General features: G+C 44.2%; 2 protein-coding genes across 6 annotated transcripts; both read right to left on the reverse strand.

Moving 5' to 3' along the window:
- Positions 1-12041: 12041 nt before the first annotated feature.
- Positions 12042-43103, reverse strand: LOC308470022 (uncharacterized protein). The gene is made up of 3 exons (XM_080993234.1): positions 42974-43103; positions 13437-14127; positions 12042-12940 (listed from the first exon to the last, which is right to left on the reverse strand). The coding sequence occupies exons 2-3, from the start codon at positions 13460-13462 to the stop codon at positions 12085-12087; spliced, it is 882 nt and encodes a 293-aa protein (XP_080849360.1). The 5' UTR covers positions 13463-14127; positions 42974-43103; the 3' UTR covers positions 12042-12084.
- Positions 19251-48297, reverse strand: LOC308469541 (uncharacterized protein). Of its 5 annotated transcripts, XR_013982118.1 has the most exons (5): positions 48050-48172; positions 44811-44880; positions 42350-42587; positions 20484-20553; positions 19251-19341 (listed from the first exon to the last, which is right to left on the reverse strand). XR_013982118.1 is itself a non-coding variant. In XM_080992147.1 (4 exons), the coding sequence occupies exons 3-4, from the start codon at positions 42373-42375 to the stop codon at positions 29163-29165; spliced, it is 1806 nt and encodes a 601-aa protein (XP_080848273.1). In that variant the 5' UTR covers positions 42376-42587; positions 44811-44880; positions 48050-48172; the 3' UTR covers positions 26547-29162. The 5 variants fall into 5 exon arrangements, 3 of the variants coding, with proteins under 3 accessions (XP_080848273.1, XP_080848272.1, XP_080848274.1); XR_013982117.1 differs by lacking the exon at positions 42350-42587; XM_080992147.1 differs by lacking the exons at positions 19251-19341; positions 20484-20553 and adding an exon at positions 26547-30942.
- Positions 48298-60948: the final 12651 nt, after the last annotated feature.

Consider the following 60948-nt stretch of genomic DNA (forward strand, 5'->3'; position numbering starts at 1 on the left):
GAGTCAAGGCTTTATCTGTGTTGCACGAGGGAAGTGTCTTGCTCTAAGTAATAGCAGACATGGCCTGTGCACATTCTGGCCAGATGGCTCTGTCCTTTCCTCTCCTCACGCCTGAAACCTATGGAGTTTGGCAAGTAAAGATGAAAGCGCTTTTACAGAGGGAAAAGCTATTTCACACAATAGAAGATGACCCTCCAGATAAGGATGATGATGATTGGGCTGAATGGCATGCTGCAGATATGAAAGCCCGAGGGACAATTGTTTTGAGTGTTTCAGACCACTTGCTGGTGAACTTAGAGGGTCAAGAGACTGCACAAGCTGTTTGGCATAAGTTGAGAGATATGCATCTGAGGCAGAATGCTGGTTCCAGTGTGATTTTCTTTAAGAAGCTGTGCAGGCTGCAGTTGGAGAAAGGTGGTGATTTGCCTAGCCATCTATCTCAATTAAAGCGTCTCAGACAGGACCTTGTTCAGCGAGACCTGGCTATTTCAGAGGCTGTGTTTGCAATGCTGATGATAAATAGCCTAGATGAGTCTTATGATGGCGTAGCTGCTCAGATTTCCACAATGCCTTCTGACCGGCTAACAGAAGATTATGTGTCTAGCGTGCTCCTGAATGAGTGGGATCGCAGACAGGCTGTTAGAGAAAGCCGGGACTGTGCTGTTAAAAATGTGCTTGAAAATGTGCCTGAATCTTCAGCAGGGGAAAGTGAAAGTGAAACTGCTGCTGTTAAAGCTTTGAAATTGAAACGGTGCTTTTCGTGTGGAGCACAAGGCCATTTGAGTTTCCAGTGTAAGAAGTCTTCAAAGAAGAAGGGAAACTTCAGAGGCAGAGGGGGAGGAGGAAGAAATCCCCAAGCACCTGCTACTTCAAAGGTCTTGATCTCTCGCTGTTCCAGTCAACGTGGGCGGAGTTTCTTCGTGGTCGACTCTGGCTGTTCAAACCACGTGGCCAAAGATAAGAATCTCTTTGTTCAGCTTGAGAAGCAAGAGAAAGAAATTCATCAAGCAGATGGGACAGTTCTCACAAGTGTGGCTCAGGGAACTGTGTTCTTAAAGAGCCTGAATGCAACTATTAAGAATGTCCTGTATGCACCTGATATTCAGGACAATTTGTTGAGTGTTTCCCAGCTTGATCGTCAAGGGTTTAAGGTGGTGTTTGCTAAATCTCGCTGTGAAATTCTTAGAGATGGCAAGCTCATTTTGTATGCAAAATGTGTAAATGGATTGTACCAATTGCCTTTTGTTTCAGGTACAGGCACTGCAGAAGCAACTGAGAAAGAGTGTTGCAATTTGTCTGTAGATAAGAATGAGAAGTTGCATGACCAATGTATTCATTATTACCACCGTATTTATGGTCATTTGAATTTCCAGGCTGTGGCAAAAATGCCTGATATGGTTCAGGGTATGAAGTTGAAAGAATGTCCCTACCACATGAAATGTGTTTCTTGTGCTGAGAGTAAGGCAAGGCAAGCTCCCAAAGGTACAGAGTCTGGGAGAGAGGCCAAGAAACCATATGAAGTCATTCATGCAGACTTAGTGGGGCCCCTAGCGCTCTCTAGAGGCAATTCAAGGTTTTTCATGGTTCTGATAGACTCCTATTCGAAATATGTTTGGGTCTATATGCTGCAGAAAAAGTCTGAAGCCTTTACCAAGTTTCGCCAGTTTTGTAAATGGCTCAGAAATGTACATAATGAGAATGTACGTTTTCTTTTCACAGGTAAGGGTGGAGAGTTTTGTTCAGAAGAGTTTGAAAGTTTTCTTTCTGAACAGGGCATTGAGCATAGGACCGCCACGCCCAGATCACCCTGGCAGAATGGTTTATGTGAGAGAGTAAACCAGACCCTGCAGCAAGGAATCAGAACGCTGTTACATGATTCGGGGCTACCCAATCCTTTTTGGGCTGAAGCTCTTTCGTTTTTCTGTCACGTGTATAACAGGAGATACCAGTCTAGTGTAAATTGCACCCCATATGAGATGCTTCACGGAAGAAAACCATGTGTAAAGCATTTTAAAATTTTTGGTTCGGAGGTTTGGGTGCACACCTCGCAGGGTGACAAACTGAGCAAGCGTGGAGAACATGGTGTTTTCCTAGGATATGAGAAAGGGTCTTATCGTGTTCTGATCACAGACACGAAAACCATAAGGCTGACCAGGAGTATTGATGACAATCCACAATGGGACAAAGTTGGTGTTTTTCAGTGCCATCCCATTTGTGATGATGGTGCAAAAGGGGCAAAGAAAGTTAAGAGAGAGGCAAGTGTTGTTGGTGGTGATAATCCTGATGCCAATGTAGTTCCAGATGATGGCACAGATTATCAGAGCACAAAAGCCTCAGGTGAGTCTGACGCTGACTCAGACTTAGCAGCTTCATATACTTTAGCTCCCCATTCTCCTAAAGAGGAGGAAGCACCAGAACAAGAGGATCAGAGAGTTTTGCGCAGGTCCGAGAGAACAACCAAGGGTGTACCACCGAAAAGGTTTTCTGAAGAGTTTGCAAAGACTGCGGTCACGAGCAACTCTGGTGGGGTTTTCAAACCTAGCATGAAGTGTGCTGAGAGTAGTAGCACAAAACGCCTTATTTATTTCCTTACCTGATATTTGAAGGGGAAAGCGTGTATTTGAGTTCTGAAAAGTGGTTTGTTCAAATCTGCCTAATTAGAGATGTCAATTTGCATTTGAGAGGAAGAAATGTGTATGAAGATTTTTCTAGAAGCTGCTTATTCATTTGCATTGTCACAGTGTGTTATATGCCGGGAGAGAGATACCTGCAGGTATGTTAACCAAGGTTGTAAGCAGAGAACAACTTTTGGAGTATGTATGTAAATTGCAGTTATGTTAAAGATTCTTGAAATGGTCGGATGAAATGGGGGAGGATGAGGAGATTTCACCCCTCCCATACCCAAGAATCTCCTGATCATCTCCTGATGGTCTCTGCTGACTCTCCAGAGAAGAGGAGGCGTGTCCTGCCTATCTACTTATTCTGCCCAGCAACATATCTGTGTGTGTGTGAGAGAGAGAGTCAGTCAGTCAGTGTATCGGAGAGAGTGAGAGTGTTAGAGATCCTAGAGATAAGATTGCTGCTAAGAGCAGCTGCAGACTCTCAGTGTAGCATTGATTTATGCTTAGAATATTCAGCTCTGTATATAGTTTTGTATCATAGTTGTAGTTATAGAATAAAAGGAAGATATTCTACAGAGCTGCTCTCCGAGTGGTTTATACTCTGCAAGACTCTGCAAACCTCTGCTGCGCAACGACTGTATTATTGAGACAGTAAACCCGGTGCTCTCAGCTCTAAGCTGTGAGTCCACAGCACTGTGACCTGTTCCTGCGAGAAGAAGGTCTCTGGCGGTGCTTCCCAGCTCACCTAGCCCAGTCGGGGTTGAGGTGCACGAGTCCAGTTGGCGCACTGGCTCTAGGGCGATGCTGACAATTTGTACCTAGCCCACCAGAGATCATCAACCAGCGCGATCAAGGCAGTTTCAGTCCCATAGTGAGGCCTGAATCCCAATTGGAAGGGATCCAAATGGTCCGCATCCTCCAGGTGGGCCTGGAGTTCTTCCACAACCACCCGTTCACTCACCTTCTCCAAGAATGGAAGATTTGAGCAGGATCTTCCCCTAAACCCAAAGGAAGCAGAAGCCCTGGGGCTGCCACATGGTGCCTCTGAGCGAAAATAGGCTCACAAGGAGACTTCTCTGGTACCTGCAGCCCCTCCTTCCCCGTCTCAGAAGTAGAATTAGAAAAAGTCTTTTCATTATTCAATTGCAGTATGAAGAAAGCACTGTGGGTGTTAAGTTGTGGGTGAACATATCAGACGACACAGCGATTCTTCAAACAGCTCTTGTTTATTCACAGGCCAGAACAGAACTGAACTGAAGGGTTCAGCCAGCCTGCTTATATAGAGCTCCAGTACAACGCAACTGTAACCATTTTCTCTAACTATCCAATCACTGAACATCAGTTTCAATCCCTTAGTTGCATATGTGGACCTGAGTGAAAACTATCTACAGTGAGAACTTCAGTACATAACACCGGGTGTGTTTGTGCCATGGATGGCATGGTAAGAGTTAACTTTCCCCTTATACGTGGACCCTATTAGGTGCAAAGGATGCTTCCTGTCTGTGCCTTAAGTCCAGTTGCAAAGGTGGGGAGAGGATTTCCATCCTCAATGCCCAGAGGTAGCTGGTAGTTCATGTGGGATGTAATCCATTGGAACAGTCCAATGCAACATTCCTTGTTTCCCGAGAGTGGGCACAGGCAGGGGGAGGTTACCCCAGTCAGTGTAAATTCCTGTTCCACTGGGCTGGAGCATCCTCCCCCTGGGAGATGGGCGTGGCCCTGGCTGACTCCATAAAAGAGCCAAATCGTGCAGCCATTTTCTCTCTCTTGCTGCCATGCTCCTCTCCTGCAGCCATCTTCTTATCTTAATGTAATTTGGCTGGAATTAAGATTGCCAGAAGAAATCTCAACAACCTCAGATATGCAGATGACACAACCTTGATGGCAGAAAGTGAGGAGGAATTAAAGAACCTTTTAATGAGGGTGAAAGGGGAGAGCGCAAAATATGGTCTGAAGCTCAACATCAGAAAGACGAAGATCATGGCCACTGGTTCCATCACCTCCTGGCAAATACAAGGGGGAGAAATGGAGGCAGTGAGAGATTTTACTTTCTTGGGCTCCATGATCACTGCAGATGGTGACAGCAGCCACGAAATTAAAAGACGCCTGCTCCTTGGGAGAAAAGCAAGAGATTGCATATACAATAGAAAACGCTTTTAGAATAAAAATAAGGTCCAAACAAGTAAAATGTGGTGTGGTGTAGTGGTTAAGAGCGGTAGTCTCCTAATCTGGGGAACCGGGTTCGCGTCTCCGCTCCTCCACATGCAGCTGCTGGGTGACCTTGGGCCAGTCACACTTCTTTGAAGTCTCTCAGCCCCACTCACCTCACAGAGTGTTTGTTGTGGGGGAGGAAGGGAAAGGAGAATGTTAGCCGCTTTGAGACTCCTTAAAGGGAGTGAAAGGCGGGATATCAAATCCAAACTCTTCTTCTTCTTCTTCTAAAATCAAAAAAGGTTCTAGGAGATTGTTTAGTCATATTCAACTCGATAGAGATGAAAAATACAATATTGAGAGTAAGTTACCAAAAGAAATTAATAGTTGAAGGAAGACCAATTATCATCTTTAAAGAAATACCAACCAGACTCCTACGCAAAAGAGAAGGATATAAACAGCTAGTAAGTGTTCTAAAAAGAACGGCATACAACATAGATGGGAGTTCCCGCAAGGGATCTCCTTTTTCTATAAAGATAAAAGATTTAAGATCACTGAGATTCAAGAAGTGAGCAAATTTCTGCACAGATATGAGAAAGATCTTGGAAAAGTAGAGGAGAGATATGGAGGAAGAAATGGAGACCTAGAGGAGAGAAGAAGAAGAAGAGAGAAAGGAAAAGAACAGGAAGATAAGAGAGGGAAGGAAGAAGTGGATGAAGAAGAAGAGGAAGAGGGAGTAGTGGAAGAAGAAGAAGAGGAGGAGGAGGAGGATACAGAAAACAAAACCACTCAAATTTAAATTATTAGTTGCTTGTAGATTGGAAAGTAAACATAACAATGAATCTGAAAATTTTGTCATGGAATGTGAACGGGATGAATGAAAAAACGAAAAGGAATACAATTGTGAATGCCCTGAAAAGAAAGAATCTGGATTTAATCTGTATACAGGAGACACATGTGACCAAAAAGCACAAACATATTTTGATAAACAAAAAACTTGGGGTTGAGTTTATAAATTCTATTGCGGGGGGGGGGGGAGAGGGGTAGCGTCAAAGAAAAATGGGAACCCAAATTGATTTGTAAAGATGATGAAGGTAGGATTTTAATGGAGTGCCGGGACCAGAAATTGACAGACAAACAGAAAGGAAAAAATGTAACCAAGGGAAACTGCCAAGATCCTTTAATAACTTGGAGGAAAATTTGAATTTAGTAGACATCTGGAGACACAAACACCCAATAGAGAAGCAATTCACCTTTTTTTTCAGAACCACATAAGAGCTGGGGCAGAATTGATCAAAGCTGGGTCTCAAGAGAACTTACATTAAGAACTCTAAAATGTGAAATTCAACCGAGAACCCTCTCTGATCACAATTTGATAATGTTGGAAATAAAAGGTGTATCACAGAGCGGGTTCATATGGAGAATGAATGAATATTTATTGGAGAATGAAGAAGTCATTGAAAAGGCCAAAGCCACTTTAAAAGATTATTTCAATTTGAATCTTAATAAAGAAACAAGTATAGATGTAGTCTGGGATGCTAGTAAAGCGGTCCTAAGAGGTTTTTTTATTCAGCAAAATAGCTATAAGAGGAAAGTAAGAGAACAAAAGAGGAAATTCTTAGTCAGTTAAGAGAATGCGAGAAAAAATTAATAGCAAATCCGAAAGACGAACAAAATATACAAATAACAAAAATATTACAAACACAGTATTCAATGCTAACAAGTCAAGAAATTGAATGGAAAATTAAGTTAATGAAACAAAAATACTTCGAATCAGCTAACAAAACAGGTAAATTATTAGCTTGGCAATTGTGAAGAAGGCAAAAACAAAATGTGATAAATAAGATAAAAATGGAGGAGCAATTGATAGAAGACCCAAAAGAAATACAGGAAAATTTCCTCAAATTTTATGAGAAATTGTATAAAAAGGTAGAGGAAGAAATAATCCGAATAGAAAAATACTTAGAAGACTGCAGCGGGAAGACTATAACAGAGGAAGAAAGAACCCAATTAAATAAACCCATAATAGCAGAAGAGGTCCAGGATGCGATAAGAAAGATGAAATTAGGAAAAGCCCCGGGACCGGATGGCTTGTCAGCTAAATATTATAAAGTATTAGAAAATCAATTAACACCAGTGCTATATGACATTATGAATAATATATTGAGAGGAGGAAGGATACCAGAAACATGGAAAGAGGCCTACATCACGATGATCCCTAAACCCGATACGGACAAACTTAATATTAAAAACTATAGGCCCATATCATTATTAAATAACGATTACAAAACCTTCACAGAGGTAGGCTCAAAAGATGTATAGCAAATCTAATTCATAAGGATCAAGCAGGATTCCTTCCAAATAGGTTACTCAAAGACAATGTAAGGCATACCATAAATATCATTGAATATTTGGAGTGTAAGAATGAAGTACCTGCGGCGCTGATTTTTATTGATGCGGAGAAGGCATTCGACAATGTCTCATGGCCGTTCCTACTAAAAAGCATGGAGAAAGCAGGGCTAGAGGGTGAATTTATGGAAGGAATAAAAGCAATCTATACGAATCAATCTGCCAAATTGATTATAAACAACAATTTAACAAATTCATTTAAAATTGAAAAAGGAACAAGACAAGGTTGGCCTCTATCCCTGCTTTTATTCATTATGGTATTAGAGGTAATTACGAACAAAATAAGAGCAACACCAGAGATTCGAGGGATCAAAGTAGGAACGAAAGAACACAAACTAAAAGCGTATGCAGACGATTTGATGTTATCCCTAGAAGAGCCGCAAAAAAGCGTCAGTAAGGCCCTGGAAATATTAGAAGAATATGGCAAACTATCCAGTTTTAAATTGAATAAATCAAAGACAAAAATGCTGACTAAAAATCTGGGAAAAGATGAAAGAGAAAAATTAGAGATACAGAATGGAATCAAGGTGGCTAAAAAAATAAAATATCTAGGAATTTGGCTAACTACAAAAAATATAAACTTAATTCAGGATCATTACTTGACAACATGGAAGGAAATTAAAAAAGATCTAGATACGTGGAACAGAGTGAAACTTTCGTGGTCGGGAAGGATGGTGGCAATAAAAATGAACATACTCCCAAGAATGTTATTCTTGTTCCAAAACATCCCTGTGATTAGAGGTTCCACAATGTTTAAGGATTGGCAGAAAACTCTTTCGAAATTTATATGGCAAGGGAAAAGAATTAGATTCAAATTACTCACAGATCGAAAAGAAAGAGGGGGATTCTCGGTGCCAAATTTGAAATTATACTTCGAGGCCTCCTGCCTTTGTTGGATCAAAGATTGGATTAATTTGGAAAACACCGACCTCTTAGACCTAGAAGGTTTCAACAATAGGTTTGGTTGGCACGCCTACTTGTGGCTAAATAAAGAAAAGGTACATAAAGGGTTTTCAAGTCATATTATTAGAGGGCCACTATATGAAGTTTGGGAGAAAAATAAAAAAACTTTTAGAATGGAAGACCAATTGACATTCTAACAACCAAAAAAGCAAATATGGAAGGAGAAAGATTGACCTATGAAGACCTGCTGATAAGATCAGAAAGTGGCTGGAAATTGAGAACATATGAAGAGCTGAAAGACAAATTAACAGGCTGGCTGCAGTATCATCAAATATACGCAATATGAATGGAAGACAAAAAAGTAGGGATAAGTGAGAAAAAAATCTAAATTTCGAATAGAAATAATTGAAGGCAAAACCAAGTTATTATCCAAAATGTATGATATATTATTGGAATGGGACACTAAAGATGAAGAAATAAAGGAGGTTATGACAAAATGGGCAATGGTTTGGGATACAATATAGAATATGAAAAGTAGTCGAAATTATGGAGTTATGGAATGAAATTCACGGCAAGCGTCACGCTTAGAGAAAATTTAGAAAAAAAGATGTATAGGTGGTACATCACACCAGCAAAATTAGGAAAAATGTACAAAACAGGAAATAAGGCCTGCTGGAAGTGTAAAATTAAAGAAGGCAATTTCTACCATATGTGGTGGACTTGCGAGGAAAATAAGAAATTTTGGGGCCTGATTTATAACGAGTTTAAAAAAATATTTAAATACACTTTCCCTAAAAGACCAGAGGCCTTCCTATTAGGAATAATTGGGGATGAAATTAAAAAAGAAGATAAAACAGTATTCCAATATTCGACAGTAGCGGCTAGAATATTAATTGCACAAAATTGGAAAAGCCCAAATACCCCAACGGTCAGAGATTGGCAAACAAAATTATTTGAATATGTTGAATTAGCAAAAATGACGCAAAAAAATAGAAACTAAAAAAATACAAAGTTTATTAGCGATTGGAATAAATTTATGGTATATATTGAAGGAAACTATAGAAACTTAAAATCTACAGCAGGTCTGATATAAATCTTATGATGCATTAACAACTCTTAGCTGCAGAAAAAAGAAAGAATTTTTATCAAGAAGCCCGAAATCGGGAGGGAAGGAGGTCAATACGTGTGTAGAGGAAAGATCTAAATATCTAAAGATATAAAGATTCAAGGAGTAAGACAAGGAACTGTAACGGAAATTGATGCTATTTTTGTGTTATGTATGGATATTTTTTCTTTTTTTTCCTTTCTTTTTTCTGTAACTGTTGTTTTGTTTTTTCTTTTGGTTATTTAAGTGAAATTCAATAAAAAGAAATTAAAAAAAAGGCTTTTGCATATTCAATGAAGCAGAATTAGATGTCTTTCTGGAGCTCTCTAGCTTTCTCCATAATCCAGCGCATGTTTGCAATTTGGTCTCTGGTTCCTCTGCCTCTTCTAAATGCAGCTTGCACTTCTGGGAGTTCTCGGTCCACATACTGCTTAAGCCTGCCTTGTAGAATTTTAATCATAACCTTGCTCGCGTGTGAAATGAGTGCAATTGTGCGGTAGTTGGAGCATTCTTTGGCACTGCCCTTCTTTGGGATTGGGATGTAGAGTGTTCTCCAATCCTCAGGCCACTGCTGAGTTTTCCAAACTTGCTGGCATATTGAGTGTAGCACCTTAACAGCATCATCTTTTAAAATTACCTCTCCTTTAAATCAGAACCAGTGAAGGCGGTGAAGGTCCTGTGTGAGTGCCTGGAGGCTGTTGGAGGATGGATGGCGGCTAACAGATTGAGGTTGAATCCTGACAAGACAGAAGTACTGTTTTTGGGGGACAGGGGGCGGGTGGGTGTGGGGGATTCCTTGGTCCTGAATGAGGTAACTGTGCCCCTGAAGGACCAGGTGCGCAGCCTGGGAGTCATTTTGGACTCACAGCTGTCCGTAGAAGCACAGGTTAATTCTGTGTCCAGGGCAGCGGTCTACCAGCTCCACCTGGTACGCAGGCTAAGACCCTACCTGCCCGCGGACTGTCTTGCCAGAGTGGTGCATGCTCTAGTTATCTCCCGCTTGGACTACTACAACGCGCTCTATGTGAGGCTACCTTTGAAGGTGACCCGGAAACTGCAATTAATCCAGAATGCGGCAGCTAGACTGGTGACTGGGAGTGGCCACCGGGACCACATAACACCGGTTCTGAGAGATCTGCATTGGCTCCCAGTACGTTTCCGAGCACAATTCAAAGTGTCGGTGCTGACCTTTAAAGCCCTAAACGGCCTCGGTCCAGTATATCTGAAGGAGCATCTCCACCCCCATCATTCTGCCCGGACACTGAGACCCAGCACCGAGGGCCTTCTGGCGGTTCCCTCATTGCGAGGTTACAGGGAACCAGGCAGAGGGCCTTCTCTGTAGTGGCGCCTGCCCTGTGGAACGCCCTCCCAGCAGATGTCAAAGCAATAAACAACTATTTTACTTTTAAAAGTCATCTGAGGGCAGCCCTCTTTAGGGAAGTTTTTAATGTTTGATGCTGTACTGTTTTTAATATTCAGTTGGAAGCCACCCAGAGTGGCTGGGGAAACCCAGCCAGATGGGCGGGGTATAAATAATAATTTTATTATTATTATTATTATTATTATTATTATTATTATTATTTATTTTAAATAGTTCAGCTGGAATAGCATCACTTCCATTGGCCTTGTTATTTGCAGTGCTTTCTAAGGCTCATTTGACTTCACTCTACAGGATGTCTGGCTCAAGTGGTGGAATTAGGCATAGCTAAAAATTACTTATCCATGCAAATTGAGAAGGGCAAAAATGGATCTTTCCTGGTTCATCAAACTGCAAAAATTGATGATCTTGTTGAAATGCTATGTTTAGAAAATGCAAATGGGAAGGAAACACCTATGGTGTGTGGTTTCACCTTTACAGGTGAAGATAAGCCATTTCCTAACAAAACTTTGTATTGTTCAGCTATAGGCAAGCTAAATTTCACTCAAAGAATCTCAAGACCAGATATAACTTATGCTTTTCACTTTCTGGCAAAATTTGTGGAAAAGCCCACTACGCAATGTTTCTCTGCTCTTAAGAGAGTGGTAATGTACCTTAAACATACCAAACATTATAGGTTGCAGTTTACAAGTATTGACAAAGGTTTTGAAATTTTCTGCGATGCATCTCATGCAGTGGCACAAAATAATTGCAGGGGTGTGTCTGGTATGGTGTTTTGTTATAATGGTTGTCCATTTGAATGGAGGTCCCAGACACAAACCATTATTTGTCTCTCCACAACAGAGAATGAATTATGTGCATGCGTTCAGGCCACTCGTGATATAGAATGGTATCTGCAAGTATTTGCTGACCTACAGATGCAAGTAACACTACCAGTAAACGTTTACCTTGATTCCCAGAGTGGACTCGCTATCCTGTGTTCAGAGACCAATATGCAGCGCACTAGAGTCTTAAGGTTACGTTTACAGTTTGTAAAGAAACTAATTGCTGATGAAATGATTGTATTTCAGTATGTTCCAGGTGACAATCAAATTGCAGACATTTTTACTAAAGCTCTTCCAAAGGTTACACATGAAAGACATGTACAAAATATGCTTTATGTTTTTGTTCCACAATAATGAACCGCAGGAGAAATGTTGAATGGTCACTTTAAAATGTGAAGGTTCATTATTGTTTCACAAGTTGTATATGTCTTTAAGGGCCAGAGCCAGGGCAAATAACGAGACCCAGTCTTACAGCTGTGAAACATAGCAGGTGCTGCTGAGGTGTGTTAATCAAGCTGTGTCAGCATTTGGGCATAGTATATAATGAGCAGCAACTAGCTCCCTCATTACCCTGGGGGATGGGTTGGTGGTTGGGTCTGGTTTGTTGTTGATGTATTTAGTGTACAAGGAGTTTTTCTTTTTGTTATTAAAACCTTTTCACTTCAACTGAAGCTCCTTCCACACTCTATATATTCAAATGGTTTTTCCCATGTGTGTTCGTTGATGTCGTTTACAGTGTCCACTTTGACTGAAGCTCTTTCCACACTCTATACATTCAAATGGGTTTTCCCTTGTGTGAGTTCGTTGATGTTCTCTTAAGTGTCCCCTTTGACTGAAGGTTTTCCCACACTGCATACAATTAAATGGTTTCTCCCCTGTGTGAGTTCGCTGATGTTTTCTAAGGGTTTCACTTTGACTGAAGCTCTTTCCACACTCTATACATTGAAATGGTTTTTCCCCTGTGTGAGTTCGCTGATGAAGTCTATAGTGTCCACTTTGACTGAAGCTCTTTCCACACTCTATACATTTAAATGGTTTTTCCCCTGTGTGAGTTAGATTATGTCGTCGAACTTCCCCACTCTGAGAGAAGCTCTTTCCACACTCCATGCATCTGAATGGTTTCTCCCCTGTGTGAGTTAGATGATGTTGTTGAAGTTTCCCACTATTTGAGAAGCTCTTTCCACACTCTATACATTTAAATGGTTTCTCCCCTGTGTGAGTTCGATGATGTAGTCGAAGTTTCGCACTATGAGCGAAGCTCTTTCCACACTCTATACATTTAAATGGTTTCTCCCCTGTGTGAGTTTGATGATGTAGTCGAAGTTTCGCACTATGAGCGAAGCTCTTTCCACACTCTATACATTTAAATGGTTTCTCCCCTGTGTGAGTTCGATGATGTAGTTGAAGTTTCCCACTATGAGCGTAGCTCTTTCCACACTCTATACATTCAAATCGTTTCTTCGTTATTCCTTTTGAATTTACAGATGGCCCCCCAGAACTCTTGCCTGTCTTCTCCATCGTCTGCTTCAGAGTGCAGGGAGACAAAATCCTGTTGGTGTTTCAAGGGAAAGAACAAAGGAATATGACACACATCAAGTTCAATTACCACTCATCCCAATTAGTATTTATAATTATGATGTGCCACCTGACCTCGTTCCCGTTTTCTGACACAGGACTATCCTAGTGTAAATTCTCTGCCTAGGCCTCTCTCACTGTCCTTTCTCCATTTGCATCACTCCTGGACTTACCTCCTCTATTTCAAAGCGGAATCTGTGTCACACTGAAGAAGCTCGATATTAAACATCAATATATAACTGCACTTAATGGAAACTTCAGCCTTGGATATTTAGCATTGATTCATTCATGGGATGAAGCTGTTAGTTTTATTGCTGGAGACACAAATTTATTTCTGATCTATCAAATACATTAATAGTATTATGTCATGGGGTGTTGGGGCTGGGATAGTACCTCTCGTGGGGGACATATAGGGCTCCTTCTGGGGCGATTGGTCCACCATTAATCCCCAACCTGTACTCAGCTCTCACCTGTGGGTCCTAGACGCTGTCAGCATGCAACAGCAGACACAACCCAGGAAAAGCTTCGACAGGCCAACTAAACCAGTTGAGGATAATTGATGGGTCTCAATCCCTTGGTGAGTCGGGGACTTTCACTGCATGCGATGACAGGCTCTGGCACAATGAGCAGACGAGACCAATAGTGTCTCCAATGGTTAAGCAGGTGGTTCATGCAAGTGCCGTAGAGGGAAGTGAGGGGCTCATCAACCTGGGAAGGGAGGCCAAGCAGCAGAAGGAAAACTCTGATCCTAAACCTCTGCTGCCTTGCGTGAATATCTTCAGGAAAAGAAGAGGCTAAGAAGTAAACGCTACACGAATCGGGAGTGGAGTCCTTAAGATGATTGTGTTGGAGTGTTGTGGGTATCAAGGAGTGAACACTAAGCTAAGTGGAAATGCTGACTCAGTTTCATGTGGTGAGTCAGCATCCCAAGAGATGGGGCCCTGCCTGTCTATAGCCAGCTAGTATACAGAGGTATGTTTGACTTCTCCACACTGGCTTCTCTCCTGTATGTAGGAAGGCTGATTTATGGTACTTTATGATGCTGCAGGACTGCAGCTGGAATAAAGCCCTCCTTGAATCATAGAATCATAGAGTTGGAAGAGACCACAAGGGCCATCGAGTCCAACCCCCTGTGGCCAAGCTGGGGCAAAAAATATTGCTCTGCTTCCCTTTGGACCATATCAAGAAGGTTGAGAAGGTAGGGCTGCCATAGGTCTGTTCCCCCCCGGGAATCAAGGAGGATTTTCACAAGATTGGCAAAAGGTCCACCCAGACGTATGGCAAGGCTGCCGTTTCTTGTGAGGAGAACCAGAACTTACAGGGTTAAACAGTTCTGTGTGACGTCTCACATCCTGAGGCCTGGTTTTGTTCACATACGTGAGTTACTTTCGCTTTTAGCTGTTGAGCCGGAGAGAATGTCCGCCCGATCTCCGGGGTGATTTATGATGTTTTTTCTGTACATAATAAAGCCTTCTTAGATTAAGCAAGAAGCCTGTGTACAGACTGGGATTTATCACCCACACAAGGCAAAACCACTGCTGCGATACTCTGCTTGGAGCCAGGAAGAGAGCTTGAGGGTCAAGCCAGCACAGGGAAGCGTGCCAGACTCCATTACATTCCGAAGATTTCTATGGTGGGAAAGATCAGGAAAGCTCAAAAGCTGCTTCTTTTGGGGAGAATTTGTATTTTTAGAAAGCTCAACAACTCTGTCTGGATTTTTGCATTTTTAAACGGGGCCACCCTGCTGGAGAAGATGGCCTTGTCGTGTAGGGAGCCCAGGACCTCCACACACACTGCCCTGTATTCTGCGGGGGTCACGTCTGTGCTTCTAACACCCCTGTTTGACTTCAACCTCATGGAGACTCTACATTGAGTCTCGAGGCAGATGGATGTCAACAAAAGGGGGTGGAAGGACAGAATCTGACTTTTGAGAGAGGAGGTGCAGTCAGAGATGCTTCCACCAGAAGAGATTGTGAGGGGGGAAACCATTTTTAGATGACATTTAGGATCCCTGCCTCCTATTGGAGAAGTCCATCACGGGACTTTAGGTTCCATCAGGTCTTTATATTTTTCCCATACAGCAAAGAGTGATTTTCTTATTATATGGTTGGTAAAAATTTTATGGATTTTCGCTTTTCCATATATCAGGTAGGCGTGCCATCCCCAATGGTTGTCAAAACCTTCCAGGTCCAAGAGGTCCAGATCCTGCAACGTGCACCAATCTTTTAGCCAGGTGAAACAGGCTGCCTCGTAGTAAAGTTTTAAGTCGGGTAGGGAAAAGCCTCCTTTCTCTTTTATGTCTATTAAGATCAGGTGTTTAATCCTAGGTTTCTTCCCTTCCCACAGGAATTTGGAAATTTCTCTTTGCCATATCCTAAGACAACCTGCTTCGCCCAGTATTGGAATCATTTGAAATAAAAAGATTAATTTTGGAAGCACATTCATCTTTATAATGGAAATCCTACCCAGAAATGTTAATTTTAGTTTACTCCAGGTTACAAAGTTTTTTCTAATCTCTAACCAAGTTTTGGTGTAATTATCCTGAAATAAGTTTATGTTCTTGGGGGTGATCCAAACACCCAAGTATTTCGCTTTTGAGGAGATTTTCAGGCCCAGTATTTTTTATAAGTCATCCTTTTCTTCTGTGGTTACATTTTTAACAAGCATTTTTGTTTTTGTTATATTCAGCTTAAAGCCTGCCACTTCTCCAAATTCTATAATCAATTCCAGCACTCTTTTCAGACTTTCTTTAGGGTTTTCAGTCATAACAAGTAAATCCGCAAAAGCTTTAATTTTATATGTTTTGTTTCCCAGAGTGATGCCTTTAACAAGCTGATCCTTTCTTATCTGATTGTTCAAGACTTCCATCACCAAGATAAATATCAGTGGTGACAGTGGGCAGCCCTGTCTGGTTCCCTTGTTTATTTTGCACTCCTCAGTCATTCTTCCGTCGATGATCAATTTTGCATATTGTTCCGAATAGATGGCATTTATTCCTTTACAAATATTTTCTCCCAGTCCGATTTCTTCCATTAATTTTTTCATAAATTTCCAGGACACGTCAAAAGCTTTTTCAGCGTCCACCAACATAATAGCTGCTGGTTTATCAATTTTAATATCCAAATATTCTAATACATTAATCACACATCTCATGTTGGATTGCATAAATCGTCCGGGAAGAAATCCAGTTTGATCTTTATGAATTATCTCTTTCAGCACCATTTTTAATCTATTTGCAAGAATGTCTGCAAATATCTTGTAATCGTTATTTAGCAGTGCAATGGGTCTGTAATTGGCCATGTTTGAGGCATCTGTTCCCTGTTTGTGGATAAGAGTAATAAAGCTGTCCTTCCAGGTTTTCGGTAGCTTTCCAGTTGCCAGATTATTCATTAGGTCTTTCATGGGAAGAAATAATGCTTGTTCTAACTTTTTATAGTAATTAGCTGGGAGACCATCTGGGCCCAGTGTCTTTCCTAATTTTGATCTCTGTATAGCTTGTTGCACCTCCATAGCTGTTATTGGTGAGTTCAAGATTTCAGTATTATTGGTAGTTTATTTTTGCCCAAATAATCAATTATTTTTTCTAGAGTCTCTGGACCTTCTTTATATAGTTTTCCGAAAAAACTAGCAAAAGTTTTACTAATTTCCTTCGGTTCTTGAATCCATTTGTCTTCAATTTTAATTTTATTGATAATTCTATCTTCCTTTTTCTTCTTTAATTGCCAGGCCAGAAGTTTGCCAGGTTTATTTGCAAACTCAAAATTTCTATGTCGCAACCATTTTATCTTCCATTCTGTCTCTCCGTTTATTATCATGGAGAATTGCGTCTGTAAAATTTTTATATTTTGCTTAATTAGTTCATCGTCTGGTTTTTGGAAAATGATCCTTTCCTTTTTTCTAATTTCCTCCCAAATCTCCATTTTCTTCTCCTTTATTTTCCTTTGGAATGCGTTTTGTTGGATAAAGAAGTCTCTTATGACGGCTTTACCCGCGTCCCAAACCGTCTCTAGATCTACTCCTTGATTTAAATTAAACTTAAAATATTCTTCTAAGATTTGCTTGGCCTTCTGTACAGTTTTTTCATCATTTAACATACTCTCATTAAGTTGCCACCTTTTAATCTTTTCTTCTTTTCCTTTAAAGTTAACCCAGACTGCGCTATGATCTGAAATTGTCCTTGGATGGATTTCTGCTTTTGTAATATTATTTAATAAATCCTTTGTTGTCGATTTCATAAATCACGTCGATTTCTCCCGCCGATTTATGTGGCTCTGAATAGTGTGTAAATTCTTTCTCTGTTGGATTCTTAAACCTCCAAGCGTCAAACAAATTCAGGAGTTCTATTAATTGGGAAAATGTAGTTGGGAGTTTGTTCTGCCTCTTTTCTTTCTTCTTTATTGTTCTGTCCATGTTTGGATTGACTACTCCATTAAAATCTCCTAATAATATAATTTCCGCCCCTAGATATTCTATGACTTTTTCTTCCAAGAATTGATAGAATTCGGATTTTCTTTCATTTGGTGCATAAACTCCAATAACTATCACTTTTTCATTATTGATCTTAACTTCTATAATCACTGTTCGATCTTTTTCATCATTGTAAAGCAGTTTTGGCTCCAGCTGAGGTTTTACATAGATTACCACCCCTCTCTTTTTTTCTTTACTTGATGCAATAAACTCAAGCCCCAATCTTTTTTTTATTAATACTCTTTTATGTTTTTCCGCTACATGGGTTTCTTGCAGACAGATTAGATCATATTTTTGCTTTACCAGAATATGTTCCACCTTGTTCCTTTTTGATTTTTCATTTAAACCCTTTACGTTCCAAGTAATAAATTTATAATCCATACTTTATTTCTTATGATACGTGAACGGATTAATAAAAAATAATAAATAAATAAATTTACACATTCAAGGTCTCAGTATACGTTTAATAAATTCCCTTCTTAGATCTGTCTCCTAACTCTCAACTGTTTGTTCAATTTCCTCTGATTCTCCCAACAATTGCCTTTTCCCTCCGAGCTCTTTCCGGTACTTTCTCCAGAACTTGTCCGCATCTAATGCCAACAAGCACTTTAAAGAAAAGGGAGATGCCTTCAGGGTACTCCCATGTATAGTCCACTGCCTTTGCCTTTAGTGCCTCGGCTAGAGGTTTGTAAGCTTCTCTCTTTTTTATCAATTGATTTGGAATAATCTTGTGGACAATAATATCATTTCCTTCCGACTTGAATTTCTTCTTGTTGCTAGCTTGTAAAATTCGATTTCTGAAATCCATAGAGACCAAACAGTCAGCCGGCCAGTTATTTGCTTTTGCTGCATTAGATTTGACTCTAAATGCTTTTTCTATTTTTTGTGTTACTTCTGCTTCTTCTAGGTCTAACCAAGCTGCTAGCTCTTTTGAGATTTTTTTCTCAATTATTTCCTCTGCGTCCTCTGTTATTCCTCTGAATCTTAGGGTATTCTCCCTTCTCTGAATTTGCAACATCGCAATAGAGTCCAAAGTTGAATCTTGCTGCTTCTGCAATAGAAGCCGTAGCAGTAAAACGGAAAAATACTCAGGAAAGCTGGCCAACATATAAAACACTTCTCAAAAATGAAGATAACCAAATAAAAACTTTGAGGAAATAAGAGAACACATCTCAGACTGGTTCCAATACCATCAGTTATTTGAAAAATTTAAATCTGACAAACAAAAGGGGTTCTCAACAGAAATTTCCCGATTCGAATCTGATCTTGTAAATTCTAAAAGAAAAACTCTTTCCAAAACTTATCGACTCCTTCTTGACTGGACAGTCAAGGAGGAGGAGGTAACAGTGGCAATGGTGAGGTGGTCCCAGGATTTTGGCCATTCAATAACCATGGCCCAATGGGAAAATTTATGGAAGATCAATTGGAAATTCACAAATTGTTACACGATTAGAGAGAACTTTCAAAAAATGCAACATCGATGGTATCTAACAACATGGAAACTTTCAAAAATGTATAAAAATGTGTCAAGTAATTGTTGGAGATGCGGTGAATCAGGAACATTCTACCATATGTGGTGGACATGTAGGAAAATACAGGTATTCTGGGAGAGTATCCATGTAGAACTGCAATAAATGCTAAAGATCTCTTTCAATAAAAAACCAGAGGCCTACCTCCTGGGAATAACAGATTTGGATATTCCACAAAAGAGGAAGGGTATCTTTTTATATGCAACGGTGGTAGCAAGAGTTTTGATCGCAGCAAAATGGAAGAGTAATGAAATCCCCTCTATACAAGATTGGATCCAAAAGCTGACAGAATATGCTGAATTAGATGGTTTATCAGAAAAAAATAAAGAATAAATCAAAACAGGAATTTGTTTCAAAATGGGAGGTTTTCAAAGATTATCTGAAAAATAAATACAGTAGTTTAAATTCTGTTGCAGCATTCGAGGAACTTCAGTAATAATTGCAAGGTAGATATAAGAAATTAGATTTATTGAGAATAAGTTTAATTATGATAAAAGCGTGTACTGGCAAAAAGTAATATGAATTTGAAATATGGAATAGACGAGAGGTTGGGTCTTTAGTGATAAAACCATTAGATGTTTTATTGTTTGCTAAGAAAATAATGTGTATATGGTTATTTTTGTAATTTGTGTGTAATATGGTATTTGTGTGTGTGTGTTTTTTCTTGTTGTATAAATAAAAAACTTTTTTTAAAAAAGGATCCCTGACTCCATTTTTCAGCCTGAATTGTAACTCAGAATCTCGATTGTAACTCAGTTCAGAACCTTCAGATCTATTCCCTGGTTGGCCGTCTTCTGGAATATAAGCCAGACCTCATTGAGGGTATCATCCAGACCTTCATTTAGTGTGGGCACCTTGGATTTGGAGTATAGGTATCAATCATAATCCCTGAAAACATGTCTCACACCCACCTGGACCTCCCAAGTGAGTCTGAGCTCCTAGAGGAATCCTCTATGCTGAGGTAGGCACCTCTGGCCCTCCAGATGTGGTTGGACTCAAAGTACCATCAGCCCAAGCAAGGATGGCCATTGGCCAGGGATGATGGGAGTTCTACTGGAACAACATCTGGAGGGACACACTTTCTCCATCTTCCTCCTCCTCTGAAAAAGCTAAATATCTGTATTGTTTCCTCCTTCCTCCGTGATGTGTAACATCTTCCTGATACACTCCAACCAACTGCACACATTCCCTAATCCTGCACCATTTACTTCCTGAGGCGGCTCCATTGTGTCCACCTTCTCAGAACCACCCACCATTTCAGTAGCAGTCCTTCAGTTCCCAGCTATTAGTCCCCCTCCCCTACGGAGGAATTATTCATCTGAATCCCAGGGGCTGGGAGTCCTGAGAGGGGAGACAGTTGTTGACCCTGCTGGGGGGGTTTCTCCTTGGCTGGTCCTTGTGAGAAGAGGATGCTGGACGAGGTGGGCCCTGATCCTAATCCAGCAGGACTTTTCTCATGTTCCCGCAAACTGAAACGAGACCTACAAAGATACAGTCTCCCAGGCAAGAGGAAGGACTTGCCTCTCAAAGTCTCTGTATTTTTCTGTTTCAAGAAAGGAGTTGAGCTCAGACTTGCAGATCAGATTCTCTCCTGTGCGGAATAAGTAAAACGGAAGTGCTATTTACGTCACTGGAAAAGTATTCAAAAATATTCATGTGTTGAAGAAAGTATAACAAAGTAGCTGATGTCCCATTAAGGGCTAATGAAAGTATTATGGTCTCAGCATTTGTGGGCTGCAGGCTGAGGGTGTGGACTGTGGAGCAGGAAGACTCGCAATCTCCATTATCCTGAGAGTCTCTTTGTAGATTTTGCATAGTTATTTTGGAATTCCTACCGCAATATCGGTTCATGAAAAGTTACGGATGGAGAAACTTACACGGTTGCTGTAAACTATCACCCCACACACAAACTCTCACTCACATACAGTCTGTAAATTTGGCAAGTTCCCAAACCTTTCCTGTAATACTGGCAATTCCAGGCCTGCAGATGCACACCCGTGGGTGTAGAGCCTCCAGCCACAGGCATTGTGTATCATGGAAATGCCCCAGACTGGGACGGATTATGGATCTTTGTATGCAGATAGATGGTATCTCACTCTGACATTGCCTACAATAAATAAAAGTAATAGAAATGACTTCTGGATATACTTATATATAAACCCTGAAAGCCTTTCTATAGCATCCTTCTCCCACATTGTTGAATTGGTATATATACATCATCAGCACCAGCACCACTGATTAACCATGCAGTGGAAACACTTAAGAATGGGAGCCTGAGAGAGAGGAAGAGGTATCTGGCTACTTCCTGGGCGGGGCTTCCCGAAGCAAAGAGCTGCTTTGGAGAAGGCCTCCTCCTCCCCCCTCCCTCCCAGGACCTTCCACCTTTTTCTCTCTTCTGCTCTCCAAGGTGGACCAACGGTTTGACTTGGTAAAATGCAGCCCACAGCCAGCCATGCAGTAGCTTTCGAGGATCAGTGCGGAGAGGATGTTGCTTCCATGGGGGAAATGTGGGGGAATCAGTGGGAAAAACCCCACCATCAGGGACAACTCTCTCTCTCCGGTTGACTTGAAGAAGTGGCAGATTCCTGGGCAGGAGGGAGAAGCCAAGGCAGACCCACCACCGGAGATTCCTCCTCCAGCGCCCAAGGATGGAGACATATCTCCAAAAGGAAGAGTCTCCCTCCCTCCCTCCCTCCCTCTCTGCTCGGCTGGGCTTCTATCTCCCAGGGATGCTCCCCAAGTTCCCCTGCCCCCTCTGTCCCACAGTCTCTCCTGCGCCCAGAGACCCCCTTGGCACCGCTCACCCCTCGCCCTCTGCGCCGAATCTCTCCCGGGCGTGCCAACCTCTCCATCCAGAGGCGGGAGAGGGAGGGGGGGTCTCTATCCAGGCCTATTTCACTTCCTTTAACCCTTTCGTGGACTCCGTCTCTCCCTCAAGGCGCAGGAGTACTTCGAGGGATTCCTGCCAGGGGGGGGACGGCAGAGGGCGTCATGTTTGGGCCCTGGGTTCAAATCCATCCCTGCTTGGGGATAGGAGGTCCTCGTGGAGACCCCCTTGGTGGGCATCACGTTTCAGTTCAGGCAAGAGAGCCCGGGGGTGGGGGGCATATCAGCCTCGCTTGAGCCCCGGGGGAAAAGAGATGCGTGTGGAGGGGAGGGCGCTGCAAAGGAGAGGGCAGCTGGATTGCATGGATCGGGGGCCTTGAGCACCTCCCGGACCCCCAGGAAAAAAGAAATATGGGGGGGCTCCAAAGGAGATCCTGCCACGCAATCCCTGCAGGTGTTGGCCCCCCCCTTCGCAGCAGGATTGCGGGGATCAGAGCCCCTGCTTATGAGGCCCAGGAGAGGGGCTTTTTTGCGGGCAGGGGTGAAACTAGGCTGGATTTCCCCCGAGTCAAAGACCCGATTGGGGACATTTGCGTCCCCACAAAGACATCCTCAACGGCGCTCTGCTGGAGGCGTCACCTGGTGCAACCCCCCCCCGTCTAGCCCACCCCCATAGCTATGGCTCTGTTTCCGGGAGGGGTCTCTGTCTTTTCCTCTCCACCTTCCCCCTAAGTCGCCCCCTTTCCCACGCAGCCTCTTTACCTCTTTGTCCTCTCTGGACCTCCGCCTCCCTTCCTCGCTGTTCCGGTTTCCTTCCCCGCAATATAAAGCGGAGTAGGGGGGGTGAGGGGAATTAGTCAACCCACACCCCTCCTCCCCTTCGGAAAACCTCCCACTTTTCCAGGGTCCTTTGGGCCCCCTGGAAACTTCCGACCTATAGACACTTCGGGTTCCTTGTCGAAGGCGCGCGCCTCTAGAGCTACGTTCGCAGAGCAGCCCCTGCCTGTGTTGGGATGGGAACAGGAAGAGATGGCGCTGCCTTTGGCCTCCTGCTCTTGGGGCTCCTTCGGGAAATGGCCCCCTCCTCCCCCCAAGTCGCCTCTCTCCCCACAGCGGAGAGTGGAAATGGGGGCGGGAGCGGGTGGCTTGCTATTTGGGTATGAGCTGATGGATTTATGTTTCCCTCCACAGCAGGGTGGCAGCTGCACACTTATTCCTTCCTTATTTACTTTTGTTATTGCATCATTTTAATAGAGTTAAGTTGAGGGTCTTACGGAGACTCTTCCTGGCTCCTCAAAAAGGCCAGAAGAACAGGAAAGGCATAATCCATGTCTGCTTAAGACTGGGCTAGGCAACAGGGAGGCAGTAATAAGACGCAGGGGCCGTGATGATTTATTACAATTATTTGTATAGTTTAAATAATATACGTATATACGTATGTGTGACTATTATTATTTATTTACACGATGAAACATCAACATAAAAATCTTCCCTAAGCTGGGTTGCCTTCATAAATATATATCAATATTTATTTGTTTTCCAATTATTGTTTTTCCTATGTCTTTAGCAGTTGTCTTCCAAAAAGAGTGGAAACCCAGGTTTGTGAAACCCTTGTGTACACAGTGGTCTGCTTGCAGGAAGACTCCCCAGAAGCATGACTGAAGAATTAGTTCAAAATTATTGTTGGTTTTTTTTATTAAACCCAGCCATTCTGGGTGGCTTCCAACAGAATATTAAAAATACATGAAAACATCAATCATTAAAACCTTCCTTAAACAGAGCTGCCTTCAGATGTCTTCTAAACATCAGGTAGTTGTTTATTTCTTTCATATATGATGGGAGGGCTTTCCACAGAGCGGGCGCCACTACTGAGACGGCCCTCTGCCTGGTTGCCTGTATCTTCGCTTCTCGCAGTGAGGGAACCGCCAGAAGGCCCTCGGAGCTGGACCTCATTGTCCGGGCAAAACGATGGGGGTGGAGATGCTCCTTCAGGTCTACTGCGCCCAGGCCGTTTAGGGTTTAAAGGTCAGCACCAACACTTTGAATTGTGCTCAAAAACATACTGGGAGCCAATGCAGGTCTTTCAAGACTGGTGTTGTTATGTGGTCTTGGCCGTTTCCAGTCAACTGTCTAGCTGCCACATTCTGGAATAGTTGTCGTTTCCAGGTCACCTTCAAAGGTAGCCACACGGAGAGCGCATTGCAGTAGTCCAAGCGGGAGATAGCTAGAGCATGCACCACTCTGGAGAGACAGTCTGCAGGCAGGTAGGGTCTCAGCCTGCATACCAGAGGCAGCTGGTAGACACTGCCCTGGACACATAAAAAGGTAGACACTGCCCTGGACACATAAAAAGGTAGAGGAAGAAATAATCCGAATAGAAAAATACTTAGAAGACTGCAGCGGGAAGATTATAACAGAGGAAGAAAGAACCCAATTAAATAAACCCATAAAAGTAGAAGAGGTCCAGGATGCGATAAGAAAGAAGAAATTAAGAAAAGCCCCGGGACCAGATGGATTGTCAGCTAAATATTATAAAGTATTAGAAAATCAATTAACACCAGTGCTATGTGACATTATGAATAATATATTGAGAGGAGGAAGGATACCAGAAACATGGAAAGAGGCCTACATCACGATGATCCCTAAACCCGATACGGACAAACTTAATATTAAAAACTATAGGCCCATATCATTATTAAATAACGATTACAAAATCTTCGCAGAGGTAATGGCAAGTAGACTCAAAAGATATCTAGCAAATCTAATTCATAAGGATCAAGCAGGATTCCTTCCAAATAGGTTACTCAAAGACAATGTAAGGCATACCATAAATATCATTGAATATTTGGAGTGTAAGAATGAAGTACCTGCGGCGCTGATTTTTATCAATGCGGAGAAGGCATTCGACAATGTCTTATGGCCGTACCTACTAAAAAGCATGGAGAAAGCAGGGCTAGAGGGTGAATTTATGGAAGGAATAAAAGCAATCTATACGAATCAATCTGCCAAATTGATTATAAACAACAATTTAACAAATTCATTTAAAATTGAAAAAGGAACAAGACAAGGTTGCCCTCTATCCCCGCTTTTATTCATTATGGTATTAGAGGTAATTACGAACAAAATAAGAGCAACACCAGAGATTTGAGGGATCAAAGTAGGAACGAAAGAACACAAACTAAAAGCGTATGCAGACGATTTGATGTTATCCCTAGAAGAGCTGCAAAAAAGCGTCAGTAAGGCCCTGGAAAAATTAGAAGAATATGGCAAACTATCCGGTTTTAAATTGAATAAATCAAAGACAAAAATGCTGACTAAAAATCTGGGAAAAGATGAAAGAGAAAAATTAGAGATACAGAATGGAATCAAGGTGGCTAAAAAAATAAAATATCTAGGAATTTGGCTAACTACAAAAAATATAAACTTAATTCAGGATAATTACTTGACAACATGGAAGGAAATTAAAAAAGATCTAGATACATGGAACAGAGTGAAACGTTCGTGGTTGGGAAGGATGGCGGCAATAAAAATGAACATACTCCCAAGAATGGTATACTTGTTCCAAAACATCCCTGTGATTAGAGGTTCCACAATGTTTAAGGATTGGCAGAAAACTCTTTCGAAATTTATATGGCAAGGGAAAAGACCGAGAATTAGATTCAAATTACTCACAGATCGAAAAGAAAGAGGGGGATTCTCGGTGCCAAATTTGAAATTATACTTCGAGGCCTCCTGCCTTTGTTGGATCAAAGATTGGATTAATTTGGAAAACACCGACCTGTTAGACCTACAAGGTTTCTACAATAGGTTCGGTTGGCACGCCTACTTGTGGCTAAATAAAGAAAAGGTACATAAAGGGTTTTCAAGTCATATTATTAGAGGACCACTATATGAAGTTTGGGAGAAAAATAAAAAACTTTTAGAATGGAAGACGCCCTGGTGGTTATCACCAATTGACATTTTAACAACCAAAAAAGCAAATATGGAAGGAGAAAGATTGACCTACGAAGACCTACTGATAAGATCAGAAAGTGGCTGGAAATTGAGAACATATGAAGAGCTGAAAGACAAATTAACAGGCTGGCTGCAGTATCATCAAATAAACGCAATATGGATGGAAGACAAAAAAGTAGGGATAAGTGAGAAAAAATCTAAATTTCAGATAGAAATAATTGAAGGCAAAACCAAGTTATTATCCAAAATGTATGATATATTATTGGAATGGGACACTAAAGATGAAGAAATAAAGGAGATTATGACAAAATGGGCAATGGATTTGGGATACAATATAGAATATGAAAAGTGGTCGAAATTATGGAGTTATGGAATGAAATTCACGGCATGCGTCACGCTTAGAGAAAATTTAGAAAAAAAGATGTATAGGTGGTACATCACACCAGCAAAATTAGGAAAAATGTACAAAACAGGAAATAAAGCCTGCTGGAAGTGTAAAATTAAAGAAGGCAATTTCTACCATATGTGGTGGACTTGCGAGGAAATGAATAAATTTTGGGACCTGATTTATAACAAGTTAAAAAAAATATTTAAATACACTTTCCCTAAAAGACCAGAGGCCTTCCTATTAGGAATAATTGGGGATGAAATTAAAAAAGAAGATACAACACTATTCCAATATTCAACACTAGCGGCTAGAATATTAATTGCACAAAATTGGAAAAGTTCAAATACCCCAACGGTCAGAGATTGGCAAACAAAATTATTTGAATATGTTGAATTAGCAAAAATGACGCAAAAAAATAGAAACCAAAAAAATACAAAGTTTATTAGCGATTGGAATAAATTTATGGTATATATTGAAGGAAACTATAGAAACTTAAAAACTACAGCAGGTCTGATATAAATCTTATGATGCGCAAACCATTAACAACTCTTAGCTGCAGAAAAAAGAGAATTTTTATCAAGAAGCCCAAAATCGGGAGGGAAGGAGGTCAATATGTGTGTAGAGGAAAGATCTAAATATCTAAAGATATAAAGATTCAAGGAGTAAGACAAGAAACCGTAACGGAAATTGATGCTATTTTTGTGTTATGTATGGATATTTTTTCTTTTTTTTCTTTCTTTTTTCTGTAACTGTTGTTTTGTTTTTTGTTTTGGTTATTTAAGTGAAATTCAATAAAAAGAAATAAAAAAACCAAAAGCTTTTGCATATTCAATGAAGCAGAATTAGATGTCTTTCTGGAACTCTCTAGCTTTCTCCATAATCCAGCGCATGTTTGCAATTTGGTTTCTGGTTCCTCTGCCTCTTCTAAATCCAGCTTGCACTTCTGGAAGTTCTCGGTCCACATACTGCTTAAGCCTGCCTTGTAGAATTTTAAGCATAACCTTGCTAGCGTGTGAAATGAGTGCAATTGTGCGGTAGTTGGAACATTCTTTGGGATTGGGGTGTAGAGTGTTCTCCAATCCTCAGGCCACTGCTGAGTTTTCCAAACTTGCTGGCATATTGAGTGTAGCACGTTAACAGCATCATCTTTTAAAATTTTAAATAGTTCAGCTGGAATAGCATCACTTCCATTGGCCTTGTTATTTGCAGTGCTTTCTAAGGCCCATTTGACTTCGCTCTACAGGATGTCTGGCTCAGGGTCTCCAGGATGTCTGGCTCAAGTGGTGGAATTAGGCATAGCTAAAAATTACTTATCCATGCAAATTGAGAAGGGCAAAAATGGATCTTTCTTGGTTCATCAAACTGCAAAAATTGATGATCTTGTTGAAATGCTATGTTTAAGGTAAAGGTAAAGGTACCCCTGCCCATACGGGCCAGTCTTGCCAGACTCTAGGGTTGTGCGCCCATCTCACTCTATAGGCCGGGGGCCAGCGCTGTCCGCAGACACTTCCGGGTCACGTGGCCAGTGTGACAAGCTGCATCTGGCGAGCCAGCGCAGCACACGGAACGCTGTTTACCTTCCCGCTAGTAAGCGGTCCCTATTTATCTACTTGCACCCGGGGGTGCTTTCGAACTGCTAGGTTGGCAGGCGCTGGGACCGAGCAGCGGGAGCGCACCCCGCCGCGGGGATTCGAACCGCCGACCTTTCGATTGGCAAGTCCTAGGCGCTGAGGCTTTAACCCACAGCGCCACCCGCATCCCATGCTATGTTTAGAAAATGCAAATGGGAAGGAATCGCCTATGGTGTGTGGTTTCGCCTTTACAGGTGAAGAGAAGTCATTTCCTAACAAAACTTTGTATTGTTCAGCTATAGGCAAGCTAAATTTCATTCAAAGAATCTCAAGACCAGATATAACTTATGCTTTTCACTTTCTGGCAAAATTTGTGGAAAAGCCCACAACGGAATGTTTCTCTGCTCTTAAGAGAGTGGTAATGTATCTTAAACATACCAAACATTATAGGTTGCAGTTTACAAGTATTGACAAAGGTTTTGAAATTTTCTGTGATGCATCTCATGCAGTGGCACAAAATAATTGCAGGGGTGTGTCTGGTATGGTGTTTTGTTATAATGGTTGTCCATTTGAATGGAAGTCCCAGACACAAACCATTATTTGTCTCTCCACAACAGAGAGTGAATTATGTGCATGCGTTCAGGCCACTCGTGATATAGAATAGTATCTGCAAGTATTTGCAGACCTACAGATGCAAGTAACACTACCAGTAAAAGTTTACCTTGATTCCCAGAGTGGACTCGCTATCCTGTGTTCAGAGACCAATACGCAGCGCACTAGAGTCTTAAGGTTACGTTTACAGTTTGTAAAGAAACTAATTGCTGACGAAATGATTGTATTTCAGTATGTTCCAGGTGACAATCAAATTGCAGACATTTTTACTAAAGCTCTTCCAAAGGTTACACATGAAAGACATGTACAAAATATGCTTTATGTTTTTGTTCCACAATAATGAACCGCAGGAGAAATGTTGAATGGTCACTTTAAAATGTAAAGGTTCATTATTGTTTCACAAGTTGTGTATGTCTTTAAGGGCCAGGGCCAGGGCAAATAACGAGACCCAGTCTTACAGCTGTGAAACATAGCAGGTGCTGCTGAGGTGTGTTAATCAAGCTGTGTCAGCATTTGGGCATAGTATATAAGGAGCAGCAACTAGCTCCCTCATTACCCTGGGGGATGGGTTGGTGGTTGGGTCTGGTTTGTTGTTGATGTATTTAGTGTACAAGGAGTTTTTGTTTTTGTTAATAAAACCTTGTTTAAGTTATTTTTGAGTCCCTTTTTAATGCATGGTCTCCCCAGCAAGCTCTCTGCAGCGCTACTAAACAGCAAATAGCAAAGAGTTTTCACTTCAACTGAAGCTCCTTCCACACTCTATACATTCAAATGGTTTTTCCCATGTGTGTTCGTTGATGTCGTTTACAGTGTCCACTTTGACTGAAGCTCTTTCCATACTCTATACATTCAAATAGTTTTCCCCATGTGTGTTCGTTGATGTCGTTTACATTGTCCACTTTGACTGAAGCTCTTTCCACACTCTATACATTCAAATGGTTTTTCCCCTGTGTGAGTTCGTTGATGTTCTCTTAAGTGTCCCCTTTGACTGAAGGTTTTCCCACACTGCATACAATTAAATGGTTTCTCCCCTGTGTGAGTTCGCTGATGTTTTCTAAGGTCTCCACTCTGACTGAAGCTCTTTCCACACTCTATACATTTAAATGGTTTTCCCCCTGTGTGAGTTCGTTGATGTTGTCTATATTGTCCACTTCGACTGAAGCTCTTTCCACACTCTATACATTTGAATGGTTTTTCCCCTGTGTGAGTTCGCTGATGTTCTCTATAGTGTCCACTTTTATTGAAACTTTTCCCACACTCTATACATTTAAATGGTTTCTCCCCTGTGTGAGTTTGCTGATGTTTTCTAAGGGTTTCACTTAGACTGAAACTTTTCCCACACTCTATACATTTAAATGGTTTTTCCCCTGTGTGAGTTCGCTGATGTTCTCTATAGTGTCCACTTTGACTGAAGCTCTTTCCACACTCTATACATTTGAATGGTTTTTCCCCTGTGTGAGTTCGCTGATGTTCTCTATAGTGTCCACTTTTATTGAAACTTTTCCCACACTCTATACATTTAAATGGTTTCTCCCCTGTATGAGTTCGATGATGTTGTTGAAGTTTCTCACTTTGACTGAAGCTCTTTCCACACTCTATACATTTAAATGCTTTCTCCACTGTGTGAGTTCGTTGATGTAGTCTATAGTGTCCACTTTGACTGAAGCTCTTTCCACACTCTATACATTTAAATGGTTTTTCCCCTGTGTGAGTTCGTTGATGTAGTCTAAGTTTCCCACTATGAGCGAAGCTCTTTCCACACTCTATACATTCAAATGGTTTCTCCCCTGTGTGAGTTAGATGATGTCGTCGAAGTTTCCCACTACTAGAGAAGCTCTTTCCACACTCTATACATCTGAATGGTTTCTCCCCTGTGTGAGTTCGCTGATGTATTCTAAGGTTTGCCCTTAGACTGAAGCTCTTTCCACACTCTATACATTCAAATGGTTTTTCCCCTGTGTGAGTTCGTTGATGTCGTCTTAAGTTTTCCCTTTGACTGAAGCTCTTTCCACACTCTATACATTCAAATGGTTTCTCACCTGTGTGAGTCCGTTGATGTAGTCGAAGTTTCCCACTATCAGCGAAGCTCTTTCCACACTCTATACATTCAAATGGTTTCTCCCCTGTGTGAGTTCGATGATGTTGTTGAAGTTTCTCACTTTGACTGAAGCTCTTTCCACACTCTATACACTCAAATGGTTTCTCACCTGTGTGAGTTCGATGATGTATTCTAAGGGTTTGACTTCGACTGAAGCTCTTTCCACACTCTATACATTTAAATGGTTTCTCCCCTGTGTGAGTTCGATGATGTTGTTGAAGTTTCTCACTTTGACTGAAGCTCTTTCCACACTCTATACACTCAAATGGTTTCTCACCTGTGTGAGTTCGATGATGTATTCTAAGGGTTTGACTTTGACTGAAGCTCTTTCCACACTCTATACATTCAAATGGTTTCTCACCTGTGTGAGTTCGATGATGTATTCTAAGGGTTTGACTTCGACTGAAGCTCTTTCCACACTCTATACATTCAAATGGTTTCTTCATTATTCCTTTTGAAATTACAGATGGCCCCCCAGAACTCTTGCCTGTCTTCTCCATCGTCTGCTTCAGAGTGCAGGGAGACAAAATCCTGTTGGTGTTTCAAGGGAGAGAACAAAGGAATATGACACACATCAAGTTCAATTGGCAGTCATCCCAATTAGTATTTATAATTATGATGTGCCACCAGATCTCGTGCCCGTTTTCTGACACAGGACTATCCTAGTGTAAATTCTCTGCCCAGGCCTCTCTCACTGTCCTTTCTCCATTTGCCTCACTCCTGGACGTACCTCCTCTATTTCAAGGCGGAATCTGTGTCACACTGAAGAAGCTCGATATTAAACATCAATATATAACTGCACTTAATGGAAACTTCAGCCTAGTTTTATTTAGTTTATTTTATTTATTTAGTTTTATTGCTGGAGACACAAATTTATTTCTGATCTATCAAATACATTAATAGTATTATGTCATGGGGTGTAGGGGCTGTGGAGTTTGGAACTGACAGGGTTAAAACTCCATGGGAGGAGCTTTACACAGAGAAGCACGTCACAGTCTGTGTCACTCTCCAGACTTGCTTTTGATTCTGGCTGAGACGCAGCTCAGCTTGGAGGCTGTGTGTGTGTGCTTTTGGAGCACAGTGAGAAATGTCGGAAGTTTCTGATGGATTTACTGCTTTGTAAATAAACGCTTCTAGAGATAAGAACCGAACTGTCTTTGGACTTGATTTATCCCTCATCTCACACGGACGCAGGACCGCTGCTACTCTGCTCTCCTGCCAGGTCAGCTCCCTAACAGAGACGCACAGGGAAGCCTGACTGGACGCAGGATTTATTTACACAAAAGCATAGGTTATGGAAGTTCCGCGTTTCCTGACAAGTGTGAGAAGGGAGGAAGACTGCCAGTGTTACGTCGCTGAAAGCTCCTGCCAGGAAGGGCAGTGAGGAATGCTGGAGAGCGGAGCCAAAAGCCAGGAAAGACGGCTGCTTCAGAGGTCCAGCTTGCTGGCAAACGCGTGAGTACGCTTAAAGCCCTGGTGGGTGGAAGATGGCTGCTGCTGACTTCTGGGGGCAGCGCGAACGGCAATGGCGGTCCTCTTTACTTTGTGAAGAGGAAGCTCCTGCAGAAACGGGTCGTCTGCTACGGCGAAGCGGAGACCCAGCTCGGAAAACAACAGGCAGCGTTAGCCTGTGGCCGTGGGACTTGGCGGGCACCGGGAGCGCCCCCTGAAACGTCAAAGGAACCCCGTAAGGGGCTCCGGAGCGTGAAAGGGCTGGCGCGGTGCTGTGAGTCGATCGCTCTTTCTGAGGAGTGAAGCCGCTAAGCTGCTGTCGGTGAGCGCTGACCCTTTTCCTGGGACCATTCGGCTCTAAAGGAAACTTCCCGTGAGTAAGTGAAGCTTAATTATCGGGTCCAAATTTGAAATTCGGCACTGCGGGAGACGCAACCAGGAAGTCCGTCTCCCGGCTCTGCTTAAAGATCAAAGCAAAGACAGAAACTTCTAATGCCTTTGAATTTGAGATCTTTAAAAGGAAATAATCTTGGCAACAATTGAACTGTTTTACACCTTTTATGTTTGCAGACTTTACCTTATACTGGTGGATATTCCTTTTAACCTTTTTTCCTCTTCCTCTATGGATTTATAAAACTTTCTTTTTCAAGAAACCCAGGCAGCCGGGCTGCCAGACTATTGGAATTTTGGACTGACTGTCTTTGTTACATTGGACTGTTACATTGCATTGCAGCTGATTTGTTATATTGAAACTGGCACTTTCTAGAGACATTGTGACTAACCTGAGACCAACTCTGCTAAGGCTAAAAAAACTGGAGGACTTTTTGAGACTTTGAAGCTGTCTGATACTGTCACTAACTTGTAAGGGCATGTGGATTAATTTGGAATCTTTGCATGAACAACTTTTTTCTTTGTAGGATATATTTAAACTCCCCCTAGAGGAGCTTTGAAAGTCTACAACTACTGGGGGTTGTTTTTCTCTTATTTGGGGACTTGTGGATTCCCACGGGAATTGCAATTTGACTGACTTTGAATCATAGACAGAAGTGGAATGAGTGGGACTGGGAGAACAAGATCAGCTAAAACTAAATCACAACTAACTACCCTAATCTCACAATTGCGCAGATCATCTGTTCCCACTATTTCTGCGGCACAGGAGGAAGAGACAGAGCAAGCTAGGCTGGAGGGAATGGCCGCAGGTGGGGACATAACTTCATTATTGGAAAAAATCTATGAAAAATTGGAAGGCCTGAGTAACCAAGTGACTGAACAATCTTCTAAAATTGACCAAAATACAGTTAGTATTAATAATCTGACTCAACAAGTTGCTTTAAATGCACAATCAATTGGGAAACTTTTGGAAGCCACTACAGAAAATCATAAACTAGCCGAGGAGGCAAAACAGAAAGCAGAGGCCGTGCATGAGGAAGTAAAACCTATGCGCAAACAGATTGATGAGCACCAAGCATACCTGTCTATGATAGATTTAAAAAGCAAGGAGAATAATCTGAGACTGAGATCAGTTCCAGAACTTGAAAAAGGAGATTTAACTGAATATTTGACAAAAGAATTCACTGAATATTGGTCTTTGGAAGAAGATAAGGACTTTAAAATTGTAAGTGCATTCAGACTTGGAAAAGGAGGGAGGAAAGGCAAGTTCAGAGACTGCCTGATCTCTCTCAGAACAAAGGCAGAGAGAGACAAGATACTGAGTGCACATTTTCAAAAGACACTTGAAATTCAGGATTTGAAAGTGGAAATTTACAAGGATATCCCTAAACACTTACTGGATCTCAGATCTAGCTACGGAGATCTGGCGAAATTATTGAGAAGCAACGGAATTGCATTCAGGTGGGAGTTCCCCCAGGGACTTTCCTTCACCTTTAAGGGTAAGAAAGTCAAAATCAAGACAGTGGATGACAAATAAAAATTCTTGAACGACCACGGAGAAGACCTTCAGAAAGGGATCGGAGGGGAACTTGGAGCCTTAGGACCTGAACTATCAAGTTTGACACCTACACCTCAGGGTACTGACGAATTGGAAGTGATACCACCCCAGGTGAAAGAATAAATAGCCCAACATGTCTCTGCAACTTCTAAGTTGGAACATTCATGGTTTCAACTCTCCAGAGAAAAGAAGGAAGATTTTTCATTTATTAAAAAAGGAACAATTGGACATTATCTGTTTACAGGAAACACACGTGATTAGGCTGCACAGGAAGGTGCTAATCAACAAGAGACTAGGCCAAGAATTTATATCATCTGACAGAGTGAAAAAGAGAGGAGTTGTGATTTATGCAAAAGAAGGCCTATCACCTAAATTTCTTTTTAAAGATGAGCAAGGAAGAATTTTGGCTATTGAAATTCAAACACAAGGAGAAAATTTTTTGATTTTGGGGATTTATGCACCAAATGAGGGGAAATCGGAATTCTACAAGAAGCTGCATGATATAATGTTGGACTACATGGATTATAACAACATCATTATGATGGGCGACATGAATGGGGTGGTATCTACGAACATGGATAAAGCACAAAGCCAAAGTATGACAAAAGAGGGCAGACTACCAAAGACTTTCTTTGAATTAACTGACAATATGGATCTAATTGACATCTGGAGAACAAATAACCCCTTAGGAAGAGAGGGGACATTCTTCTCTGAAGCCAAAATGACATGGACAAGAATCGACCAAATATGGATAACTAGAGGTCTGGCACCCAAGATTAGAAAGGTGGAAATCTGCCCAAAAACCTGCTCCGACCACAATGCAGTAAAGATGGAAATGAGACTAATTTCAACTGGTTCCTTCAGATGGAAGATGAATGACACCTTATTAAGAGACCAGGAGATAGTTAAGAAGGCCCAAAAGAATTTGTGTGATTATTTCGAAATAAATTTGAAAACTACAGTTGAAAAAAGAGTAATCTGGGATGCAAGCAAGGCGGTCATGACGGGGTTTCTGATACAACAGAATGCGGTAAAGAAAAGAGCTTTGAATGAGAAAAAAGATAAGATTTTGCAAAAAATAAAAGAAGGAGAGAAAAAACTAAGATCGAAACCAAAGTCACAGGAGATCTTGAGAGAAATTAAACTCTATCAAGCACAATATACAAAACTGATAAACCAGGAAGTTGAATGGAAAATTAAACAAATGAGACAAAGGACTTTTGTATCGGCAAATAAATGTGGAAAACTGCTAGCATGGCAGTTGAAAAAAAGACAGAAATTGAATACGGTTACTAACTTAGAGATTGAAGGGAGAAACATTCAGAACCCTGTGGAGATCAGAAAATGCTTCCAGAGATATTTTAAACAACTTTATACCCAAGGGCCGCAAAAGGAGATTGAGATAGATCAATTTTTAAGAAACAATGGATTATCAGAACTCCCAAGAAAACAAGACAATATTGAATTACAAAATAACAGAACAAGAGATTGAAGGTGCCATTCAGAACATGCAATTGGGTAAATCTCCAGGGCCGGATGGGTTAACCTCCAAGTATTATAAGACTTTGAAGGACTATTTGATTCAACCACTGAAGGAGGTTTGTAACGAGATTATGGAGGGGAAGAAGGCACCGAAGTCGTGGAAAGAAGCTTTCATCACACTTATACCTAAATCTGAAACTGAAAAGACACAATTTAAGAACTACCGCCCCATTTCCCTTTTAAATGTGGATTACAAAATTTTTGCAGATATTTTAGCTAACAGACTAAAAAAAGTGTTAAATGAAGTGATTCATAAAGACCAGGCAGGCTTTCTCCCAGGCAGACATTTGTCTGATAACACAAGGAACATTATTGACATTTTGGAACTATTACAAATGAACACTAATACAAAAGCAGTACTGATCTTTATTGATGCGGAGAAAGCCTTTGACAATATTTCTTGGATTTTTATGAAGAAAAATCTTAAAGGGATGGGAGTGGGACGGGGGTTCGAAAATGGTATAGATGCAATTTATTCAGAACAAAAAGCAAAATTGATAGTTAACAATGTGGTGACAGAAGAGTTTAAAATTGAGAAAGGAACACGACAGGGTTGCCCTATCTCTCCACTGCTATTTATTTCGGTCCTGGAGGTGCTCTTGAACATGATCAGAAGGGACAGGTTGATTGAAGGAATTCAGGTCGGAGCTAAACAATATAAATTAAAGGCTTTTGCAGATGACCTGGTTTTGACACTACAGGAGCCAGAATCTCGTACGAAAAGAGTTTTAGAATTGATTCAAGAATTTGGTCGGGTGGCGGGATTTAAATTAAATAAACAAAAAACTAAGGTTTTGGAGAAAAACTTGACAACTACGAAAAAGAAAGGTTTCAGAAGGAGACAGAGTTAAACGTGGTTAAAAAGGTGAAATATCTAGGGGTGAACATGACGGCTAAAAATTTGAACTTATTTAAAGATAACTATGAAAAATGCTGGTCAGAAATCAAAAAAGATTTAGAAATTTGGTCAAAATTGAAGCTTTCCTTGTTGGGTCGAATTGCCGCTATAAAAATGAATGTATTGCCAAAAATGTTGTTTTTGTTCCAGACTCTACAGATTGTGGACAAGATGGATTGTTTCAAGAGGTGGCAGAGAGACATCTCTAAGTTTGTCTGGCAGGGCAAAAAGCCCAGAATAAAATTTAAAATACTCACTGATGCTAAAGAAAGAGGGGGGTTTGCCCTGCCAGACCTGAAACTGTATTATGAAGCAGCAGCTTTCTGCTGGTTGAAAGATTGGCTACTTCTAGAGAACACTGACACTTTGGAAGGGTTTAACAATGTGTTTAGATGGCATACATATTTGTGGTACGACAATGTTAAAGCTCATAAAGCATTTAAGAACCATATTGTCAGGAAAGCAATATTTAATGTCTGGACAAGATATAAAGATTTATTGGAAAATAAGACCCCAAGGTGGTGTTGGTTTCTCTCTTCACTGTGCAGCGAAGTGCTTGTCACGGGACAATGTTTTGCATTCCACAGTCAGAGTACTGTTGGGTTTCCCACGGGAATGGGAGACTGGATGTGACGTACAGTGGTTTCCTGTTTGTCACTGTTCTCTCGGTGCTCCGAGGAGAAGGAGGTTGCTTCTCTGCTCTCGCAGAGGCAAGATGCATGTTTGTAATCTCTCAGCATCGAAGTGTAAATAAAGCAAAAATTAAGCATGTGGCACGTACTGCTCATCCTTCCGCTGTGTTCAGAACTCTGCAAAAACAACAGGTGGTTGTCACCAATGGAAGCTAAGGCTCAGAAAAGACTCAATATGGAGGCCAACTGGCCAAAATATTGGGAGATATTAGAAAATGATGGAGACACTTGGAGATTGCAGAGTTTTGAGAAACTAAAAGATAAAGTGCGAGATTGGTTACACTACCGCCAGATCAGGGAGGTCTTTAATGAGGACAAAAAAACAGGTTTCCAGGTGGAAAAATTGAAACTGGAAACAGAAGTGTTAGAACCTAAAACTAAGATACTATCAAGAATGTATAACATGCTGTTAAAATGGAACACTCAGGATGAAACGGTTAAATCAGCTATGATAAAGTGGGCTCAAGATATTGGTTATAACATTATGTTTGCTGACTGGGAACGGTTATGGACAACCAGAGTAAGGTTCACGGCATGTAATGCCTTGAAAGAAAACATTATGAAAATGATATATAGGTGGTACATGACCCCAGTCAAGCTTGCAAAAATATACCATTTGCCAGACAATAAGTGTTGGAAATGTAAAGAAACTGAGGGAACATTCTTCCACCTTTGGTGGACATGCCCTAGGGTTAAGGCTTTCTGGGAAATGATATATAATGAATTGAAAAGGGTATTTAAATATACCTTTCCTAAGAAACCAGAGGCCTTCCTTTTGGGCATTGTTGGCCAAATGGTGTTAAAAAAGGATAGAAATCTTTTCATGTATGCAGTAACAGCAGCAAGAATACTTATTGCAAAGCACTGGAAGACTCAAGATTTACCCACCCTGGAAGAATGGCAGATGCAAATGATAGACTATATGGAACTGGCAGAGATGACTGGCAGAATCCGAGACCTGGGAGAAGAGCTGGTGGAAGAGGACTGGAAGAAATTTAAAGACTATCTGCAAAAGTACTGCAAGCTGTATGAATGTTAGAATGTTGCGGGGTATAAAGACAATGGGGTATTAGTGATTCAGATGAATGTAAAAAAGGTTATCAGAACAGAGGTAAAGTCAGAACAACATTATGTCGAACTTAAACAAAATGAAAAATGGGGAAAAATTGGAGACATAATAGTGGAAAGGTATAATATGAAATAAGATTTTTTTAAAAAAGGCGAGGTATTGCTGAACAAAACCTTGTAAAAGGGGAATGCAGAAAAGGGAGATGTGAGGGAGTCTGGAAAGAAGATTATGAGAATAACATCTGAGAAAATGGTTTTTTCTTTTTTATGTCTTCTTATGTACTTTTTCTCTTTGGTTTTTTTGGTTTTTTTCTGATTTTTGAGGGGTGTTTTTTCTTTTTTCTTACCGTGTATTGTGAAGTCTGTTTTATTATTCGAAACTTTAATAAATATCTTTTTTAAAAAAAAGGAAGATGGCTGCTGCTCAGCCACAGCAAGGCCAAGACAGCTACCCCGGTGAAAGACTGAATGGGGCCAATTGGGAGGCCTGGAGCAAGCGCATGTATTATTGGCTGGAGGGAAATCAGCTGTGGGAATGCACCCAGGCCGATTCAGTCCTTGCCCAGCCCAGTGAGAAGTCTGCAGGAGCAGTGGAAGCTTGTGAAGCAGACGTGGCTGATGCTCTGGAGAAAGAGCAAAGGGTGCTAGCCATTTTAAGGGCCAGCGTTGAGGCTTGGCTGTTGCCAAAGCTCCAAGGGAGGAAGCCCTGGGTCGCATGGCAGGCACTGAAGATGGCATGTCAGGCCACAGTGGGAGCCTGACCAGAGGGGGCTAGAAGATGCCCAGAGAGAGCACTAAGCCCAGAGGGGGTTGGGACTGTTGCAATGCTTCAACACATCTGTGTGATGGTCCGGGAGAGAGGCTAAGAGCTGGGAAGAGGAAGGCAGTTGCAGTCCGTTCCTCAGGAAGCTATGCACCCAGGAGTGGGGGTGCAGGCCGTTCCAAGAGCTCTGGGAAAGCCAAAGTCTCCAAGAGTTGTTTGTGCTCTGAGGCAAAGTCCAACAGCAAAGGGCATTGTTCTGCAGAGGCGATGGAATGCAAGGTCAGCCACCTGCTAAAGCAGATCAGCAACAGTTATCAGACGGCGGAGCCGCAGAGAACACCATTGGGTGTAGGTTCAAGGCATGTGACAGATACCTAGATTGTCAAGCCTGTAAGCAATCGAAGGTCACAACATGCACATACCCCAGGTCAGAGAGGAGAACCAGCAAACCCTTTGAACTTGTGCATGCAGATTTATCAGGGCCCATGCCAACACCTTCTTTAGCTGGGTCTAAATGGGTTTTGGTTCTGATTGGCGATTTTTCAAAGCATTCTTGGGTTTTCTCGCTTAAACAGAAATCAGAGGCAGCTGCACTGATCAGAGATTGGATCACAGCGGTAGAGCTACGGTTCTCTACCAGGGTGATTTCCTTTCAATCTGATCGCGGGGGGGAGTTCACAGGTTCTGCGCTGCAATCGTTTTTCAGGCAGAAGGGTATCAGTCATCGACTGACGGCCCCCCACTCTCCGCAACAGAATGGGGTTGCAGAGAGAAAGTTTCGCACGCTACAGGAAGCGGCAAACGCTATGTTGGCAGACTCGGGTTTGCCACAGCGCTTTTGGGCTGAGAGTTATAAGACAGCATGTTTTCTGCAGAACAGGGTGTACAATTCCAGTGTAGGCAACACACCATATTTCTTACTGCATGGGAAGAAACCGAAAGTGCACTTTCTGCACGTTTTCGGCTGCCAGGCTTGGGTTCTCATTCCAAAGGCCATGCACAGAAAGGGTGAGCCAAGATCTAGGAAGATGATCTTTGTAGGCTATGAGCGGGGTTCAAAAGCGTGGCGTTTTGCATACCCTACTGGCAACCAGTCTAAGCTGCTCATTAGCGGCAGTGCTGAGTTTTGCGAGCAGAGTGGGTGGAAACGTCTTCACGGGAACCCGGATGTTCTTTTAGACTCAGATGAGGAAGAGGAGGAGGACGAGGCTGAACCTGTTGCTGAGGTGCACGGTCCACAGCCACAGAGTCCAGAGCCAGGATCTCCAAGGGAGAGGCTCCGTATCTCTCCAAAAGGGAGTCCCAGGACCCCTCCACAGGTCTCTGTCAAGTCTGAGCCAAGGAGTGAGCCATCCTCGCCTGCAGAGCCAGTTGTGAGGCCTAAAAGGCGCAGCAGGTCAGAGGGGGAGGTTTCTGACACAGGGGATGGTGTGGCTGATCCAGGTGAATCAGGTGCAGTTCCAGAATTCACGCTGAGGAGGTCAGCAAGATCAACGAAAGGAAAGCCACCTGAAAGGTATGAAGCCACTAGTGTCTGGGTTGGTGTGGCTAGGTGTGAACCTGAATCCTTTGAGGATGTTCAGAAGTTGCCTCAGGAAGAAGCTAGCAAATGGTGTGAGGCAATGCAGAAGGAGATGAACTCAATGGAGTCTCTTGGTGTGTTCTCACTCACTCAGCTGTCAGCAAGCAAGCTGTCAGCTGCAGATGGGTTTATCGACTTAAACCCACAGAAATGGGAGAACCACAGTATAAAGCGAGTTTGGTGGCCCGAGGATTCACACAGAAGAAGGGTGTCCACGGAGGTCTATTCGCCAACCTCGAGAGAGGAGACTTTGAGAACGCTTTTGGCGATAGCAGCACAGAGAGGTTGGAAGGTGAACCATTTTGATGTAGATGTCGCCTACCTGAACTCAGATCTCCAGGAGGAGTTGTACATGCTTCCTCCTCCAGGGTTTGAAGTCAGTGAGCCAGGCGTAGTGTGGCGGTTGCACAAATCCATCTATGGATTACGCCAATCTGCCAGGAATTGGAATATGTGTCTACATGAAGCCTTAGAAGAGCTTCGTTTTAAGAGATCTCTTGCAGACAGTTGTCTTTACATTAGAGATTCAGGCTTGAAACAGCAAGTGGTTCAGGTGTTTGTTGATGATATCTTGATCATGGCACAGACAGGTGAACAGGTGGAGAAGTTTGCTAAAGAGCTTGGAAAGTGGTTCAAGCTAAAGCAGCTTGGAGATGTCAAGTCCTATTTAGGCATAGAGATCACAAGAGCAAGTGATGGAAGCTTTTTGCTTCGCCAGAAAGGTAAGATTGAACAGTTGCTTGAGAACTTCAGGATGTCTGATTGTGCAGGTGCCAGATCAGCCATGGAGGCTGGATACGTGAAGGAGTGTCAGCAAGTAAAACGCGTGGTGTTCGAAAATACTGAACTCTTTCAGTCAGCTCTGGGTAGTCTGTTGTATCTGTCACAGTGGAGCAGACCAGACATAGCATTTGCTGTCAATCTGCTCAGTAGAGAGGCTTCAAGTCCTAGTGTGCAGGCCTGGAATGGTATTAAGCGGGTGCTACGTTACCTGCAAGATACCAAAGACTTTTGTCTCAAGATGTCAGCTGAGGGTGGTGTCAAGCTGACCGCGTGGGTGGATTCGGGCTAACCTTGAGGACCGCAAATCAGTGTCAGACTTAGTGGTGAAGTTTGGGGACTCAGTAGTTGGGTGGAGGTCCCGGAAGCAAAGTCTCATAGCGCTTTCATCTACTGAAGCTGAGTTCAGTGCGCTATCAGAGGTTTGCAGAGAGCTGGAGTTCTATGTGTGTTTGGTCGAAGAAATCTGTGGAGAGAATTGTCTGCCCGTTGTGGTGCATGAAGACAATCAACCATGCCTCAACTTGGCCGAGACGGGGCAGTTCAAGGCGAGGACCAAACATTTGGACATACGTTTCCGGAATGTATGTCAGAGCGTTCATGAGGGGCTAGTTGCTCTGAAATACTGTCCCTCAACCAAGAACCTCACTGATGGTTTCACAAAACCATTAATCTTCCAGAAGCACGAGGAGTTCTGTGAGGGTCTGTGTATGGGGAAAGCATTGTTGGCTATTGTCCCCAGATGCAGGACAAGAGGGGGTGTGGAGTTTGGAACTGACAGGGTTAAAACTCCGTGGGGTCCTGTATCTGGGAGGAGCTTGACGCAGAGAAGCACGTCACAGTCTGTGTCACTCTCCAGACTTGCTTTCGATTCTGGCTGAGACGCAGCTCAGCTTGGAGGCTGTGTGTGTGTGCTTTTGGAGCACAGTGAGAAATGTCGGAAGTTTCTGATGGATTTACTGCTTTGTAAATAAACGCTTCTAGAGATAAGAACTGAACTGTCTTTGGACTTGATTTATCCCTCATCTCACACGGACGCAGGACCGCTGCTACTCTGCTCTCCTGCCAGGTCAGCTCCCTAACAGAGACGCACAGGGAAGCCTGACTGGATGCAGGATTTATTTACGCAAAAGCATAGTACCTCTCGTGGAAGACATATAGGGCTCCTTCTGGGGTGATTGATCCACCATTAATCCCCAACCTGTACTCTCACCTGTGGGTCCTAGACGCTATCAGCATGCAACAGCAGACACAACCCAGGAAAAGCTTCGACAGGTCAACTAAACCAGTTGAGGATAATTGATGGGTCTCAATCCCTTGGTGAGTCGGGGACTTTCACTGCATGCGATGACAGGCTCTGGCACATTGAGCAGACGAGACCAATAGTGACTCCAACAGCCAAGCAGGTGATTTATGCAACTGCCGTAGAGGGAAGTGAGGGGCTCATCAACCTGGGAAGGGAGGCCAAGCAGTAGAAGAAAAACTCTGATCCTAAACCTCTGCAGCCTTGCATGAATATCTTCAGGAAAAGAAGAGGCTAAGCAGTAAACCCTACAAGAATCGGGAGTGACGTCCTTAAGACGATTGTGTTGGAGTGTTGTGGGTATCAAGGAGTTAACACTGCTAAGTGGAAATGCTGACTCAGTTTCATGTGGTGAGTCAGCATCCCAAGAGATGGGGCGCTGCCTAATTGGTCTATAGCCAGCTAGTATACAGAGGTATGCATGACTTCTCCACACTGGATTCTCCCCCTGTATGTAGAAAGGCTGATTTATGGTACTTTATGATGCTGCAGGACTGCAGCTGGAATAAAGCTCTCCTTGCAACACAGCTGGACTCCTGAGTGCTTTATATGGAGCTTCTATCGGTCCAAATACATTGCAAGATGTTGGGTGGAGTCCTTGTACGCCTCCTTCCGGTAACTCCTGGGGCCAAAAATATTTCTCTGCTTCCCTTTGGACCATATCAAGAAGGTTGAGAATGTAGGGCTGCCATAGGTCTGCTCCCCCCCCCCCCCGGGAATTGAGCGTTTAAAATAGCGTCCAGGAGGATTTTCACAAGATCGGCAAAAGGTCCACCCAGACGTATGGCAAGGCTGCCGTTTCTTGTGAGGAGAACCAGAACTTACAGGGTTAAACAGTTCTGTGTGACGTCTCACATCCTGAGGCCTGGTTTTGTTCACATACGGGAATCTTTCTTTGCGTGTGAGTTACTTTCGCTTTTAGCTGTTGAGCCGGAGAGAATGTCTGCCCGATCTCCGGGGTGATTTATGATGATTTTTCTGTACATAATAAAGCCTTCTTAGATTAAGCAAGAGGCCTGTGTACAGACTGGGATTTATGACCCACACAAGGCAAAACCGCTGGTGCGATACTCTGCTTGGAGCCAGGAAGAGAGCGTGAGGCTCAAGTCAGCACAGGGAAGCGTGGCGGACTCCATTACATTCCGAAGATTTCTATGGTGGGAAACATCAGGAAAGCTCAAAAGCTGCTTCTTTTGGGGAGAATTTGTATTTTTAAAAAGCTCAACAACTCTGTCTGGATTTTTGCATTTTTAAACGGGGGCACCCTTCTGGAGAAGATGTCCTTGTCGTGCAGGCAGCCCAGGACCTCCACACACACTGCCCAGGCTTGTATTCTGCGGGGGTCACGTCTGTGCTTCTAACACCCCAGTTTAACTTCAACCTCATGGAGACTCTACATTGTGTCTCAAGGCAGATGGATGTCAACAAAAGGGGGTGGAAGGAAAGAATGTGACTTTTGAGAGAGGAGGTACAATCAGAGATGCTTCCACCAGAAGAGAGCGTGAGGGGGAAAACCACCTTTAGATGACATTTAGGATCCCTGCCTCCATTTCTCAGCCTGAACTGTAACTCAGAATCTCGATTGTAACTCAGTTCAGAACCTTCACATCTATTCCCTGGTTGGCCGTCTTCTGGAATATAAACCAGACCTCTTTGAGGGTATCATCCAGACCTTCATTTAGTGTGGGCACCTTGGATTTGGAGTCTAGGTATCATTCATAATCCCTGAAAACATGTCTCAGTAACCCTTGGTATCTATACCCACCTGGACCTCGCAAGTGAGTCTGAGCCCCTAGAGGAATCCTCTATGCTGAGGTGGGGCACCTCTGGCCCTCCAGATGTGGCTGGACACAAAGTACCATCAGCCCAAGCAAGGATGGCCAACGACCAGGGATGATGGGAGTTCTACTGGAACAACACCAGGAGGGACACACTTTCTCCATCTTCTAAAAAAGCTAAATATCTGTATTGTTTCCTCCTTCCTCCGTGATGTGTAACATCTTCCTGATACACTCCAAGCAACTGCACACATTCCCTAATCCTGCACCATTTACTTCCTGAGGCGGCTCCATTGTGTCCACCTTCTCAGAACCACCCACCATTTCAGTAGCAGTCCTTCAGTTCCCAGCTATTAGTCCCCCCCCCCTTACGGAGGAATTATTCATCTGAATCCCAGGGGCTGGGAGTCCTGAGTGGGGAGACAGCTGTTGGCCCTGCTGGGGGGGGGGGGTTCTCCTTGGCTGGTCCTTGTGAGAAGAGGATGCTGGATGAGGTGGGCCCTGATCCTAATACAGCAGGACATTTCTCATGTTCCCACAAACTGAAACGAGACCTACAAGATACAGTCTCCCAGGCAAGAGGAAGGACTTACCTCTCAAAGTCTCTGTATTTTTCTGTCTCAAGGAAGAAGTTGAGGTCAGACTTGCAGATCAGATTCGCTCCTGTGTGGAATGAGTAAAACGGAAGTGCTATTTACGTCACTGGAAACGTATTCAAAAATATTCATCTTTTGAAGAAAGTATAACAAGGCATCCGGTGCCCCTTTAATAATAATTATACTAATATTAATAATTTATTTCTTATACCTTGCCCATCTGATTGGGCCTCCCCAGCCACTGTGGGCAGCTCCCAATAGAGTATTAAAAATACATTAAAACAGCAATCATTAAAAACTTCCCTAAACTGCCTTCAGATGTCTTCTAAATGTCAGATAGTTGTTTATTTCTTTGATATATGATGGGAGGGCTTTCCACAGAGCGGGCACCCCTACCAAGAAGGCCCTCTGCCTGGTTCCCTGTAACTTCACTTCTTGTAGTGAGGGAACCGCCAGAAGGCCCTCAGTGCTGGGCCTCAGAGTCCGGGCTGAATGATGGGGGTGGAGACGCTCCTTCAGGTATACTGGGCCGTTTAGGGCTTTAAAGATCAGCACCAACACTTTGAATTGTGCTCAGAAACATCCTGGGAGCCAATATAGGTCTTTCAGGTGTTATGTTGTCTCGGTGGCCACTCCCAGTCACCAGTCCAGCTGCTGCATTCTGGATTAGTTGTAGTTTCTGGGTAATCTTTAAAGGTAGCCCCACGTAGAGTGCATGGCAGTAGTCTGAGCGGAAAATAACCAGTTGAGAAAGTCTGCAGGCAGGTAGGGTCTCATCCTGCGTACCAGATGAAGCTGGTAGAGAGCTGCCCTGGACCCAGAATTGACCTGCGCCTCCATGGACAGCTGTGAGTCCAAAATGACTCCCAGGCTGTGCACCTGGTCCTTCAGGGGCACAGTTACCCCATTCAGGACCAGGGAGTCTTCTATACCTACCCGCCCCCTATCCCCCAAAAACAGTAGTTCTGTCTTGTCAGGATTCAACCTCAATCTGTTAGCCACAATCTTCCAACTGCCTCCAGGCACTCACACAGGACCTTCACTGCCTTATCTGGTTCTGATTTGAAAGAGTGGTAGAGCGTGAGAGAGAGGAATAGGTCTCTGGCTACTTCCTGGGAGGGGATTCCAGAAGCAAAGAGCTGCTTTGGAGAAGGCCTCCTCCTCCCTCCTCCCTCTCAGGACCTTCCACCTTTTTCTCTCTTCTCCTCTCCAAGGTGGACCAAGGGTTTGACTTGGTATAAGGCAGCCCACCCATAAAAAAGGCTGATCGCCAAAGAATTGGTGCTTTTGAATTCTGGTGCTGGAGGAGACTCTTGAGAGTCCCATGGACTGCAAGAAGATCAAATCTCTCCATTCTGAAGGAAATCAGCCCTGAGTGCTCACTGGAAGGACAGATCATGAAGATAAGGCTCCAATACTTTGGCCACCTCATGAGAAGACTCCCTGGAGAAGACACTGATGTTGGGAAAGATGGAGGGCACAAGGAGAAGGGGGCGACAGAGGACGAGATGGTTGGACAGTGTTCTCGAAGCTACCAGCATGAGTCTGACCAAACTGTGGGAGGCAGTGGAAGACAGGAGTGCCTGGTGTGCTCTGGTCCATGGGTCACAAAGAGTCGGACAAGACTAAAGCTAAACAACAAAAGGCGGCCCACAGCCAGCCATGCAGTAGCTTGCGAGGATCAACGGGGAGAAGATTGAGCTTCCTGAAAGAAGTGGGGAAATCAGTGGGAACCCCCCCCCCCCGCCCTTAATCAGGCATCTCTCTCTGGTCAACTTGAAAGAGTGGCAGATTCCTGGGCAGGACGGAGAAGCCAAGGCAGACCCACCAGACAGTCCTCCTCCAGTGCCCAAGGATGGAGACATCTCTCCAAAAGGAAGAGTCTCTCTCTCTCTCTCTCTCTCTCTCTCTCTCTCTCTCTCTCTCTTCAGCAGGGCTCTCCCCCAGTGGCGTAGCGTGGGGGGTGCCAGGGGTGCCGGCCACACCGGGCGCAACATCTGGGGGGCGCGAGTCCAGAGGGAAGGGACAAGTTCCTTCCTCCGCAGGGCTCCCCGCCGCCACCGCCAGCCTTGCGCCCTAGCGTGCGCACGCCCCTGCTGCTGCTGCTGCTGCGGCTGCGCTCCACTCACTGCTCGCAGGAGGAGCAGCCACTGCAGCAGCGCCAACGCCGCCACCGACGCCTGGAGGGGGCACCGCTGGCTCCGGCTCTCAGCGCAAGTCTCAGCCGCGGGGGGGGGGGGGGCGAGGACGGAGCGCTCGCGAAGCCCGGATCTGGAGCTCCTCGGAGCGCGGGCTCCACCTACAGCCCAAGGAGAGGAGGGGGCGGGGAGGCGCCCGAAGGGAGGGGGCTTCGGCTTCCTCAGCCCGCGGGGGCTCCGCAAATAATAAATTTAATAAATTCCTGCTGAGCCTTTGGGGGGGTCCTTGGCTCCTTCGCTCGCCCCCAGCCCCAGTGGCATAGCATGGGGGTGCAGGGGGGTCGGGCGCAACATCTGGGGGGGGCGCTCACACTCAGTGCTAAAATCCACGGGTTAGGGGGCGCAAATTATTTGCCTTGCCCCGGGTGCTGACAACCCACGCTACGCCACTGCTCTCTCCCCCCCCAAGGGCTGCTGCTATCCCTCCCTCAGCCCCCCCAATTTCCTCTGTCCTCCTCCCTCCACCCCACAGTCTCTCCTACGACCAGCTCACTCCTTGCCCTCTGCACAGAATCAAATCTCTCCCAGGCGCACCAACCTCTCCATCCAGAGGAGCCTCCCAAGACGGGCAGGGAGGGGGGGGTCTTTTATCCCGGCCTATTTCACTTCCTTTAACCCTTTCATGGACACCCTCTCTCCATCAAGGCGCAGGAGCGCCTTGAGGGATTCCGGCCAGGCGGGGAAAGGCAGAGAGCGGGGCGCGTCATGTTTCGGTCTTGGGATCAAATCCAGGGCTGCTTGGGGATAGGGGTCCTCGTCGGGACCCCCTTGGTGGGCATCACATTCCAGTTCCTGCAAAGGCGCCCCAGGGGTCCAGGGCAGTTGAGCATCGCTTGCCCTCAAGCGGTGGGGCCGCTGCAAAGGAGATCGTGCAATGCAATCCCTGTAGGTGTTGGGTCCCCACTTCGCAGCTGGGTCGCGCGGATCGGAGCCCCTGCCGATGGGGCCCCAGAAAGGCGCTTGCATTGCGGGGGGGGGGGTCTCTCTGTCCTTTTCTCCCCGCCTGCTCCAATCTCCCTCTTCCCGCCGCACCTTTACCTCTTTGTCCTTACTTTGACAGTAAGAGCTGTTCGACAGTGGAATTTGCTGCCAAGGAGTGTGGTGGAGTCTCCTTCTTTGGAGGTCTTTAAGCAGAGGCTTGACAACCATATGTCAGGAGTGCTCTGATGGTGTTTCCTGCTTGGCAGGAAACAGGGGGGTTGGACTCGATGGCCCTTGGGGTCTCTTCCAACTCTATGATTCCTCTCTGGTGATCCGCGTGCTTTGCTCGCTAAACCCGTTTTCTTCCCGGAAATACGGGGGCGGAGGCGTGTTATTCCACCGACACCCTTCCTCCCTTTTGTAAAACCTCCCACTTCTCGGGGGCGGGGGTCCTTCCTTTGGGCCACCAGGAATCTCCCGACACTTCGCGGTTCTTTTCGAACGCAGGAGCCCATAGAGCTACGGCACAGAGCAGCCCGTGTGTGTGTGTTAGGGGATGGGGACCCGCCGTGAAGGCGCAGCCTTTTGCGTCCTGCCCCCCCCCCCCCCATGTTGCCTCTCCTCCCCACAGCGGAGTCTCCAAATAGGGGTGGGAGCGGGTGACTCCAGAGGGGAGGTCTGTAAAGTTGTGCAAGCTTCATCCACCTGGGTTGTGTTTTTTTTGGGGGGGGGGGCTCTTCTTCAGTGGTGGGGACTGAATCGGGGACCTCCTTGTGCATGCAAAGCAGCTGCTCCACCACAGAGCTATGCCCCCCCCCCCCCGCAATAAGCAAAGCCCAGCCCCAAACACCAGCCGCGCTACCCACAATGGGGACACTGGATTCCCCGCCGTGGTAAAAGCGGTGTAATAAAGACGGACCTTCCAAACCAGTGGGAACAACAGGGATGAAGCGGGGAAAGTAAAACTGCCACCTTCATTTCCCGAAGGACTTTTTTTTGGGGGGGGATGTCTCATTCCTTGCTGCTGCTGGGACCTTTTCATGAAAGAAATGGAATTATAGTATAGAGCTTGTTTGGAGGGAAGAAGATATTTGCTTTCTGGGAGGGGGGGAGGAATCCCCCGGAAGGAAAATTAACCACGAACCCCCAAATTTGGGATTCCCTCCAAACCAGTGCCAAACCTTTGCAGTTGTTTTGCTACTCAAAGCTAGGGTCGCAGCTATCATAGGAAAATATATACGTATAGGGAAAGCTCGCCCTCTCGTGGCCAGTGGAGGAATGGCCAGTGGAGGTTGGTTGTCCGGCGCTTTCCTTGAGTGTTGCCTTGTCGACTACATACAACAACACAGCAGGTCTGCGGAAGGAAGTTGTGTTTTTTGTGTGTGCATTTCTGCAGGCTGGTGCTCATCTAGCTGCCCGCACCGGGCATTTCTCATTTCCTAGTCTGGGCCGCCTAGATGGGTGAAAGCTTTGATTTTGTGATTTGGTAAATTCCTTCGTAATTATGGGGGGTGGTCTCCCCCCTCTTCTCTGCAGGGCCTCATCCTCTCCATGGTCTTGGAATCTCCAAATCCAGGGCCCTCCGCCTTCCTCTCTCGCTGCCCCCCACTGCTGACCCCTGTCTGGCGGTTCCCTCCCTGCGAGAAGTGAGGTTACAGGTAACCAGGCAGAGGGCCTTCTGGCGGTTCCCTCCCTGTGTCGCAGGAAAACACCCCCCCCCCATCATTCAGTTTGTACAAACTTAACACACACTCACACACGACATACGCTACGCTTCTGTTATAAATTCATAGAAAATCATACATCGGATCTGCACCGTGCCACTTTTATTTTACTCCATGAAGGAAGGACTACAAAACGGGGAAGGTTTGATACAGAGCAGCCATAATCCCTTGAGCATACCAGCACATACACAGGAGCCCTGCCCAGTTGCTATGCCAACCCTGATGGCCCTAGACAGAAGACCATCAAGGTCCCAAAGAACTTGCATATGGGAGTGGATTCAGCACGGACTGGAACAAAGGACAATAATCAGCTCTTCCCTCTGGGGGCAGGAAACTGCAAATTCCCCTCTGTCACCTGGAAAGTACTCATGGGGAGGGGGAAAGGGGGAACCAGCCAGGTGACAAGATACTCAGGTTACCTCCACAACTCCTCCCTCAATCCCTCCTTTTTGTGATGTAGTTGTGATGTAGTCTTAGGGGTGTAGTTTGGGGGATTAATAACTAATAAAAGTTGGGGTCTTCTTTTGTTCTGGACTTCCATCTTGCTTCATCTTGCTGTGGGTGGGAGTCCTGTCTCAACAGTTTCCAATAAAGGCCAAGCCTACAGGCTGCTGTTTTGCTCCAAATTGTCCTGGTTGGTGTCTTTATTTTTTGCCCAAGGGAGCCCTCGGATTCCTCTGTTAACACCTGCAGGAAGGAAAGCTACAGGGAACCAGGCAGAGGGCCTTCTCGGTGGTGGCACCCGCCGGGTGGAACACCCTCCCATCAGATGTCAAACAACTACCTGACATTTAGAAGACATCTGAAGGCAGCCCTGTTCAGGGAAGCTTTTAATGTGTGACATTTTAATGTATTTTTAATCTTTGTTGGAAGCCACCCAGAGTGGCTGGGGAAGCCCCCCCCCCCCAGATGGGCGGGGTACAAATAAATTATTATTCTTATTAATATTGCAAGTTGCACCCGAGGTCTCTGTCCTCATCCTCCCCTAAGTGGTGGATCTGTGGCAGGGCTGGATCTGTCCCGCCTCAGACTGCAGAGGAGGCAATTCGGAGGATGGACTGCTCTTCAGTGCGCCCCTAATGACCCCAGGAGAGGAGGGTCTTGGCTGGAAATCAGCTGCTTTCCCATGTGGTGGAATCAATGTGTGTGTCCCAAAATAGAGGCCCTTCCTTGCAAGCTGAAGTGGTGCAGTCCAGATACAGGCTGAACCCCTGGGGGTGAGGAGGTGGCAGAGACTTTGGGACACTGCCCACCAAATCAGGCAGAAGCTTTCCTTTTGGGAATTATAGGTGTAGAATTCCCTAAACTCTATAGAAAATTATTTATGTATGTGACTACAGTGGCAAGAATGTCACTTGCCCAAAAATGGAAAGAAGAAGAAGTCCCAGCAAAGGAAGAATGGATACAAAGAAGAGTTTGGATTTGATATCCCGCTTTATCACTACCCTAAGGAGTCTCAAAGCGGCCAACATTCTCCTTTCCCTTCCTCCCCCACAACAAACACTCTGTGAGGTGAGTGGGGCTGAAAGACTTCAGAGAAGTGTGACTGGCCCAAGGTCACCCAGCAGCTGCATGTGGAGGAGCGGAGACGCGAACCCGGTTCACCAGATTACGTGTCCACCGCTCTTAACCACTACACCACACTGGCTCTCTCACAAAAACTTATGGAATATGCAGAAATGGTGAAGCTTACCAGAAAAATCAAAAATCAAGATAAAAAACTTTTTAAATAAAAGAATGGAAATGGTTTATTATTTACAAACAAATTGTAGACAGATAAGAACATTGGCAGGATTTTATTGTAATAACCTGCAGTTTTATAAGAGTATATATTGAAAGAAGATGAAATAAATGACCAAATTAAGTTAATTTGGATATGCAGAAAATATAAAAAATACAATATTTTTCTATGTATAACACACCCCCGTGTGTAAGGTGCCCCCTATTTTTAAACATAATTTTAAAATAAAAATTCATTGTCTTATACATGGAAAAATACGGTAAATATAAGGAACGTCAGAAAGAGGGGGAAGGAAGTCACGTTTCGAAATGCTAAAATGACCGTAAAAATTATTGAAATTTATAAACCTGGAAATTATATATATATATCTGCTGCGACTGGGAAGCAGCTTCTCTTTGAGTAGGTTTTGCTTTGCTCTCTGCTGACCTCCGTCTCCTGGATCGTGGCCAGCTTCCCTCTTCCGTTTCCCTGAATGCTGAGAGGTGCTCAGGCATGGGGAAGCGAAACTCCCCTCAGCGTCTCTCTAGTGTCCCCCCCCCCACTGCCAATGGGGCAGAGAGAAGCGGGGGTGGGGAACACAAGCTCTGGGATGGTAGTTGAAGATACAGAGTTTGAGCATATTGAATATATGAAACTAGAGAGGGAGTTGCTCTCTCCTGCTCAAGAGGAATCATCTCCCCTCTCCTGGCACCCTGATGAAAAGGCTGCTGAGTTCTGAGTTTGGCATGGCATGACCAAGGTGGAATCAGAGCCAACAGCTGCATCAGCCCTGGATTTCAGCCTGGTGGCAGCAGAAACCTCCTCCTCCTTATTTCCCAGGCCCAACTGTTCTTGCTATTATCAGATGCCAGCTTTGGAGTCCGATTCGTGCTTCCGGCTGGATGGGAGAGAGTGCCACTGGGCACATGCAGAGTATGCTCATGCCTTTGGGGTTAGGGCGAGAGACCAGCTCAGGCCTTGGGATTTCATCCGCCCCAATGCCTTCGCTTTTATGAATTGCGAACAGCATTGCAGGGGGTTGGACTAGATGGCCGTTGGGTCCCTTCTGTGAAAAGAATTTTAATGTCTTAGATATATATTAAATGTTCATAAATGTACCAACCAAGCACGTACATAGATCAGCACAGGAAGACCAACCTGAAACCACTTTTGATTCCCAAACTGACCAAATGTTTCCTCTGCAAGGTCAAAGGAAAATGGAAAAGCCTCCCCATTGTCTTTTCATTCACAAACCCTGTCTTAAGGGCACATTTAAGATATGAATAGGGTGTGAGGCTGCTACCTGGCTCAGGAACTAAGTATTTATCATTACAAAAGACTAGCCAGGCTCCTCAAGGAATCCAATCAAGTGACCATTAAACAGGTAACCTGTCAGACGAGATAAACAACACACTCAGATTTCTGCTGTAGACCGCCTTTTCTGTGATGTAGGTATGATGTATCTGGGGTAGTGGTCTTGGGTTACACCCCTTCTGTGATGTAGGTATGATGTATGGAGGGGTGGTCTTGAGCTCCAGGGCAGGGAATTTAAAATGTCTATAAAAGGGCAGGCACACCTTGGTTCGGGGTCCTCCTCCTTTCCTGCGTGTGAGGGGAGCACCCTGTTGCAACAGATCAATAAAGATCAGGCTTACTAGCTGCTTTGCTTCTCAATATTCTCTGGTTGGCCTCTGTTATTTTCTCCTACCAATAGGGAACCCACATGAGGACTCTATATGGGCTCTTGTGTCCCCCATAAGGGGAAAAGGGCACATTTTGATTACAACACTTCCAATTCTACGATTCTATTATTCCTGAGCCTGAGTCCTGTTGCCTTGCTGCGCTCAGGCAGAGTCTCCCGGCAACTGGTGATGCTGGCGTCAATCCATTAGCGGACTGGGCAGGAATTTATTTGAAGGTGGGGAAGGTTGCTGTTCTCAGAAAAGCAGTGCTGCTCCTGGAAATGGCTGGTGGTGGCTGGGAGGGAGCCCAGCGCTAATTCTGTGAAGAGGAAAAAGGAGCTTGTTTGTTTGCTCAGAGAACTTCCACTTTCAGCCAAAGGAGGTCTAGCTGACATCAATTAAAACACACACACAACTCTGCTGTTTTCCTCTCCCCCCTCCCTGCCCCCCTGCTAGATTTGTGCATTATCTGTTGCTGAACAGCCTAACGATAGATATAGCACAATAAAAACAATCACTGAGCGGAATCCAATTTTTGTTGATTTGTTCTTAATTCCAGTACCTTAACCTGGTCTCCCTGTCCACATTGCCTGCAACTGAGTAGTGTCCCTGAGCATGCACAAAGTGAATTTACTTCGCTGTAAATAGAGTCACACAAGGCTTTCAGGCTGCGGAGACTTTTCTCTTTCTTTCTTTCTTTCTTTCTTTCTTTCTTTCTTTCTTTGAAAGGTAGCAGGGGCAGGCTGATCATGCGTTCAGGATAAAGCCTGGCATTGAACCCAATTCAGTTATAAAAATGTGACATAAGTTAATTTCTAAAACGTATAAACTTTCATTAGATTGGCAAACGAAAGATGAACAGGTCAAATTGGTTATGGGCGAAGGATTCTGGTTATAATATTGAGTTGCAACATGGGAGAGACTACAGACAACAGGATTAAAATGTACAGCTTGTTACACTTTGAAGGAGAACTATATGAAAATGATGTATCATTGCTTTTCACTCCTAGTAAATTAGCTAAAATGTACAAATCAAAGTCAAAAACTGGGAATGTAAATAGAAAGTGGGCACTTTTTATCACATGTGATGGTCATGTAAGGTGATAAAAGACTTCTGGGAAATGATAGATAATAAATTGAAAAAATATTGAAAATAAATTTTCCTCAGAAACCAGAAGCATTTCTTTTAGGCATTATAGGCCCAGAGATCCCGAAGGACCAGAAGAAACTATTCATGTATGCGACCATGGCTGCACAGATTCTGTCAGCCCAGAAATGGAAAGATGGTACAACTCCAGCCAGCGAAGAGTGGCAGATAAAACTGATGGACTATGCAAAAATGGCAAAACTTACATGAAGAATTAGAAACCAGGAAAAGGCGGTCTGTAATAAAGACTGGGGAAAGTTTATAATCTATTTGGAAGAAGAAGAAAAAACTATTGCAAACAATTAGATACATTGGTAGGATTGACAGAAAACTTGTAGCAAAAAAACAAACTATGAAATGAAAAAGGATTTATAAGAATAGAGTTATGAAAGCGCTGCAGAGGGGGAAATCATTATATTAAGATCCACAAGGGGGGGAGTCAAAGGGGATTGTATGTTTATGTTTTTATTTCGCTTGTATATGCAAGATAGAAAATGCACAAATAAAATTTTAAAAATTAAAATATGACACGAGAATAAGGAAAATGGCAACATGGCAAATTAATCTGCTCTTGTTACAGGTAGGTAGCCGTGTTGGTCTGCCGTAGTTGAAACAAAATAAAACAATTCCTTCCAGTAGCACCTTAGAGACCAACTAAGTTTGTTATTGGTATGAACTTTCGTGTGCATGCAAACTTCATGCACACAAAAGCTCATACCAATAACTAACTTAGTTGGTCTCTAAGGTGCTACTGGAAGGCAATTTTTCTTGTTTTGCTGATCAGTAAATGTGCAGGGCGTAGTGGTTCTTGGACTGGCGGCAAAACAGTTCTATTGCTTCTGGTGGCCTGGCCCGGCTTTTCTACCCTCCCCTTTCCCCCCCCCCGCACCCCCTTGCTGTGTTCTCCTCTGAATTGGGTAGCAGCAGGGCTGGGGACTTTCCTGGAGCTGAGCTTTGATCTGAGCCAATGACAGGCTCCGAAGTTGGCTGGTCATCAGTTGCTAGGGAGGGGAGGTTAAGCATTTGCAAAAACCAACACTTGTTTTCCTCTCTGACCGTATCCCAGGCAGCTGGAGGGTAGAAAGAGCCTTTCTCTGGGCAACGGGTGGGGTGGGGCAGCAGGAGTGGGGCAAGAAAAGGCTTCAAGACAGCCTTGCTAGGGCAACCAGGCTAATGGGCAGCATGTGAATAATAAAATTATTGTTTCAATTATTATTGCATAGATTAGGCCAACCAGCCCACCGCCCCACTCTTTCTGCTGAGTTGGGACCCTGGCCGTCTGCCCCAAATTATTGCTCTGGTGCCCCCCATTAACAGGGTCTCCATTGTCTTGCTGCATTCGTTAACTCTCACCAATTTGGTTCCCGTCCATTTGAGATCTAGAAGAATGTTTGTTCTTTCAGTGAAAGGTAACCTGCAATAAGATGACAATTCCCTTTGCTCTGCTTACTTTGCAACTTTGCTGCTTGAATGTTCGTGCTCAAGCCTTGGCTTCAGAAAGGACGCCTCTCGCAAACGCCGCTGGGAGCTCTTAACCAAAACCCAAATATTTGATCTTAGGTGACAGGCCAAGATTTGGCAGGGAGGGGTTCTGAATCTTGAAGGAGGATGGACAACTCTTTCAACTTGCAGTATATTTTTTAAAAATGAAGTATTTCCCATATTTCATGCCCCACCCCTCAGTCTCTGAGTGATGCAAGATTCTGGGGGTTCCATACACTTACCCTGAGTTTGTGATTCCTTTTGGGAATGAGGCACAGGGGAGACTGTAGCGTCTTTATGATATATGGTTTATTTACACACATACATAGACACACGCACGCGCACGCACGCACGCACACACATATATACAACCTGAGCCCGCGATGGAGGAGTTCACAGCATTAACAAAAAAGGGTTTTGTTTCTCCCGTAGCTGCAGCCTTGGATTCAAACAGAAATCAAACCTTGATCTTTATCTCAAGCTCGCTGCTTTCCCCTCTGGCTCACATCACTGCAACTCAACTCTAAACTCTGGCTTTTGTCCTTCTCACTATCTGCAAGTTGAGGGAGCGGGGAGGGTACCACCCACTTGCCATCTCACAGAGAGCCCCTTTGCTTTGTTCCCTCAATGGCCCATCACCCAGGTGATCGTCTCATTCAGAAGCTAGCCTGGCTTACAGTTTATCACTTGCTGGATCCAGCTATTAGAAGGGTCTAACATGCCCAACACATAGCACCCCACAAGGCACACACACAAAAAATAGTGGCAAAATAGAGAGAGGATGGAGTGCTGGTCAAATCTCGGCAGCTGGAAGGTATAAGATTGCACAGCAGGCTGGGCCTTGTCTGTTGGCCACCGTAATGTCCCTGAACAAGCCTTGGCACCAGAAAAGACGCTTCTCAAAAACTCCACTCTCAGGTATCATTTAACGTCTGGAGACTTACAGGTTGGGAGGAAGAGCTGAACAACTGTTTCTCAACTAACATTGATTCTTTTTTTTAATGAGGCACACAAAAAATAGGGGCAAAATAGTGAGAAGAGGGAAAACACTAGATGTTGTTGTTGTTGATGTTCTCTCCCAGATACGTGGGGTGGATGTGTCACTTTGAAAAAACCAAGCTAGTCAGGAAGCTATACCGAATCAAAATATTGGTCCAACCAACTCAGTGCTGTCTGCACTGACTGGCAGTGACTCTCCAGGGTTAATAATAATAATAATAATAATAATAATAATAATATATTATTTATAGCCCGCCCATCTGGCTGAGTTTCCCCAGCCACTCTGGGCAGCTCCCAACATAATATTAAAAACACAATAAAACATCAAATATTAAAAATTTCCCTAAACAGGGCTACATTCAGATGTCTTCTAAATGTCAGATACTTGTTTATTTCCTTGACATCTTCTGGGACGGTGTTCCACAGGGCGGGTGCCACCACCGAGAAGGCCCTCTGCATGGTTCCCTGTAACCTCACTTCTCACAGGGAGGGAACCGCCAGAAGACCCTCGGAGGTGGACCTTCGTGTCCAGGCAGAACGATGGGGGTGGAGACGCTCCTTCAGGTCTTCAGAGACAAGGCTGTTTAGGGCTTTCAAGGTCAGCACCAACACTCTGAATTGTGCCTGGAAATGTACTGGGAGCCAATGTAGGTCTTTTAGGATCAGGGGTTCCTCCACCTGGAATTGCCATCAGGGAATGAACCTGGGACCTTCTGAATGCCAAGCAGATGTTCTGCACCTGCAATCCTTTGTGCTAATCCTTTCTGCTTGGGTTGGGGTGGGGGGTCCTTCCCTGTGGGAAGCAGAAATGGCTCCTCTGTGAGGAGGTTTTGCTACGCTCACAGTTGACCTCAGCCTCCTGGATCGTGGCCAGCTTCCCTCTTTCATTTCCCTGAATGCTGAGCTGTGCTTGACGCATGGGGAAGCGTCCCCTCGGCTGCCAGCGGGGGCTGAAGGAAGGAGGGGGTGGGGGACACACACTCTGCGCCTAGAGGTCCTGCTTCTGTTGTCAGGGACTGTGACCAGGGGAGGGGAGGGGGGAGGGGAAGGTCGAGAAGTTTCTCCCCTTGCCAAGATAGTAGCTTAAGAGAGTCTCCTGTCCAGAGCCCCCCTTTGCACCCACACACCCCTTCGTCTGTTTACCCAGTAAGAGTCCTCCTTCCTAGCCTCAGGCAAGGTCTGCACGTAGATGAAAATTACATTTGCACTCCCTGCAGTGAGAAATCTAGCACATCAGGGAGAAATGTTGCACGCCAATCTGTTGCCAGGACACTATTTTCTTCTCCTTCACATGGGGGGGGGCATTAAAAATGTGATGCAGCAGCTGCACTGTTCTCCCATTTAAGGTCTCTGCCTCCTCATCTTCCACCTGATTCATCTCTCTGGATGCCAGGGGAGTTGAGTGGGAATTCAGTTTGGAAACTCAAGGGGACTCAGTGGGAAACTGGGGTATCTGAGGGAGTTGTTCTCTCCTGCTAAAGGGGAACCGTTGCCTCCCTCCCAGTCTCTTCTGGCACCTCAACGAAAACATTGTCCTGCTTTTTATTCTGGCTTGCCATGGCCGAAAAACAAAACTGCCACCTGTCCTGGTTTTCAGCCAAGGATGGGGGGACTCAATCACTCCAAAGTGCAGGAATGTTAATTCAAGAGGACCCCTTTTTAAAATTTCCCAGACCTGATTTACAGTTTCTTGCTATTATCAAAACCTTGTGGTTAGCGTCTGTCTCGGGAGACAACGGAGGAGGGCACCTTCGCAGGTGAAGTCAAACCCTTGGGGAGTTAATAATATTAATAGTAGTAATAAGAATAAGAATAAATTTTATTTATACCCCGCCCTCCCTGGCCAGAGCTGGGCTCAGGGCGGCTAACACCAATAAAATTTCAGTAAAAACATAATAAGAAAAAAACAAAAAGAAAAAAACAATTTAAAATACAGGTTAAAATGTAATTTAAAATGCAGCCTCATTTTAAGAAATGATGAACAGCCAGCCTTAGCCTGGTCCTGCTAGCTAGGGATCATGGGAGTTGTAGTCCCAAAACATCTGGAGAGCCAAGGCTGAGGAAGCCTGCTATAGCACGATCCACATGATCAAAGGTTGAGCATGATATTGCCATTCTATGTTTAAGAGATAAACAACTGACATTTAGAAGACATCTGAAGGCAGCCCTGTTCAGGGAAGTTTTTAATGTGTGACATTTTAAATGTATTTTTAATCTTTGTTGGAAGCCTCCCAGAGTGGCTGGGGAGACCCAGCCAGATGGGCAGACAGGGTACAAATAATAATTTATTATTATTGTTGTTGTTGTTGTTATTCCAGTGCCATAATCTGGCATTCCCACCTCGTCCTGATGCCCCGGTTGCTAACAAACACACTCAGAATCCCCATTTCCCTCCGAGGTCCCTGGATGTGGTCCGAAGGAGGCACATAAGCACATATATGGAGAGCCCTAAACCTGGATCAGGCCAAAGGCGGACTCCCCCCCCCCCCTCAAGTCCAGCATAGTCTATTTTCACAAGGGCTGTTCAGGTGCCCCAAATTGGAAGACACCTGTTAGCAGGAGGAGCTGAGCAGAACAGCAGCATCAACTCTCCCCGCTTGAAACTCCCAGGAAGTGGTATTCTTCAGAGGCGTTTATTGCTTCAGACAGCGGTGGGGTAAGGAAGAATAGAAATGTAATATAAATGTGGAAAAGAATTGAAATTTTATTTATTCATTCATTCAATTTATACACTACCCTTTCAAGATCCCGGGTGGGGAAACAAGTCATGACATACACAGTGGAATAGGAATGTATGTGGAAAGGAGTAAATACATGAAAACATTTGCCAATAAAGGCTGATCACCGCAGAATTGATGCTTTTGAATTATGGTGCTGGAGGAGATTCTTGAGAGTCCCGTGGACTGCAAGAAGATCAAATCGATCCATTCTGAAGGAAATCAGCCCTGAGTGCTCACTGGAAGGACAGATCCTGAAGCTGAGGCTCCAGTACTTTGGCCACCTCATGAGAAGAGAAGACTCCCTGGAAAAGACCCTGATGTTGGGGAAGATGGAGGGCACAAGGAGAAGGGGACAACAGAGGATGAGATGGTTGGACAGTGTTCTCGAAACTACCAGCATGAGTTTGACCAAACTGCAGGAGGCAGTGGAAGACAGGAGTGCCTGGCGGGCTCTGGTCCAGGGGGTCATGAAGAGTCGGTCACGACTGAACAACAGCACTTAGTTGAGACAGGCACCCCAAGGCACTGGGCACCACAATTAGTTCTCTGTTCTTTTCACCTCTGTGGTTGGACCAACCAGCCTAGGATTCAGGAAGTTAAACTGCAGATTTTTTTCTTTTTTATGCACCACTGAAATAAATAAGGCAGCTGACCCAACTGCAAAACTGTGTGAACCTATAATTAATTATATGAAAGCAATAGGAGGCCTAATTTGATTTACGCAGTTGCTGTGGTCTGCTGTGGTTGTTAGAGCTCTCAACCAGCTCCCGTGAGTGTGTGGGCAGCGGAAGGGTGTGTGGGGAGGTGGGGCACCCACAGCAAGAATTTGTGGGACCCCAGGAACCCCTGGAAATGGCGCCAATGCTTGTGGGTGGACCTGATTCAATTACTGAAATAAGAAGGGAGAATAAGGATAATGGCGTCCTGGTAAATTAATCCGCTCTGCTTATACAGTTCAGCACATTCCAAAATGCGTGTGTGCATGCGAAGTTTGTTTTTTCCTACTGAAGCAAAAACTCTTGGTTGGGCAAGTGGAGAAGGAAGTGTGTTGATGCTGTTGTTGTTGTTGCTGCTGTTGCTGCTCGCTACGCCTTGCTTGCTTTCTGCGCCCCGTCCCCCACCCCCCACCCCCCACGCGCTCATGCTGAACCCCGTGCTGGGGATTTCCAGACCTGCCCTGGGTGAGCCTTGAGTTGTCTGGCCGGGGACTTTCCCTGCAGCTGAGCTTTGATCCCTGCCAATCCCAGGCTCCGAGGCTGCCTGCTCATCAGTCGCTAGGTAGGGAAGGTGTCACTTTTGCAAAAACCCAACACTTGTCACTATCCTCGCTGAACAGCCCAGGCTGCTGCGAGAGAGGAGAAGAAGCCTTTCTCTGGGCAAATGACGGCAGAGGGTGCAAAGCAGGCTTGGAAAGATTAGGTCTCTCTCTCTCTCTCTCTCTCTCTCTCTCTCTCTGTCTCTCTCTCTCTCTCTCTCACACACACACACAGAGAGAGAGAGAGAGAGAGAGAGAGAGAGAGAGAGAGAGAGAGAGAGCTTTCC

This window comes from Podarcis pityusensis (genome assembly GCF_964106645.2).
Source record: "Podarcis pityusensis genome assembly, chromosome: 2".
In the NCBI taxonomy this organism is placed as follows: Eukaryota; Metazoa; Chordata; class Lepidosauria; order Squamata; family Lacertidae; genus Podarcis; species Podarcis pityusensis.

Excerpts from the sequence above, each read along its gene's own strand:
- LOC308470022 (XM_080993234.1), bottom strand. The coding sequence starts at position 13,462 with ATGCTGACAGCGTCTAGGACCCACAG. Across the intron at positions 12,941-13,436 it reads ACAGCGTCTAGGACCCACAG|GATTTTGTCTCCCTGCACTC; the intron begins GTGAGAGCTGAG and ends AAACACCAACAG.
- LOC308469541 (XM_080992146.1), bottom strand. The coding sequence starts at position 48,160 with ATGGTTGTCAAGCCTCTGCTTAAAGACCTCCAAAGAAGGAGACTCCAC. Across the intron at positions 44,881-48,063 it reads GAACAGCTCTTACTGTCAAA|GAGCGAATCTGATCTGCAAG; the intron begins GTAAGGACAAAG and ends CATTCCACACAG. Across the intron at positions 30,943-44,810 it reads AAATACAGAGACTTTGAGAG|GATTTTGTCTCCCTGCACTC; the intron begins GTAAGTCCTTCC and ends AAACACCAACAG.